Source organism: Elaeis guineensis, chromosome 5 (genome assembly GCF_000442705.2).
Source record: "Elaeis guineensis isolate ETL-2024a chromosome 5, EG11, whole genome shotgun sequence".
NCBI lineage: Eukaryota > Viridiplantae > Streptophyta > Magnoliopsida > Arecales > Arecaceae > Elaeis > Elaeis guineensis.
The window spans coordinates 132088639-132160727 of NC_025997.2; the positions used below are offsets into that span (position 1 = coordinate 132088639).

Here is a 72089-nt window from a genome sequence, read left to right on the forward strand (position 1 = left end):
GATGATCAAACACATTCAACTACACGTGAAAAAAAAATGAGAAGTCTTTGATTTTACTAAGTCAAAATTGGGACGAATCTCGATTACAAAATTGGGATGAGGCCCGATTACAGATATCAAAGGCTGAACAGAAAGTAAAAAAGTACAAGGATAACAGAGCGGATACTCCGACTATTCATCGGAGTCGGCTTCTTCCATCGGGTATAGTTCGGGAGCAACCGACGTGCCTGCTCGGGTCGGTGAGGGATCGGAGGTTGGAGCCGCCTCATCCTCGGTGACTCGTTCCATCGACAGTGGGTCAGCCTCTCCCTCTGCCGCTTGGTCCTCCGACCATGGAGGGACGATATCGCTCAGGTCGAGCTTCGGGTGCAGACTTTGGATCGCTTCTCGGACGTCCTCGTACCCCACCTGGTAGGAGGCAAAGCCGCTCTCGAGGAGATCCTCCCGGTACTCCTTCGAACTACGGAAGTCCTCCACCCCTGACCCAGTGCCTCCCTGGCCGACTCCACCTCCGCCTTCAATATGTCGGCGTTGGCTTGGGCGGAGGACAAGTTCTCCTCAGCCTTGGCCAGGTTCTCCAGGCTAACGCGAAGCTGTTCGCGCTCGGTCTCAAGTTTCCTAACGCAGCCGTCCCTCTCGCGCCTCAGTTGGTGAACGGAGCGGGTCTTGCACTGAACCTGCTCGCGGGCCGACTGAAGTTCGGCCTCCGAGGTGGCTAGACCGTTGGTGAGTCAAGAGATCTCCTCCTCGAGCCTAGCCTCACGATCGACCGACAACTTCAACTGGTCGACCAGCGTCGCCTTCTCAGCCTCGGCGATCTCTGCCTTCTTCTTCCAGGCCGTCCGGACGTCGTCGAACCTCCGGTACCCGACCTCCAGCTCGGATATATTATAGATCAGCTGCGGACGGAAGGCCAACTGTCAGAAAACCGAATTGATGGAAAACAATAATGAAGAGGAGAAAGGAAGAGTAGGAGCTCACCTGGATCATAGTCGGATAAAAGGAAGAAAGCATGTCGGACACTGGCCGACTCTTCATGATCTCCCGGTCGGTCGAGAGAATGGTTGCTTGGCACAACCTCCTGGCCAAATCATGATTGGCCAGGGCCGACGTTCCTTCGAAAAGCTGGACGTATGATGACGCGGCTCGGCCGGCCGACCTTGTGTCGTCGCTCGGCGCCATCGAAGCCTTCCCTCGTCCGGCCGCCCAGGCTCGAAAATCAAAGAGGGATGAAAAGCTCGAGCTCGATTGGGTCCCTCCCGAGGCCACGACGGCGGCCGCTGCAGGTCGTTCAGACTCACGTGCTTCGACCCAAACCTCTTCCGTTGGTGGGGGAGCCGACGCTCCTTCGGCTGCCCCCTCGGTCGCCCCTTCCTCAGATGGCGCCTCAGGTGGCACCGCCGGCGCCGACAGAGCAATGACTGGCTCGTAGCCCAACGCACGTTTGGCGTCGGGCTGTGCTCCCATCACCGCAAGGTCGGTCGGCGATGCTATCTGAGGCCTCTTGGGAGGCCGCGATGGTTCGGCCCCATGCGCCGGTCTCTTTCTCGCCGCATATTGTCGAATATCGGTGTCGGTCAGTCTCACTCTCGGCGGCATCCCTGCAATTTTAATGAAGGATCAGCGCAAGTCCAAAGATGGATAGAAAAGACAAAGGACAACTGACAGACCGAGATGTACCTAAACGAGGAACCAAACTTAGGCCGGCGTCGTACAGAGCTTGCTCGGTGATGAGCTCCCTCTGCTTCGGCACCGACACATCCTTCAGTCGATGAAAATCCTCTCGGTCTCCGTCCTCCACCCAACTGTTCTCATTCGGCTGAGTCCGAGGGTCCCCCCAGCGGGAAGGGAATCCCCAAGAAAGCGGAGAGGAGGCAAAAAAAAATTGGTTCTTCCACCCATGAATCGATGATGGAAGATCGGTGATGAACGAAAGATCCTTCCGGAGATTGAAGAACCACCACCCTCGGGCCTTCGGGTGGGGTCGGAGGACGAAGAACGCCAGGAAGAGAGAGATACGATGATAGGTCGGCAAAAGCCGACTCAACAATGCGAAGCTGATTATCAGTCGGACTGAGTTCGACGCCAGTTAAGCCGGACAAAGTCCGTAATAATCCAGAACATTCCGGACGAACTCCGGAATCGGAAAGCGAAGATCTGTCCGAAGGTCCTCGACATAGAAGGCCACCTGGCCCGGAGACGGGTTGTTAACCCAACCCTCAGCCCCAGGGGCGAAGAGCTCGAACTGCTCCGGGATACTGTATTGCTCTTTGAGCCGTTCGATGTTTGCCCCCGAAAGTGAAGAAACCTCCACCTCCGGGGTCGACCGTGAGTCGTCGGTCGGGTTCCCCGACTGACTTCTTCGTGGAGAGGTTCTAGCCATGACGCTAGCCCCAGAAAGGAGAACCAAAGAAAATGGCGAAGAGGGAAGGGAGCAAGGAGACAAAGACAGACAAAACTCCAAGAAGAACTTTCGAAGGGAGAGCACCAAGACAGCTACCTGGAACTGGGGGACAACTTGACAAAGCCTCAGCGCCAGGAGCAGATTTGCAGCAAAAGTGAAATTTTGGATGCAAGTGGCCGCATATATATAAGGCCCATCAATGGTCGAGATGAAAGCACGCCGGACGAGGGCTTCCCAGATGCCGACACGTGGCGGCGCCTAGGCCCTTCCTCGGTTCGACGATTCGACGCACCCGCCACCAGATCAAGCCACGTTGCCTCCATCCGCGTGAATGAATTCGGCCCAATGGCCCCTTGCCACGTGGCGAAAAAACCGCATCTCGGGATTCACTAACCGACGGCGGTTTGTGTTCCCAAGGAGATGATGGTTCAAGTTCCCGAGGAGACGGTGGTTCCTGTTCCCAACGGGATGGCAGTTCACGTTCTCAATGGGGCGTCTGACATCGGGCCGTTCGTTGGTATGGTCACCAGAGTCAGAGCGTGACGTGATGGAACGTCAGAATCAGAGTATGGCGCGATGGATATCCACTCCTTTCGCCCGAAGCCGTCGCCCATGCGGAGACGCTGGCCAGCACGACATCCGACTCAGGAGTGGAGGGGGCAACTGTTGGGATATACCGACCGACTCCTTTTACGCCGACTCACCCTCGGACCTGTCCGATCGACGTCCGACTCTACCGACCGCATCGACCGACGACTGCCGACAGTAGCTGCCAACATTATCCGACCGAAGGTGTGTCGGCCGGACAGACCCATTCTGTTTCCGACCAGCCGAGCGGTAGAGCCCAAGTCACCGACTCACTGTCGGGGGTGGCAGCCGACGTTCGACTTCAGCGAGGCATTAAACCGGCCGACGGTGTCTCTGGGTCATCACCCGACGTCCCGACAGTCGAATACCGACGTATAGTCGGCCAGCCCGTCCAAGGGCCGTACGATCGCTATGGGCTGTTGTCTTGTCAAGGACATGCCGTGCAATCGCTCTGGGGCATTGTCCTGCCGAGGACATGGGTTCATTCTGACAACCCGCGGCGATTTGATAGCCCACGGTGATTTGACAGTCCCCGACGATTCGACAACTCCCCAGTTGTCTGCACCATTAATGGCGGGACTACGCCGCATTCTACTATAAAAAGGGGTAAGGCAACAGTCTTGGTAAGCTCTCTGACACTCCCTCTAGCTCCCAAGCTTTCTCTAGCCCTCTCGAGTTGAGCCTCTGATTTTTCGCTGTTGTCTAGTCTCTCTGACTTGACCGTCGGAGGGTCCCCATCGGAGGCATCTCCGATTTGTGAGAACTTTTCTTGCAGGTGTGCGCCCTCGGTGATCGGGCGACGAGGGATTGGCCGCAACACCGTGGATTATAGACAATCATCATGGTCTCTGCCAAAAGTGCCAGTAGGTGATGGCCAACAAGCAATGCCTGGGACCCCTGCACCCACAAGTATCACCGTAAAGGCAGCTGTTTTACTTGAAGCAACAGCTCCGCAGCTCCAACTTCTGCAGGCTCAAGCCCCTTGCAAATCATAGAAGTCCAACATCCAATTGCCCAACATTATCCAATAGCATCCAGCGGATGCTACTACTGCACTCAAAAACGAAACCAAGACCCACATCTGAAAGACCTCCAGGTCTCAAATCAAAAGCAAGCCTTCTAAGTTAAATGCAACCTCTCAAAAGAGCAAAAACCCCATTATCCAGGGGTTACTCTGTTATTCTTTCTTCTCTGTCAAGCAACACAAGCCGAAAATCACAGTGGTTTTTGCTACAAGTGCCAAGAGATTTTTTTTTCTGATGATGATAAAGGAGGCACATGCCACCAGAATTTATTGATAAGAAAGATTTACATAACAAAGTAAAAAGAAAGGAGGTATAAACAGGGATTAGAACATTTGTGGAGGGGTTATAAAGAGAATTCAGAAATGCATTTGTGACATCAGAGATGTATATAGGCAGGTATTCCAGTTCAGGGCGAACCTGAGCTCGAGTTGACCGCTGCATCTGCGAAATCCTACCCTGTTCATCCTCCAATCCTTGTTCATCATCCCCTCGCTCAGCTCTGAGCTTTCGTAATTTCTTAAGTGTCTCAGCAACAACTACTAATCTTCTGAGTCCAATTTACAGCATTAAAAAGAATGTTGATAAGATGACGCTAAAAGCTACTAGAGCACGGATCCCAGTTGTTTGCATTTCATTCATCCCCGTATAAATGGGAACCAAGCAGCATATTATTCATTACTGACATATCCTTTGCGCTTCTTGAATCTTGACAGTGTTTTGTGTCCATGATTTGGGAACACACCATGTAAATGTTGCAACATGTTAAATAGGTGCAATGCATTACCATTCAAACATCCTTGCGTTTGTTTACCGAAAAAAAAAAACCATCCTTGTGTTTCAAAGTACACCAGCTAGCCACGACTTTTCATGAAACGAATAACTGTTAATTCTTTTTTTAAATAAAAAGGATTTTTTTTTTTTTTTTTGGCTTAATGGTGATCATAAAAAGGGAGTTCTTTTTAAAAAAAGAATGAAAGACTTGTTTGTTTCAAAGGTTAATTTTCATATTTTATAACCTACTAACTTTCGTGAAACCAATTTGTGCAAAATACTTACAGGTAATTTTTATAGAACAAGTTTTTCAGGAATGTTCACTACCTAACAACCAAATGACTGTATAGCATGACTAAAGCTTTACCTTCCTCTATAACAGGTCATGGAGGTTATTTATTTGATAAATATGTTCCACTCAACCCTGATCAAATTGCCATGCAAGACATAGCTGACAGGAGTCATCTGAAACGGCGATTCTTGTTTGGCAAGCCAGTGTGCATTACAAACATGAAATGGTACAGCAATTCAGATTTCTTGAAATTTCTAAGTTCATTCACAGTATTACTTGCTATCGGAGTTCCACATTCGCTATGTAAGAATTTTTTTTACTTTTTATTTCATTTCGTTTCGAAAGCATTCATGTATACAGGTGAGATCGATTAGAAGAATTGCTTACAAGGCTTGACATTGCATGATACAATGTAAAGCATAATTTTGGAAGCTCTGGAGTCCATCATTCTCAGCTTCTCTTTCAATAAAAGATAAATAAATATTTTAATTTTTATCTCGATTTTAAATTCCTTCAGCATCTCTAATTTTTGCAATGTCGGCCTTATATTTTTTAATTTATTGCAATATCCACCACCAACATCATAATTTAGGACAAAGCTCACCGCCAATGCCTGTGTAGTGAAATTTTTCAAAAATAGATAAGTAATGTGGATTTTTTGGATTATCTCAAAATATGATTGAATGGATTCAAAAGAGTCAATCTCTAAAATATCATAGTTCTAATCTTAACATGATCCTCTCCCCTAATCTTTCTCATTAAGATGGCCATACAATTTTACTAGCAACCCTATGACCATCGCTACCACTACCCTTATCCCTTTTGCCGCCACCGCCCCCATCCTCCTCCCCTTCTCTTTCTTTCTGTTCTTTTTCCCCCCCTCTCCTTTCTCCTCCTCCCTCTTTCTTCTTCTCTTTTTACTCTCCTCTCTCTCTTTTCATTTTTGGACCTCATAAACGGATGGCTCTAACGTATTTAATAAGCAAAATTGATGATAAATTAAATATTTCTATAAAATAATTTATGTGCGAGCACGAAAGATTTATCTTAAGATGACGTATTTTCTCTATTTTTTTTCTTCTCTTTCTTCTCATCCCACCCAGAACCCTAGCAATGATATGGAGGCAAACGCATCAAGGTTGTCCATCAATCTACCAAGGCCTGCCAGATGAAATGCTCAATGTTGATAAACATTAAAGCTCTCTCTCTCTCTCTCTCTCTCTCTCTCTCTCTCTCTCTCTCCATTTTTTTCTATAAATTTCATCTAATAAAAAGTTGCGATGAGTGGATGGATCCCTGGGAATAAGCCTTAGCCGATGGAAGAGGAATGTGAGCTCTCTCTCTCTCTCTCTCTCTCTCTCTCTCTCAATAAATTCTCAAGTAGATCTCAGAATAAATATTTGAAATTTTTTTTGTTCAATTTAATTTTATGGTTATCATTTTGGATAAAAATTTTGCATTTTGCCCACGAAGTCTTGCTCAAGATCACTTCATAACCTTTTTCTTCACCAAGTTCTCTACTAAAGTGAATATGAATCTATATTAAAGTCTTTACTAAAGAGAAGGGAGAGGACGAAGAGAAGGAGAGTGAGAAGAAGAGGAGACCCTCTTTTCCACCTAAGGCTGGAAGTGAGCTTGGGTCGGATTAGCTTCGGGCCGGACTTTGGGCTTGATCCGAAATCATTCAGGCCGGATTCGGACCCAAAAAATAGGTCTATTTTGCTTTCGATCCGGACTCAAGCGTACCTTTGGCCCGGCACCCGAAACTCAACCCAAAGTTCGGCCCGAACCCCCACACTACTTCGAGCAACCAGGGAGAATCGGTAGCAGCAGCAGTGGGGAGGAGGGGATGATGTAAGGGGGGCGATGAGACGGCCGCGACCGAAGGAGGAGAAGGAAAGAACGAAGCTTAGGGAGCGGCACCGGCAGGTGATCACTGCGAGGATCCTGTCCGGGCTCCAACAGCATGGGAACTACAACCTCCGAGCACAGACGGACATCAATGAGGTCATTGTGGTGCTCCCCGACGGCATCATCTTCTCCTCCCACTCCTCCGCCTCCTCTTCTCCCTAGGTTTCTATCTCTCTTCCTCCTCTTTAGTCTATCCATCTCGTCTCCCTCACCTCCACCGCCTACGGCTCCCTCAAAACCCCAAACGACCCCGATCCCTAGCTCGCCGTTGCTTCTGCCTCATCCACTGTCGTCATCAACACCTGGGATCTCATAGACGACCTCAACAACCTCCCCTCCCTCACCTTTGCCTCCAAGAAGTCCTACCTCCTCCCTCGATCCCTCACGCACCACCACTATCACCCGATCAAGGCCGAGGACGAGCATCCTACCGTTAAACCCCTCTGGAAGCATCTCGCTGATGAGCCCAAGCACCCCAAGGTCGTCTTATTCTCGACGTCCCTCCACGGCACCATTCGCGCCATCCTCCATGGCTTCTGCATCGCTGTCGACGAGCGGGATATGTCTGTGGACATCGGGGTAGGGGGTTGGGGGAGGGGGATTGAGACAAAAAAGCCACGAGTGGAGGAGCTGCGGATCGGCGGAGGAGATGCGAGAGGTGCCGAACGCGGTGGTTGGGCATGAAGAGGCTGAAGCATGATTGGATGCGGGCTGGTCCGATTGGGCTCGGACCGTTCTCGAGCCCAGCTCGGATTGGGTTCGGATCTGTATTTTTTTAAAAAAATCGGATCTAAGTCTGGCCCGAAGCCCGAAAAATTATTTTGGACCAGGCTCGGGCTGGGGTAAGGCCCGTCCTGGCCCGGCCCAGTTCCAATCCTATCTTCATCAATATTCTGGAAAGTGACAGAGAAGAAGAAAAGGGCGAGAGAAAAGAAGAGAAGAGAAGGCGAAGAAAAAAGAGATGAAGATAGTGGTGATGGTGGTTGGAGGGTCGTTGGAGTTATATGGCCATCTTGAAGAGGAGGATGAGGGTAAAGAATGAAAATAAGGTTAAAATTTGAATATTTTAATCATTTAATTTAATTTTATTTTAAAATAATTTAATAAATTTATGTTAATTATCTAATTTTGAGAAATTTGCCACATAGATATTGGTGGTGGATTTTGTCCCAAATCGAAAGATCAATAGTGGATATTATAATAAATTAAAAAATATATGATGGATATTACATCAATTAGAGATATAAAGAATATTTGTAAATTATGATAAAATTGAGGATATTATTTATTTTTTATTTAAATAAATAATAATAGATGGCAGTTGATGGAGAAAAAGTTCTCCAGACGAGATTATTTATTTATTTTAAGTAAACTAATCCAACTTTTGAGGTTTCTTTTGCAAAAGCCTGTCCCTTGCCCGATAGATCCGCAGATCCGAAGCGCCCCGCGGGCGCGCTCTGGTGGCTCGATTAGCTCGTGCGGTATCCAACGGACGGATAGGCGACAAAAGCCGGTTCCTTGGCGTGAGGAGCCACAGGGACCATAGAATCATTACACTGTCCCTTAACCGTCTGATGTCATGGTTGCTTGCAGTATCCCAATCAAACGGCCCTAACATCAATTCTCCTCCCAGCCTCCCTTCCCACCTCTTCCCGTTATCATCCGCTGCAACCTGCTCCTGTGTTCCCCTCTCTCTCGTTCATGGTTCTAGGGTTTCCAACGAACAACAAATACCTAAATTTTCCCTCAACCAAATCATGCCTGCATCCATCGAATTCCTTCAATCCATCACTCCTCGCAACTTCCACCCCAATCCGAACTCTTTTTCCAAGGAATCCACCAGGAGATCGATCCTCTTTCCTTATCGATCGAGAGAATACTCCATAGAACCACCTCGCTTCTCCAAGAACCCATCTGCTTCCTTCTCATCCATCCACGCGAGGCATAAAGGCAGGGTCTTTGTAGAGGGATTCGATGCCTGGGGAGTTCTCCTGAGGAGTCGGAGATGGGCGGAGGCCACAAGAATCCGAGCCAACAGCTCCTGCGAGCGGGACAGCGACTCCAAGGCCGGTGCCTCCCCCGAGAAGAAGAACACAGAGAGCAGCCCGCCCACAAATAACAAAGGCATCAACAAGCCCTCCAGTCCTCCTCCTCCTTCTTCTTCTTCGTCATCGTCGTCGTCGTCACCGCGTCGGGAGAAGAAGTGGAAGGGTGGGTGGTGGAAGGGTGGGAGGTGGCAGTGGCAGCCGATAATCCAGGCCCAGGAGATCGGGGTGCTCCTGCTGCAGCTGGGAATTGTGATGTTCGCCATGCGACTGCTCCGGCCGGGGGTTCCGCTGCCGGGTTCGGAGCCGAGGACCCCGACAACCTACATCAGCGTGCCGTTCAGCGACTTCTTGAGCAAGATCAACAAGGATCAGGTGCAGAAGGTGGAGGTTGATGGGGTTCATCTCATGTTTAGGCTGAGGTCGGACGCGGAAAGTGCGGAGGCGGAGACAGGTAGGGGGAGTAGGTCGCAGGAGGCCGAGGCTTTGATCAGAGGCGTGCCCCCCACAAAAAGAATCGTGTACACCACTACCCGTCCGGGTGATATAAAGACTCCCTATGAGAAGATGCTGGAGAACCAGGTAGAATTTGGCTCGCCGGACAAGCGTTCTGGCGGTTTCTGGAATTCTGCTCTGGTGAGCCCCATGACCTCTATAGTCTCTGTATGACACATGTAAAACAATATTATGGCAGAGTACATAAATTCAAAATTTCAAAGATTGGTCTCTAAATGAGTCCATGAACGACTGTCTTTTTGCTAAAGCAATAAAGTAAATGTATGTTTGCGAGCTTTGTGTATACTTGTCCATACTCTGTTTGCGAGTAGCTTTTCCACTTAAACTTACCAACTAGCTGCGGCATGTTCCTCTCCTATTCAGGATATGCAGCTTAGGTATTAAAGTTTCCAATTTGATGAGATCTTTCACTAAACCTTTTTAGGTGTTCTCAGTAGTCAATGCAGTTTTACCCTATGCTAATCATTAAACAATCTAACAATTTACTCCTAAAAGATGCCATCTCTTTACCTTTCCACAGATTTGCTCTGGTCCAAGAAAGATTATGTAATGGATTCCAGATTATAGTAGAGCACAATCATAAAAGTGCTTCCAGTCTAATATTATTTCTTATTTAATACGTCGGAATACAGAATTCTGGTCTTGCCAAACAAAACCTTCTCGGTATAGTCCACATAAAACATTATTTTGTACAGAATGTGCAATGTTTAACTCTTGGTTAATGGACCAAAAGTGATACTGGAGTTATAAGAAGACCTCGATGAAAGTACTGAAATGACAATCATCATATGGACACTTCATCACACTGGACGGTATCATCTATTTTGTGAAGTGTGAACATGCTTTGAAATCTGAAACATGGGATTAATCACAAATTGCTGGTGTGATGCTTTTGATAAGTATTCTGGCAGATGCTTAACTCACTAACATGGTTGTTTGTACTGGAAGTCATGTTTCATCCCGAACTATAACTCTTATTTATCCTTTTGCAGATAGCTCTTTTCTATATAGCTTTACTTGCTGCAGTGCTGCAGCGCTTCCCGATAAGTTTTTCCCAGGTCTGGAAGAACTTACAACCTTGTGCATTCATTATTTCTTGATATCAATTCTGCAAATGCAGTCTCTCTTCAATTCTATGTTTTGCTTTTCCAGCATGCAGCGGGGCAGTTGAGGAACCGTAAATCTGCTGGTTCTGGTGGAGTGAAAGCATCTGAACATGCTGATATAGTCACTTTTGCAGATGTAGCTGGTGTAGATGAGGCAAAAGAAGAGCTGGAAGAAATTGTGGTGTGCTAAAATCATTCTAGTTTCTTCACTTTCAGTTATTAATGTTTAGATAAAGAAGGAGAATCAAAGCAGCTAAGTATTCATTTCTAATGCCCAGGAATTCCTTAGAAATCCAGACAGATATATACGTCTTGGTGCTCGTCCTCCTCGAGGGGTTTTGTTGGTGAGTTTGACATCCAGGGACAGAATGTTACTTTTCACTGCATAAATTTCATTATTGGAAAGTGTTCTTAGATGATAATTTATTTTACAGGTGGGTCTTCCTGGAACAGGTAAGACACTTTTAGCAAAAGCTGTAGCTGGAGAAGCAGAAGTTCCCTTTATAAGTTGTTCTGCAAGTGAATTTGTCGAATTGTATGTGGGTATGGGAGCCTCCCGTGTTCGGGATCTATTTGCAAGGGCAAAGAAGGAGGCACCATCCATCATTTTTATTGATGAGGTGGAAACCTAAGTACTGATGCGTACTACTTGGTTCCAAGCCACCGACACTTAAAATTATGATGTAATGTTAACTTTTGTCCTCTCTTTCTTCCTCATGCAGATAGATGCTGTGGCAAAAAGCCGTGATGGTCGATTTCGCATTGTCAGCAATGATGAGCGTGAGCAGACACTCAATCAGTTGCTTACAGTAAGATGACATAAAAAATCTAGTTTCTGGTTGCAGATCCCTTGGCAAAATGCCGTTTACCTAATATATCAAAAACAATATCTCTACGTTCGTTCATCAGGAGATGGATGGATTTGATAGCAGCTCTGCTGTCATTGTCCTTGGAGCAACAAATCGTGCGGATGTCCTGGACCCTGCACTTCGTCGTCCTGGAAGATTTGATCGTGTGGTGATGGTTGGTATTAGCTTTCACAATGTCACATGGTGGACATGTCTATATTTAATGCTTCAACGATGACATGGGAGTATCTTTTCCTTTTGCATCATAGGTGGAAACTCCTGATAGGTTTGGAAGAGAAGCCATTTTAAAGGTTCATGTAAACAAGAAGGAACTTCCTTTAGGAGATGATGTAGATCTTAGCGAAATTGCATCAATGACAACTGGTTTTACTGGGTAAGGCATCCTAGTGCTTCTCGCCTTTCCTCATCTTTCTATAAAATAAAGGCTTGACTCATTCACTTTGTTGATCCTTGTGCAGAGCAGATCTAGCAAATTTGGTAAATGAAGCTGCTTTATTAGCTGGTAGAACAAGCAAAGTTGTTGTGGAAAAGATTGACTTTATCCTGGCAGTTGAACGTTCGATAGCTGTAAGTATGTCTGTCTTTAAGTTATTTAAAGTTATGTCTAATTTCGTAGCCCTTGTTCCTCACCTCCATGTTTACTTTTCGAGCTATCCCAATATATGATGCACAGCTATATGGATTCACCAACACAACCAAATATGGTTGATCAGAAGGCTTATACCTACACTACAAAGCTGGAAAGCTATATTGCTTGATCTTTTATACTTTCATGGTTAATTTTCCACTGCGATCCATCTGGAGCGCTTGGTCGTTCTGTCGCACAAGATGCATATGCAGCTTATTCTGTCTTGTAGACATCCATTTGCATTCTACCACATGCTTGCAGCCTGCATCTTTCAATTTCCATAACATTCCAGACCATACATCATGAGTCGTATAACACACCTTTTCAGAAGCATCACTGCCCTTTTAAGAATTGTATTATCTGATGCTGGTCTATCTTTAGGATAAAAAATAAGCCTGTTTCTTAGGCTACCATTTTAATTTGGGGCCTCTGTTCTGTATGTATTTACCTGTCTTAAACTTTGTTATATTCTACTGATTTAACTTCCATTCTTCAAACTTTACCTCCATGACTCGAAAAAATAACATATTGTAAGGCCACCCAATTGTATCAGCAACTATAGTCAACAATTATCTTGAACATTTTAGAAAAGGTAACACTGAGCTGATGAGCATTGGGCAGTGTCACACCTGTGGACCACCAACTGTTCTGTACTCAACCTGCTATTTCTTAGTGCATGTTGAATGACCCATCTTGCTTTCAGGAAGACGATCTTTGGTATGAGCCTGCACGAGTAGATGCTGCACCCTTTTTGGAATTACTTCCTCCTACCAGTCTTTAGTTTCTAGATGTAACTTCTGAGTCCACCTTTCCTTATCTCTCTTGCTACTTCATCATATGTCTTATCCAAGTTGATGAATCCACTTGGTTTTCCTCATCAAATTTTTAGATAACCTTGATGATTAACCTTTTTTTACAATTCAAGACTTGGATATAACAAGCATGGACTGTTGTCACTAACTGTAATTATGGTGCCATCTCATAATCGCATAGATTCATAGTGGTACAATGTTGTTTGTCCTTCCTTTATACAACATCAAGTCCTTGGAGGGAGTGCAAGCTGATTATTTGCTGGTAAATAGGGGTTTCATACAAACCAAGCAGATTGAGCTTGACTCAGGCTCAGCTTGAAAAAGGCTTGAATCAAGCTTCCTTTGATGCTAAACAAACCAAGCATGAACCAGAAAGGTGGGCTTGGAATTGATTTCAAGCCAAGCTAAAAAATGATCTAGACCTATCAAGCTCGGCTTGATAAGGCTTGAATATATTTAAGTTATATATAATAATATTTCAATAGATTATCATGTTGAAGTTTTAATTCGTGCCTTTGTTTAAGTTGTTTGAATCAACAAAATTTAATTCAGACCTGAATTAAACTTTGAACCAAAACTTGAAATGAAGATTCAAGCTTCTGTTTAAGCTTAAGCCTTTATCCTCGAGTTGATTTCAGCTTGATTTAGGTAAATCAAGCTGATCAAGTTGGGTCTTGTTTGGCTTTATTTGAAATTAAGCCCAAATTGAGCTTGAAATAATGATAAACAAATCAAGCTTGATCTTGGAATTCAAGCTTGAAATTAATTTCAAACAAGCTTGATCAAACAAAAGCTCAATCAAGTGTGGCTCAGTTACATCCCTACTCGTAAATATATCTTCTCCATCATTTGATACATTTTTCTTCATGAGAGATAGATATGAGATTAATTGCCTCTATCTTGAAGAGGTAATGTCTTGATCAATTCATGGAAATCCACCAAACTGCCTCCCTTAAACAGCCTAAATTATTTCCACTTCTATAATTTTGTATTGTCCTGGTCCAGCTAGGTTCCTAACATGATAGAAAGGGGGTTTCCTTGAAGATGTCACAGAGAAGAGTTTCTGGCTATCCATGTGACTACATGAGGAATTTATGTTCTTCAGGATCCTGTTTTTCTGAAATCATTTCTCTGTTTCCTTTGCATCTTCTCATTGCAGTTCTTCTCCTGTGCATGCAGTTCTTTTCCTGTGCACATTAGGGCAGCTTCTTTTCCCTTTCTTTATAATCCCACCAAGGTGGGACTCTCTGACCATTTCCCCCTCTTAATTAATACATGGTTGACCTACTTTGCAAGGAATATTTGGTGCTTGGTTGGTATCACTATAAATCCTAAAATTGTTTTCTTCCATAATGATGATGCTCTAAACCTAGATGAGGAATTTCTGATATTGTCATGATGAAATACATCTTTTATTTCTATTACCTTGTTGCAACTTTATAACACTTTTAAAACTTCAAAAAGATGCTGAATATTAGCCTTCCCAATGTATATGCAATTTTAGCATACATTGCATCCCTCATTGAATCTATATGCAATTTTAGCATAAAGTTTCTTATATCAGCTTATAATATTGTATGTCCCCATGATACATTATCAACTGACATGGCCCAACACATTCTGCTATGGCCTGAAAGGAATATATTCTATTGCACTAGAAACTCCACGACATGCTGTGATAGTCACAGGTACTTGAACCCTTCAATCTTCATGCTAGTCGGGTTCTTAAGAGTTTAGCAGGCATTAATATCGAGCTACTGTTGATGGTCAACTAGTAGAAAGCTGGGCTATGTATTCAATTGGACAATGATGCATGCGTACTTCATGATTGAATCAAGCAGCCTTGGATGGCATTGTTTCTAGGAAGTAGATAACTCTTATGCTAGACAGCTTGAGTATATAGCAATCCAATCATATGACATGGTCCAGTGTGAACTTTATGCATGACAAAATGGTAGATATATGTTCCTTGATAACTTATGGTATTCAAAATGGAATTTTGAGATGAACAGGATCTATATCTTACTTTGGGTTTTCTTTTAACTAGTTATTTAATGCTCCAACTGTTTCATATCCAGAATAGGAGTTGTGTGGTGGTTGTGATGTAACATTGGACATTTCTTATGAAATGAATGACTAAGATATTTCTTTACTCAAGGAGTGCCTCCATATATTCTTTTTTGCAATATCTCTTTCATGCCCCCGATTCCATTTTTAGGTGGTGATGGAATAATTCTGTGTGACCCCTTTTCCCGAGAGATCCACAGAGGAAGAAATAGTTTGAGAATTTACTTGCTGGAGCTTTATGAAGTCAATAATTATTGATTCTTGCATCAAATTTTATAGTCTGTTAGAACAAATCAAAGAACTTTAGATCTGTTTTCTTCATGCCACAAAAACATTCTATATATATTGTCCAAGTTTTGTATTTTCTTGCATTGTAATGCTTTCACGGAGATGGCATAAAGTAGAGTTTTGAATTTGAGTAGAACATGCTAAATTAGTTGTTCTGGAATAAGCTAAAAGGTATGTCCTTTTAGGGCATAGAGAAGAAACATGCAAAGCTGCAAGGAAGTGAGAAGGCTGTTGTTGCAAGACATGAAGCCGGTCATGCAGTTGTGGGCACTGCTGTTGCAAATCTGCTTCCTGGGCAACCACGTGTAGAGGTTAATACAAGAGCCATCTGTCCTAGATAAATAGTTGAAAACATGTGTAACTTCCAATTGTAGAACTAATTTTTTTTGATAACTTTCTGTTATCAGAAATTAAGCATATTGCCCAGGACAGGTGGTGCATTGGGTTTTACATATACCCCTCCCACAACTGAGGATAGATACTTGCTTTTCATTGATGAATTGCGTGGCCGCTTGGTCACTCTTCTAGGTGGACGTGCAGCTGAAGAAGTTGTTTATGCTGGGCGTGTATCAACTGGAGCACTTGATGATATAAAACGTGCTACAGACATGGCTTACAAAGCTGTAGCTGAATATGGTCTTAATCAAACCATAGGTCCAGTATCACTGGCAACATTGTCTAGTGGTGGGCTTGATGAGTCTGGAACAGCAGCTCCATGGGGAAGGGATCAGGTTCTGTCTTCATCTTCCCTTCTGTCTCTGTTTCGCACCCTGCAATTAGCAAGAACTAACCAAGGCTGGATGTGCAGGGGCATCTAGTGGATCTTGTGCAAAGAGAGGTAAAAGTGCTTCTACAATCTGCTCTTGAAGTAGCTCTTTCTGTAGTGCGTGCCAATCCCACAGTTTTGGAGGGTCTTGGAGCTCATTTGGAAGGTGAGTGATCACTCATTTATGCTTTGATTGTTGAATTAGTTTTGTTGTACTGGTACTGACTGCTTTTGGCTAAATCAAAGCACTCAAACTTCTGTTCTGGATTGGTTGTTGCTTGCCAATGCATACATTTATCATGTTGTACCCTTATGACATTTTGTTAGGGAATCATAAACATTTTCACTCATTCCGTGTATGGATTTGCATATAATGTGGCATCTTGATTTTTCATAACCAATAGGCAAAATCACACATCATTCTGCTTGGCTATCTGTTCCTTCTGAAGGCCAAGTCCCTTGTAAAAGCAAATTTCATTGGATTCACAGATTGAAAATGATGCCGTGACACAGATGTTTTGTTGATGCCTGGACCAAATGCAAACTACCCGTGAAAATGTGCTACCCTCATTCTCTATATTTCTAGTTCATGCAAAGGTTATATGGCAGATATCCGATTACAGCTTAAAGTCCCTTTTTTTTTTGTGCGTGTCATTGCTCTTTGGATTATAATTTCTTTCAAGTGCATGGAAAACAATTTCATGTCCATGCATGTTCAGGGGCCTTTGTACTACAGGTTTACATTGAAACAGATTTTGCAGTTAATATAAATTTATTCGAGAATTTGTAACTCCTTACACAGCTTCTTAGAGAGAGAAAGAAACTCAGAATGTGGAGTTCCTCTGACAAAAGATAATTTCGGTCGAAATAATTCTCTCCAAATCTTTCATGGTTATCTGCATAATTGCTCATTTAGATGCTTCCCTTTGCCATTTTTTGTATTATTGGATAATGTAACATGTCTTAATGATAGTCTTTTTTATGTTACCATTTTTTTAATTTCAGTTGCTTACAGAAATTCAATTCGGAACCTTATAATTTTTTTCAACTGCCTTGAAGACTAAATCGTGCTCCTTGCAATGTCATGACAAAACCAAACTATAAGGGCATTTTAGTCAGCTAAGCCATTTTACCTTAGTTATATCTTGTCCCTTCAATCTTTGATTCCCTGTGACACCCCTCACTGCCAGGTGTATGCATTACAGCATCCTTGTTATGACGCATTAGATTGTACATAACATCTTTCATACTGATTATACACAGAAAAAGAAAAAGTAGAAGGAGAAGAGCTGCAGGAATGGCTAAAGCTGGTTGTAGCTCCTGCAGAATTGACGATATTTATAAGAGGAAAACACGAGAATGTTCTTCAGCTGAAGGCAAGCTCCTGAAAGGTACCGCACTATTCCCTTGCAGTGCTCTTTAGGTATGTTCTACTTTTTGGCCTGTTAATACCAAACTAGGCTCCTCTCTTATTGAACAGAAGATCTTGTGTTCAGCTGATTGCTTTCACCTGTAATCTGCATTGGGTCCAAGATGGATGGAGGGTTGCTGGATTTTTTGGGAAATGTTTTCTTGATTAGATAACATTTTGAGTCTAGTTCTCTGGTGGCACATAGTTAATTATCTATAATCTATTTAGATCATGAAAGTCAGCATTGATCTTTTCAAGCCAGAGACCACAGATGCTGATATTCAGAGTTGGAGCTACAGAACTCTTCGCCTGCTTTGGAAAGTCGGTCATGCCGATCAAGTCTCGATTCAGCAACCATAAGCTGCTTTGTACATTATTATTGTTTTTTTTGTTCAACAATTCAATATCAATCCAGTGTATAGCTGTTCCTTTACATGTTCTGTAATGATAAATTGTTCCATTATTTTAAAGATCATGTGGATCTCAGTTTTGGTATCTGGACATTGAAAAAGCTATGACATACATGGTTGAGCTTCATTTTTTATGCATGGCACTGAAGTTAACCTGAGAAAAATAATAAGCAGCCTGTGCGACAGCAAGAATACATTTACCAAGCCTTTAATGAGATGGCAGTGAGATGGCCAGAGCTTTGATTTTGAGAGGCCTTTATCTGACCTCTGGTCTTAAGCCGATCCGCTTTCATGGTTTTGTCATGCGAATGCATGCGGGTTTAAACCATCGCTAACTTTCTTGGCTTTGGCTGTGGACAGGTATAAGATGGATTCCGCCAAAATAATTGGTGGATGCTATCACGATCTAACATGTTCAAAATCTGGACATTTCTTACAAGGTGTCATTTTGCGATGAAAGTGCTTGCTTGCATCCTTGGTGTTAGTCTACTTTGTTATATTGCTACTTCCAGATACGCATCTGAAGGTGTAGTACAATCTAGTGATCGGTCTAAGCTGCTTTTGGGATGGGTTTGGAATGTCATACGACTAGTATATGAATGCTAATACGAGGGGCTGTTTGGCTATTCGTGCAGGATTAAATCGACAATTCTATGGGAATTGGGTCTCTGTTGGTCCATATAATTTGCATTTTCTAAAAGTTTGTTCAAATCTTTGCGTTGGACTGTAGGAAGAAAAAAAAAGATATATGAATTTTTTTTCCCATAAGATTTGAGCTGGATGGACTTTGGTTAATGAAGGGTCATGTTCATATAGATGGCTCAATCCATGAATTCTACATGATATTTAGCCCTATGTTGGAAATTCGGTTGATGATACAATTTAGCTCCTCTCTCTCTACTAAAGTCACCGGCAGATGGTTCTACAAAAAAAAAAAGAAAAAAGGTCACCGGCATATAGCTTGATACCTGGATGGAAACGCATCGTCATATTTTGAAATCAATTTAGGTGAGACAAGATGCTATAACAAAATCCAGCTTCTTCAGTGCATTAAAAGTTGGGCCAAACTATTTTCAACATGTATTGGTGATCTGCGCCTTTATTCTTCTTTTTCCTTTCTTCCCCTCTCCCGCTCAAATTTCTCCCACGGCTGATGCCATATACGATGCATGGCTGTAAACTAGCTGCGAGTCTTGGATAGGCATGGCTGATAAATTTTACTTTTAATTAATGCTTTTCCTATGAAATATTCAAAATATATTGCCTAATATATTTGCAGAAAAACCATCTTAGTCGAACTAAACAAACATAAATTCTCATGAAGCGAAACCAGGAGAAAACCCATGCTTATCCTTTTTCTGAAAAAAAAAAAAAAAAGAAATCTCCAGTGCTGGTTAACCTGGCCTTGAGATTTCTGGTGCAAGATAGGGCTAGAATGAAAATTTTGCCAACTGTATCCAATCGTCCCCTCAACCGCTTGATCGTCTGATTAATGGAAAGAGATGGACAGGCTGAACCCGCTGAATGTACCGTGTCATTTGGAAACTCTCGTCTTTTCTCATCGGTAAATTATGTCGGCAGATGCCAATAACCACAGCCATTGAGACGACCGTTTGATGGATGCAGTCTATAAAGAATCAGTGGCTATGATTGGCGACGGTATATGGTATAATTTTTCTCCTTCTCATCTGGGTGACTCATCTAATTGCCAGGCTGACGTGTTTTCGTGGGGCAAAAATATCCCCTTTGTAGCGGGAGCGGAAGGTGACGAGGGTGTTTTCTCGAGCCAGCGGTGCAGCCAATATCCTCGTCCTCCAGAATTTGGCTCGTGACCGGCAACTTTTCGAAAGGCCGGCCCCGTCCGTGTAAAAATATCTGAGCACGACGTGCGTCGGACAGCCTGCATCAGTTCGCGACCGTCCATCGTGCGATAGACGATGCTCACTGTATATCATACCGTGCGGTGCACTGCGAGGATCCGCGCTCAAAATATCTTCGCACCGAACCCTTTCTCGTTTCCATAAACTTTTCTTTTCCAAAAAGGTGGTGTTATCTGTACCCCTCACCTCCGTTATTTGTCTCCCAGGAGATAAAATAGCCAAAGAGGTGGTGGAAATAAGAAAGATGCGCGTAGAAGTATAACTATCCTGTTCTCCATTGCAGCCCTACAAGTAGCAGCCTCTGTGCTGGTTCTCGTTGCCGATCTTGGCTCGGTAGGGGATAGAAAGCAGGTAAGTAGCGAAAGGGAGGCAGAAAAGAAAGGGCTCCTCCTCCTCTCCGTTTCCTCCTAAGTCGAGCTGGTATTCTCTTTTCCACATGTTAATTTCTTTTTTTTTCTTCCTTTTCCCTTTCCTTGATGAACTGTCTCGGTCGTCTCAATTTTTTTTCTTTCATCGAAATTTTCTTCCTTGTAGGAACCCTAGTTATCCTTTTTTTTTTTTTTTTTCGATTAATGAATCCTAGACGTGATTGAGATGTGAATCGATCCTTAGACAAGAGGATGTGCTGTGATATCTGTCCTTTTTTTTTTCAATGATTATATGCGGTTGTTTCGATTAGAATTTCCATTTGAAGGAGCGGATATGTGTAATATATGTACAAAATGAGTTCTTGAAGATATGAAAAGTAAAGTTAATGCAGAGAATGATGCAGATAAAATTATAAGTAGATATGTGCCAAATAAGGTGCTGACATGTTTGAATGCCATACTGGGAATTTGGTATTGGAAACGTAGGATGGAGATCTTCTGGTATTATAATGGAAGATTTCTTTAGAAAATAGATCACAGTCCCAGTGCTGGTGCCATGCCTGTGGGCAACCTATTTAGTAGATAGAGTATAAACGCTAGCTCCAGTTGGTGCACCTACACCTAGTCAGGAAACTATGCCTTTGCTGCCTAAAAATAGAAAAGACAAAATCGAAATTCTGCTGAGGAAGATGCAGTGTTATTTCAATCTTATCCGTTTGGTGCAAATACTATCACATTTTTTACTTTATGATTGCAAGTTTATCCATTTTTATTTTACAGGGATTTTATCCAAACCTTCTTTATATTTCTCTGTCAGACTTCTGTTTTGATGAATTTGGAAATTAAAAAAAATCCAATTTCAGTGACATTATGTACATAACGGGCAACATAATGAAGGCATTGGCAGATAGTTAGTTTTCATGTTCTGTTCATGTATTTTATAGAAAATATAGTCTATCTATCACTCACCATATTTTCTTTTTTCCCCCCATTCTAGATGGCATCTATCCAACTGTCTCCTGTGGTGACTAACAAGAGCAACCATGCACCTTTCAAGTTGCCAAATACTCGCTTTTTACTTGGATTTGGATCAGCCAGGCATTCTTCAAATGTGTGGGATAAGGAAATGTACTACAATTCCATGAGATCCACGGTTAAAGCCTCCCTGACCTTTGATCATTCGATTGCTGAGTCTGCAAAAACCCAAAAGAAGAGGCACACTGTTGATCCTGCAGCTCCTGATTTTCTTCCATTTCCTTCTTTTGAAGAGTGCTTTCCGAAGAGTACCAAAGAATACAGGCATGTGTTGGAATTTGCTCCTTTTTCATACTAATAGTCCCTTGCATTTTTGAAGTATAAATATTACCTATCTGATTTTCTTAGTAGACTAGAACGTGATGTTTATCCTGATTCTGTCATGTAGGGAAATTGTTCATGAACAATCTGACCATGCCCTTAAAGTTCCATTTCGACGCATCCATCTGTCTGGGGAAGACCGGTACTTTGATACATATGATACCAGTGGCCCACAGAATATAAGTCCACGTGTGGGTGAGTATACTAACTTAATGCAAATTTCACCTTCTGTAATATTATCTCATAATTGTGAAGTTCAGTCTATCAGATGGAGTTGTGCAAAAGACTCATGATGCTCTGTTTTTTTCTTTGAGCTTCATAGTTGTCTGTGGTGATGGATATATCTTTTAGCACACATTGGCTTCAATACTTAGCATGCTCTTACAATGAATCTAATCAGTTATAAAGGTGCCTCCAACTTGCAGAAATCTTTTCTTAGACATTTGGTTTGGAGTCACAAGGATTTGAGATCCTGGGACTGGTTGCTTGATTCAGGTTAATAAAGGATGGATAAGATTTTCTGAATATTGAGAATCAAATATCCTTATGAATCTGGCTTTTCACTTTCTTGCATACTCATGCCTCAATATTTTATGGGTTTTTAAATATGTCTTGATTTCTGGCTGGAAACTTTTCATCTTATTCTAGAAGGATATTGTTTATCATCCTGTTGCATCAGAACTTGCTTTTGAACCTGCTTTCCTATGAGTTAAAATTAAAGGAATGTCATCGCTGCTATTGGTGAATCCTCTTCACAGAAGCTTGGCGGTGCAAAAGAAAAGTGAAGGTTTATGTTGTTTGTTGCTGTGACAGGTCTTCCCAAAATAAGAACAGACTGGGTTGACAGGCGGGAAAGTTTGGGTGGACCAAGATACACCCAGATGTTCTATGCTAAACAGGGAATTGTAACAGAAGAGATGTTGTTTTGTGCCGCTCGTGAGAAACTTGATCCTGAATTTGTGCGGTCAGAGGTTGCACGTGGACGTGCTATAATTCCTTCTAATAAGAAGCATCTTGAGCTTGAGCCTATGATAATTGGGAGGAACTTCTTGGTCAAAGTGAATGCAAATATTGGGAACTCAGCTGTGGCGAGCTCTATCGAGGAAGAGGTGCATAAGCTTAAATGGGCAACAATGTGGGGAGCTGACACAGTCATGGATCTCTCAACAGGTCGTCATATCCATGAGACTCGTGAATGGATCCTACGAAACTCTGCGGTGCCGGTTGGGACTGTGCCTATCTACCAAGCACTGGAGAAAGTGAATGGCATTGCTGAAAATCTTAACTGGGAGATTTTTAGGGATACTCTGATTGAACAAGCCGAGCAGGGTGTTGACTATTTTACCATCCATGCTGGGGTGCTGCTTCGCTACATTCCTCTTACAGCAAAAAGAATGACCGGCATTGTTTCACGTGGAGGATCAATTCATGCAAAATGGTGCTTGGCTTATCACAAGGAGAACTTTGCTTATGAGCACTGGGATGATATACTCGACATATGCAATCAGTACGATGTGGCATTATCTATTGGCGATGGGTTGAGGCCTGGTTCAATTTATGATGCCAATGACACTGCTCAGTTTGCAGAACTTCTGACACAAGGGGAGCTGACACGTCGAGCATGGGAAAAGGATGTGCAGGTATACACATATTTTTTCCTCTGCATTAGATATTACTATAGTATATTTGTCATTGTTTGGTGATGTGAAGAAAGTTGAGTGAAATGCTATCCTGCTATCATAGCTTTGTTAGAACATGACCACCTTTTCTATGTACCTGTTCAAAGCAATAGCTTGACTATTTGTCAAGGGTGTTTGCAAACATTGTGGTCCCATGACCCAGTTTGAGTTACCTATAATTTTTTTTTTATTATTTTTTTTTTATAGGCTTATGCTAATCACTATAGATGTTACTTTTTTTCTTTGTTTAGTAACAATAGTTGCCATTTTGCGTGATTATCTTTGAAGACATCATGATATGTTTTAGATTTTTTATTAGAAGAAGATTGATTCTTCCACAAGAAAATTCTTAAATATCTTGGAAGATCCAAGTTTCTCCAACTCTTTTGATCTCCCATCTCCACCTCCCTTTTCTTTTGTATTTTAATTCACAATATGGTACGTTTCTGAAAGAATCACAGTATAGCTACTTATGTCTTACCCCCCCCCCCCACCAAAAAACAAAAAAAGAAAAAGAAAAAAATAAATAAAACGCAAGAAACACTTTCCTTATTTTGAGTGCTTTATCTCTATCTGTTTTGACATCTCCAGATCATCATTATTGATGGATGTTTTTGTGCTCATATCCTGTTGGGTTCATGTGATTGTTGTGTTAAGAAGAATATGATGCAAGGTAAAGTTTCTTTTGCTGGTTAGTTGTAGTGTTCTCGGAGAATCCATTCAGATTCAAAAGAGTATCTTTCAGGTTTGAGATTAGTGTTTTTGTTGGGGGGGGGTGCGCTAGGGCTGAAAACAAATAAAGTTTCAGCTTGGTGGACCATTTTGCTTAAATGGACCTTTTAGAGGTAGGACTTGAATATGGATATTGGAATGTTGATCTAAAGGAGCCTCAAATCTGGAATCACAAATGGAGAAAAGAGATCAAATGTTTTGTTTTTATTGTAAATGTAGGACAAATTTGCCAGAGGAATTATGTGCCAAGTTCCTGTTTGAACTGAAGCTCAAAGAAGAGGATATCATCCCAGTGCTCATAAACAAAAGTTCTCCTTTTGATAAGCTCAAGCTGTAACTCATTAATTCTAAGCTCCAAGAAGTTAGACTTTCACATGATACGAATTCTTGCATAACTATTTGGTCTCATGCAGGACAACTTATAACGCATAGTAATTGCAACTAAAAGAGATACATAGCAGCTTGCATGAGACCTAATTTAAGTATCAAAGTTATGACATGTCATGCTGAATTGCACTTCCTCTTTGAGACTAGTTGAACATCAATTTCGTCCCTGTAATATACCTAAAAAAACACACCTTTACTTGCACTTTTGATCTAGATCAATGTCAATATCGATAAGTGATACTTTGGTTATGAAGCTCTGAGATATTTCTATGACAACTTTATTACTAAAGTCAGTTTGTGAAGCATCTTAAGACTGCAGAATTGGCTGTAACTTTTTGACTTGCATATACTACTACTATATTTATGGTCATGCAGGTAATGAATGAAGGACCTGGACATATTCCAATGCACAAAATCCCAGAAAATATGGAAAAGCAATTGGAATGGTGTAATGAGGCACCTTTTTATACACTTGGTCCTCTAACGACTGATATTGCTCCTGGATATGATCACATCACCTCAGCAATTGGTGCTGCTAACATTGGAGCCCTTGGTACTGCACTTCTTTGTTATGTAACACCTAAGGAACACCTTGGGTTGCCGAATCGTGATGATGTGAAGGCAGGTGTGATATCATACAAGATAGCTGCCCACGCAGCTGATTTAGCAAAAGGTCACCCACATGCACAGGCATGGGATGATGCATTGAGCAATGCAAGATTTGAGTTTAGATGGATGGACCAGTTTGCTTTGTCTTTAGACCCTATGACTGCTATGGCTTTCCATGATGAGACCCTGCCATCAGAGGGTGCCAAGGTGGCACACTTCTGTTCTATGTGCGGGCCCAAATTTTGTTCTATGAAAATAACAGAAGATGTGAGGAAGTATGCTGAGGAGCATGGATATGGGACAGTGGAGGAAGCTGTGAAACATGGAATGGATGCTATGAGTGCTGAGTTTCTGGCTGCAAGGAAAACTGTTAGTGGGGAACAACATGGCGAAGTTGGTGGAGAAATCTATGTGCCCGAGAGTTATGCTCATCAATCAAGGTCAGTAGCTTTTGCTGTGTTGATCTCATAAGCAAGTTGCCTTTTCCTAGATAGGGTTCATCCTTTACTGTTGCAGGAAACATAATCTAATGTGAGGGATCAACCTTGTAAATATGAAACCAGATCTCAAGTAAACATAACTAATCATGCTTTCCTGTTGATAATTGCACAAAACAACAACGCCTTGTCAGTTTCCAACCTATCATCATACAAAAATTCAAAATTTAAACGTGATATCATTTGTAAAATCTTGCTTGGATGCCCCCAGATATTAGAGTATGCATGAGAAGTTATTCTTCACTGCTTTGCTCAGTTTCTTTCCTTTGCTACAATATTGTAATTTTTCTTTGAAACTTGAGATAGTAATGGATAAATTACCCTGGTACAGTACACAAGATGCTAAAGGATTATCATGTCAATTACATTGTCATACTGCTTTTTGTGAAACTTTCCAGTAAGAAGGTGAATCCAACCTTGTCATTGACACGCTTTGTAGGTCAGTCACCCTACTAATGCATTCGGATTTTTACTTGTATCAGGACTATTCCTTGCATCCGAAACAAAACAAATTGAAGTTGTTACTAATTATTTTCTTAAAGCAAAGTTTTCTTAAGCTTGAATTAAAGCTCCACCAGATTTCTTTTTCATATTATTTTTACACAACTTAATTGCAGTACATGCATTCTCCTATTGTAAACCTAATCAACAAGCCTATCTCCTCTATATTGTTCATTATTCAGAGTTTGATAAAGATTTTGATTGGTTTTGAACCTCAAGTTGGTCCTATTACCACTAACACTGTGTTCCCAGCAAAGGCAATTTTGGTCAAGAGAGGAGCATGTCTTGAATCCTAGAAAGCCAATTGGCAGGCAGGTAGGGTACTCTATATGTTAAGCAATTTAAATTCATGAAATCAGGGAACAGCCCTCTTAGTATTTACAGACTTGGAAAGAGGGCATACGAGGAAAGACCAATGACCACATTTGATATAGGACGACAATGCTTGACATGGGAACCATGTAATATGAATATGCCAAGGAGGGTTGTATTGTAATATGAATATGATAATGTCTTCAAATTCCTGTTGAGAATTCTTGAAATTGCATATTTGCATTCCAAGTGGATTTACTTATTTTTGCATTCATAATGATTGTGATCCACTCCCCTTCTTAGGATTATTTGCATTTTAATTATAATAAAGTGGTTAATTGGTCTCCACATTCTTCTGCAATGAATATAATTCTTCAATAGTTGTGAATGAGTAGGCTTTTCAAAAGTGATTTTGTTTTCTATTTTTGACATGAAAGTGATTTCTCTCATATTAGCTTATATTTCTTGCAGGAACAATTAAAAATATTTTCATCATGGTATGCTTTGAAAGGAGCTAGAGCAGTGGGCGCTGTCTGGAGTCGTGATTGGTGAATAACAATCCTTAGATTGGGATGTGAGTAAGAACATGTGCTTAGCAGTCAAATAATTCAAACATCTCTTTTTCTTCATCATTGTGGTTATATCTAAGCCTTGCAGTAATAAAATATACATTTTATGTTCCTTATTTTTCCCCCTATATGTGGATGTGCTTATCGGGGCTGCCTGTATCTGCTGTAACGTGTCCTTGTGGCCAGGATGTGGGCAGGACTGGCTGAGAAAGTCCCTATGAACCTCAACAGGATGATACCTGCAGAGGGAGGGTGCAATTGTTTGTTTGTTGCTTCTGTTTTTTGGGTGATTGCTCAGGGAGTTCTCCAAGCGAGCATCTAACTTAGATTATTTCCAAGTGCACCAATCTTGCAGTCATTCGTGTCTGGGAAGTAATGAAAATTGCTTTCAATTTCCTCTAATTATTTTGCTTTTCATGGTTGGAGGAGTTTGTATCTTAGTTCTGACAATGTTTGATGCATGTTTTATAATGCCCATTTCGGCTATTGTAGAATAGCTGTTGTCAGAATTAAGCTACAATCAGTGGGTCTCCGTTCTTTCACGAGGGAGACAAAAGGAAAAAAGGGGGAAAGTAATGGGTTTTATAGGTGTGGTCTTGTGTCTTTTTCTCTTGCCCCATCTTTCCACAGGCTAATTATTATCAGCACCAGGGGTGCTTGCCCAGTCTGTCCAGCTGTGTTAAGTTAGGAAAGACTGGCGCAGGCTGAGATAGTCCCTTTGAACCTGACCAGATTAATGCCTGCGTAGGGAGTGTGCTGCTTGTTTTTGTTTTGCTTCTTTGCAGAAGGTGTTTTGAGGCAACATCAGCTCATGTTCATGCTGTAGCCGCTCTGCTTTTCATCTCCCATTAAGGCTGTACAAAATTACACTTCCAGATGGTTGTGACTTGATTCCTATGAATAGCAGGCAAGTCAGGTTAGAATTTCGGTAGCGAGGACTGGTTCTTAAGCGCTAAATAGAGGGGTGATTAGATCCCCTTTTGGGCAAGGCTCTCAAAAGCTATTGAGATATGGATGGATGCTGGAGACCTAACTTCTTTGGCTTTTATATTATATAAACCGCACGCTGTGTTGTGAATGATGAATGAGTTAATATAGCGCTAATTTATCCATGCCAAGTGGTGCTTTTAATCTCTGTTTTAGATGGTATTTTCTCTTCTTTTTTCTTTTTTGGTGGATCCTTTTGAATATCTAATCAAATCTCAGGTCTTTGTTAGTCATTTCCAATGTTGGATATATCATTGTTATCATTTCAATCATGACTCTATCTGGTTGTTGGCATGTTGAGAGAGAGAGAGAGAGAGAGAGAGAGAGAGAGAGAGAGAGAGAGATTCCATGTTCATGCCAAGCTGCTGTCTGACTCAATTGGTGCCGTTATTTTAAGTGCTGGGTTTGTAATATGCAATTAGATGTGATAGGTGTCTGATGGTGTCTGCAGCATAAATCTGTAAGCCGTGATAGAGGTTATGCCCCGTTCCCTGACCTCGATCCCGTTTTCATATGGCCTATTGATTTGTTCCTCTCTCTGGTTCATGATAACCAAGAGATTTTAATGACAAGGTAAATCAGAATACGCTACACGAACACCTGAGCATAGCCTGATTTATACAATAGTTGCTTTCCAAAACATGATCGTCTGTATGGTGTTGTTCGATATTGCTCCATCGAAATTTGAAGTCTCACCACAAGGGCCTACCGAATCATGCGATGTTGGTAAGTTCTTGTAAGCTGAGCATAAATTAATGAATCTAGCAACTGATGTTTAGGTGGTCTAAAAAGCCAAGCAAAAGTCCTTGGACAGATGAATGGAGTAGCTACCAGAAAGACTCTAGTAATCTACTCATCAACAATGGTCTTTGTGAAGTTACACCGCTGTATATGTTTGTCCCTCCTTATAAGGCAAAAAGAACAACTTAAATAAAAATTGTCGATCATCGCCGTTGCCGGGGATCGAACCCGGGTCACCCGCGTGACAGGCGGGAATACTCACCACTATACTACAACGACGTGGCGAAACTTAGGTAATCGAGATCTCTGAAATCTTCTGTATCCATGGAACATCAAACTCATTAAGAAACATTCTTCCTCGGCAGAAACTACGTGAACCAGTAGTATACATCGATGCGCTTCTTTGTTGCATTAAACATAAAAATTATTGCATGGTACATATACGGTGGTACCTCTTGGTGTACGATAGGATTACATCCAAAGATTCTAGACGCATGCACCAACTGTTTTTCTCCACCGTATGGCTTGCTTTACCCCTACTGAATTTGCCATTCTCTGATCAGAGACGTTTGTGAAACATGGGTTTCCAATTCATTAATCGCATGCAAATTAGTTGGGGAAGATCTCCTATCTAAGTTCGTCAATGAACCTGAAATTTATGTTTTCAACATACATATTTTCTTAATAACCAGTTTCGCTTCCCGTTTCAGTGCCTACCTTTGCTAAACCCATACCGACAAATTGCAGATCTTAGAGTGTGCTTGCTCAGCCAAATGCATTATGATTTCCTAATTTGTGAACGCAGCGAATATCAACAACTGGCACCTGTTACAAGAAAAGCATATCCAATATTGTGCGAGCCTAGCTTTCAATTTTTTAAGCCAGAGGACATGAAATTCCTTTAGGTTCCAATGGAATGAAGCAAGCAAAGTGGAATGAACTCAACAAAATGAGAATGGAAGGAAGAAGGGCTAAATTCGGGGGAAATCTATCAATGTTTTCTCAAACTCCCTTGATTTCTAGCAAAATAAGGAATAAAAACAAAAAAAAAAAACACGTTTAGTAATGAGGGCGACAGGTCAGGAGATGGGGGATGATGCCTGGTCCAGCGCCTGGAAAGCCATTATTCAGAGCATCTGGCGACATCTTTCCCGGTCTTTCCACGCGACGCGACTGAGAGAGAGAGAGATGTGGAGGGACGGGAAGGAGAACAGAACATAATAATGATTTATATAAATTATTTAAAGTACTTTGTGTATCGGACTGCGCTTTTGTAATCATAGTTTTACTAATGTTTGTACTTTTTCTACAGAGAATATGATGGCCAGGCAAATCTAGTCCCAGAGAAATGTCCTCTGGAAAAGCATTCCGTGCTAAATTTTGCTCTAGCCTCTTGACTTCCTTTCTTCTTCTATTTTACATCCCATAGGTTCTCTCTTTTTGTTAGCAAATGCATTTGGGGTCTAAAAATTGATTAATAGTCTTATAAAAATGAGTTTATCTCTCTAAATTTACTTTACAAGAGCATTTGTTTTATTATCTCACTTTTTAAAGCAAGCATAAGCACCATCACAAAAAAATCTTTAACGGCATGACCATTTCATCAATTTATTTGAATGGTAGATACAAATTGGAGCATATTGACAACATGGTTGATGTAAGAGAAAGTCAAATGCACCCACTAGTATTGATGAAGATGCATCAAAGTAGCATGTCCTTCACAAAAAAATAAAAATGAGACAGAAAAGACCGTACGTATGCTTTATGCATGGATAGATTTGGCATGATTATGGTATGGAGAAATAACAAATTTCTAAGATACAAACTTTCTGCAAATGTTGTGAGACGCTTATGCTTGTTCCAAAATATAGGCTTTCAATTATAGGTTTAATTCCTTATAATATAATTGACTTCAATATTATAGATTCTATGTTGACTATGATTCAACTAAGTATGGCATTCTTGAAGTAGCCTCTTGCACACTTGCCCGGATTAGTAAGGTTTATATGAGTTTAAATTAGCGTCATGCTGTTATACTTTGCGCATCTATTTCTACTTGATCCAATTTCAATTATCATGCATCTTACAATTTCAAAGACCATCTCATAGTCTTTCTACTAAAATCTAGTGTTTATGTGTTCGTAATTGGAATTGATTCAAAGGAGATGATGTTACTACCTGGAACCCATTTTTTAAATTTGCCCTCTGTTTTGACAAGGTCCATTTTTTTATAACATTTTTTTCTAACAAGAGAGTCTTTGGCTATTCCATGTCATGAAACATTAGATACTTTGACTCGAGGCTTGCCCAGCATTTTGAAAGTTAGATCCAAGGTCCTTTAAAATTTATACCGAGTGCAATCCCTATTTAATCAAGATGTTGCTTGGGTATGGAAAGTTGGGATCCTATAGTAGCTTAGTTTCTCTCGAAAGTGGGTTGAAATAGGATTTTTTGTCGAAGTGCGCTGGCTATGTAGGGGCTAAATGTTTCCCTAACGTGTGATCATTGTATTGATGCAGACGAGACAATAACGCATGTCCTCTTTCAATTCCTACTGGCCATATGCATATGGTGGCTTTTAGGCATCCCTTTCTCACTTATCGCTTCTGATTATTCCTTGGATATTTTACTCATCTCTGTAAAGGAGTGCACATGCAAAGCTTGGACAAGAGGCAAGGGATTGGTGCATCTTATTTTGCCTATCGCATATAGTTGACTAGAAGTGGCGGAGTGATGGATTCCAGATGACTAGAGTCATACTTACGAAAGCATTGGTGCAAATTGTTGAGATGAGTCATGCCATGACAATCAAAAACTCCTTAATAACCGGGGACACCTAAAACTCTATCGGAGCAACTTCTGCCCCTTCTCAAATGATTTGTCTCGTGGAGGCCCCTATCTTAGCACTCTCAAGTCTCAAGATCAATTTCGATGACAATGAATCAGATAGTGAGAAAAAAGGTAGAACAAGTTTTATAATTAGAGAACAGAATTTAGGCTTTATGATATTGAGGGGATGCCATTTGTATGACATCACATTCCCAATTATTGAATTAAGGGGGACTTAAAAAGAAATTAATTATGCCAAATCTATATGGTAAGTAGATCACATTATCTTTGAGGGATAGTGGTGGGTTGGATGCGGCAACTATAGATGTCATCGTGAGAATACCTTCTCCTGCTTGACATTTGGAAGATGTTTAGTAATTTGATTTCTTTCAAGATAATACATGTACATGGGGAGGTGAACAACATAGCCGACTAGAAAGCATCATATATAGAAATCCCGAAAGATCATTTGAAAGAGCATCTGGGCTGTTCCCACACAACCCGATAATATTTGACCTTCTAATTCCTCTGAATATACCCATACTACGTGTATATGATCCATCCATCCCATCAAAGAAAAAAAAAAAGGAAAAAAGTAATAATTAATTCAGATATTTCTCCATTATCATCAATGATAGGTGATATTCCAATACAATAGATGTGGATATGTGATGATTGTTGTAGCCGATTGCTGTGTGTTAAATATGCTATATAAGAAATACCTCATATACCTCGATACTCTCCTCTTGGTTGTGATTATACTTGGGTAAGTGGGTGCATGGATGACGCGGGAGGGGTGCAAGCTTGCAGAGTGCATTTGGACCATGAAAATTATTCTCAAATCCTTTTGCGATTAGATACCCTGTTTTATTGATGGTAGTAAATGGATTTATAGGGGGTGAGCGGGGGGGAATAAAAAAAAAGGGTTCCAATGAGTTTTACCGTTAAAAGTTAGAAATACAAGGACAAAATCGTCGACGTATCGTGATAAAAGTCCGCTCCTCTCCGGGGTTTGCTTTTATCGTGTGGCCCTGGCGCAGTCCTCACCGACTTTCCCATCCGGCGCTCGATAGCATCTTCGGCCATGGCCTCTCCGCGGCCTCCTCAGGTGAAGCCCCTCGACCTGGAGATCACAGTGGTCTCTGCGAAGCACCTCAAGAACGTGAACTGGCGTCACGGCGATCTCAAGCCCTACGCCGTCGCCTACCTCGACCCCGACAGACGCGCCGCCACCAAGCCCGACGACGCCGGCAACACCCGCCCCGTCTGGAACGAGCGCCTCTCCCTTCCCCTCCCTCTCTCCCTCATTGATCCCCCGCTCTTCCTCACCCTCGACATCTTCCACTCCAAACCCTCCGAGACCCCCAAGCCCCTCGTCGGCACCGCCCACTGCTCCGTCAAGGACCTCCTCGGCTCCGATGCGTTCGCCGTCGCCGCATCTGGCGTCGCCCTCGACGGATCCCCCCTGCCTATCAAAACCCTAGAACTCCGCCGTCCCTCTGGCCGCCCCCAGGGCAAGATCCGGATTAAGCTCGCGATCCGGGAGCGCCCCTGCCCACCGCCGGGCCCCGCTTACCAATTCGCCCCTCCCTCCGGCTATTACTACTCCACCGCTCCTCCACCTTCGGCCCGAGACTACCGCGCCTATTCCCCACCGCCTCCTTACAGCCACCCCATGCCATCCCAGCCGTCGCCGTACCCATACGGGAACTACTCCGATCCCTACTCTGGGTACTATTCCTCCACTGCTGGGTATTACTCCGCCCCTCCTGCCCCAGCCCCGGCCCGGCCGTACTATGATCGAGCATCGGTGTACGGTGGCCCGTCGGCGCCTGTTGACTACTCATCCGCCCCTTCTTCTTACGAGCAGAAGGCGAAGGGGGGCAGATTGGGAATGGGGGCCGGCCTGGCAGTTGGGGCGGTGGCCGGGGCACTGGGAGGGCTGGCGTTGGAAGAAGGGCTCAAGTATGAGGAGGAGAAGATTGCGGAGAGGGTGGAGAGCGATCTCGCCACGAGGGATGATTACAGCGACTATCGGGCCGACTACTAACGGTCCGTGCTTCCTTCCCCCTCTTCTTACCCTTTAATGATGATTAGGGTTGGCTGGTGGAGGAGTTAGGATGAATAAAGAGACACCTGTTTGGTTGTATGGTTTTGATTTCTCTATCTTATATGTATATAATCTTAACTTTTGCTGAATTTGTGATCGATGTCAGTGATCATCAGAGGAAGATTAATGCACTTAAGTTGATGTAAGTTTCATATGCTTCATGACATGGGTGATCCAACATTATGTTTCTTTTGAAATCTATCTAGAGTTGTTAGTGCTTCTATCAGTTCACATGGGTGATCCAACATTATGTTTCTTTTGAAATCTATCTAGAGTTGTTAGTGCTTCTATCAGTTCTTGTGTTGATAAACTAGTAAGCACTTTTTCCCCCTCTGTTTTTGTTTGATTGTAAGGCCTTAAAGTAGATGAACCGATCAAACTGGATGTTCTTTGCTATTAATTTGACTCATTCCCTATCCGTTTTGACATTTACTGTCAATTTGTTATTTCTATTCTGATTTACATCATCGACTCAGACAAAATAGTTGATAGACATTAGAAAGATAATCCACCTAGAATGAAGAAAGAAATTTGTCCATTAGTCCTACTAAAATTATTCAAGGGATATACTTCAGAGTGTGAGCAACATTAAGAGTAGTTATTATGAGACAGGTGAATTTCCACTTTTGAGGGCTTTACACCCAGATCAACAGCAAGGCAATGTCTGCACTATTCATAGAAGAATTGATGAATTAACTTTTTATTCTAATCATTTATTGTACAAAAAAAGTGGGCATAGATGAAAGAGATATCTAATACCGTAAACAAATAGTAGATGAAATAAAAGAGTTCCTTCGAGGGTGTTATTTGATTGAAACATTCCTTGTTGGCTTAGGCTTGTAATGTTTAATGGTTCGAAAGGTTACAGAATAAAGAGGACAAGCCAAGGGAAAAAGTTTTTGACAAAAACTGATCCTTCTTTGCATGATTGAGCCGAAACTGGTTTTATACCTGGGTTTCAAAAAATTTTGGTCAATTTCAATTGAACTCAACTATTTTAAATCTTCCAGTCAATTTCATTTGATGTTGATCAAAACTGATCATGAATGATGTACTTATCGGTCATTAATCTTTCCAGTGTCATTTTAGGATTGTTTCTTTAGTTTTTCAAGTATATTTGGGGTACATGGTATTGATTCTAGGTGGTTGTTTTTCAATTTTTTTGCTTTAGAAGACTTAACACAGGAGGGAGAAGTAGTAGATGATAGGTCTCGATCAGATATTGAAAATAGTTTGAACAAATATATTATTTCAAATCCAGACAATAGGATCAAAACAATAGAATTCACTGTCTCCATAGAAAAAGAACATGAATTAATCCCAATCTTAACATAAGAAATTGTCAAAACTGTCCAAAAATTCAAATTTGAGTTTATTCATATAGCTAGTCCAAGTTGCAGTAAAACCCTTAATCAGAAAAGGAATAAACAATGCTATCCTTTTATGTCTAAATGATGGTGGGTTTCTTGATTTTCAGGATGTCTTTTTAGGTATGGTTGAGTCTAGTTTATTTGATGGATCAATTTATTTCAATTGTAATACAGATCTTACTATCAAAACTAAAGAAACAAAAACATCTTTAGAAGTCTAGAATTAGAAGTCAAATTAGATGGGTTTAATATGTTATCTGGATCATGTCCAGCTGCGGCCATGATTAGGGTATTCTATAAAACCCTAAACATCCTAGAACATATAGGAGTTGTAAACAAAAAAACTTTAGGATCAACAGACTACTTCTAAATAGATCCAAGTAAAGGAAATGTGTTCGGCCCAAGAACCCTGGTTTGGGATCAAATCAAATTACCAGACGACTGGCTACTAAATAAAGCAGTACCAGCCATTAGAAAAGAACAAAGCAAATTAGATACAATCATTACAAATTCTGAATGAGATGTTTCCATCAGATTTCAAAGAGGAATCCAAAGAAGTCAAGCTAAAGGCTAGAACCTGCTCAAGTCCAAATAAATCTTTCAAGACATAGCTGTTCCAACTCTTCACTCTCAAAATTAAGCACCGTAAATTTTGAACTAAAAATTTTTCAACCTAGATATGAGGAACTTCAATCTCCACATGTCTTTCCTACCTATTCCCAAATAACTGATAGAAAAGATTCAAAATTATATGTAATTAGTTCTGAATTCAAAATAGACAAACTAACCTTAGAGAAAGATTTTTACTCAAAAGAAAATTTTGAAAAAAGAAGTAAACTTTTTATAACCTACTCTAAAGAACAAAAAAACAGATTACAAATGGAATACTGCACCTTTTTAGAAATGACTAGGACACAAATACCATTTTTCAAATGGTATGACTTAATAAAAGACACCTCAAAAGATTTTAATATGATTTTAAGAAATGGTAAAAAGATTAGAGGAACTAAAGTTCCAAAACCATCTAATCCAAAGATCATAGTTTCTTGGCAAGATGGGAAAGGAAGAGTCATTGAAAAAATCCATCCTCCTCTACAAGAAATTAAAATACCAGTTAAAGAAACTCAAATAACAGCCTCTCCATTTAAAATCAAAATTGATCTTCCAGAAACACCAAATGGTAGAGATATAAAAAATATCATAGAACAAAATAATTTTACAAATCAAAATCTTAAAACTATAGGCGACCAATTAATTAGAATAGAGAAAATGATCAAAGAAAAAAATTTGGAATTCAAAATAAAACTTCTTTACCCCTGTTTAAACCCTTTGAGATAGACAAAAAACGATCAAAAAAGTTAAACACTAATATAATGGAAGAAATAAATAAAAGATAACAAGCAGTAGAAGGCCTTCAAAGAGTAGAAGATACTCTAAAACAGTCCACTAGGCCAAGGTCAGTAGCCACTTTGACTCAACATGTTTCAGAATCTTCAGATACTGAAATCTAAAGTGAAGAAGAAAATCAAATAAATAAAATCACAAATTAAAATGAATACCTTAGAAAAGCATACTACCCACAACCTATCTTTCTAGATTTAGTCATAGAAGAAAGATGCCAAATAATCTAAAATCAATATTCGATCAATACCATTTATGAATGGAATATAGATAGAATAACCGAATATGATATCCAAAATACACTCCAAGAAATGACCATGGTATCAAATGCTTATAAAACCAAAAATACACCAGACCATGTCATTGTCCAAAACCTAGTAGCAGGTTTCACTAGCCAATTAAAGGGTTGGTGGGATCACTACTTAGATGATATTGATCGAGAACAAATTCTTATTGCAGTATGAAAAACTGCAGATGGAACAATTCTCAAAGATGAGGAAGGAACAGACATACAAGATGCCATTCCAACTCTTATCTCTGCAACTGTCAAATATTTTTTAGGTGACCCATCAAAATTAAGAAATAGAACTACAGAAATTTTATCAAATTTAAGATGTAAAAAATTACAAGATTTTAGATGGTACAAAGATATTTTCCTAACAAAAGTAATGACCAGAGAAGATTGTAACTAGCCCTTTTGAAAAGAAAGGTTTATTGCTGAACTTCCTTCAGTATTTTCTGAGAAAATTAGGAGTAAACTTAGAAACCAAAATAATGGTAGGATTTTATATGACAAAGGATTCCATATGACAAAACTAACATTTGGAGACCTTGTCAATGTTATAAATGAAGAAGGATTATTACTTTGTAATAATCTAAAACTTAAACAATAACTTAAAAAGGAACAGTTAAAGTCCAAAAAAGAGTTAAGAAACTTCACCTTCAACCACTCAAAGATTAGAAACCTAAAAAATTCAAGAAATTTTGTAAAAATTGCTACAAAGAAAAAACTCAAATCTTTAAGGAAAGATCTAGGCCACTCTTGAAAGATAAAAAGAGTAAACCATCTCAATTTAAACCCAGGACAACCCAAACTAGCTGGTCCAGAATCAAATCATCACCACCTATTTGCTACAAATGTGGTAAAGTAGGATATTTTAGTCGAGATTGCAAGATCAAAGAAAAAAATTAATAACTTAGAGATAGATGAATCAAATCTTTTAAAATCAATAAAAATTTAACTAAAAATCTTACTTCTAGAATCAGATTCAGAATCTGAGAACTCTCAAAATCCTGAAGATGATATTGAATCATCAGAATCTAATCAAGAGAATAAAAAGAAAATCTATATAATTACAAAAGAACAATATTTATTACTAGACTTTATTGATAAAATAGAAAACCCTGAACATAAAAAGAATATTTATCTAAACTTAAAAACTATATCAGGTGAGACTTCCATAAAAGATATAAAAATAACCTATAATCTAAATAATATTTTTGAATCAAAGGAAAAGAAAAATTTAACTATTCAAGATCTCCAAATAGAAATCAATCTTCTAAAAACATAAATTGAACAAACAAAAGAACAAATTGGATTACTAAATGACCAAGAACCTATAAATAATCAAGGACCCATAGATACTATAAATCAAATAACTATACAAAAATGGTGCATTAAAATAACTCTAGTCATAGGAGAAGAATTCAAATTCAATACAATAGCCCTAATAGACTCTGGAGCCGATTCAAATTGTATCCTAGAAAAATTAATGCCAACAAAATGCTTTGAAAAAATAAACGAAAATCTAAGCACTGCTAGTGATTCAAAATTTAAAATTAAATATCAGTTAACAAATGCAAAAATTTGCAATAACAATGTTGACATCAATACTTCATTTATTGTAGTAAAAGATTTAAACCAATTAGTAATTCTAGAAACCTCTTTTCTCAATTTAATTAAACCATTTTATGTAGATGAAGAAGAGATTACTGTAAAATTCTTAGGACAAGACTTGCATTACCAATTCATTAATTTTTTTTACTAAGATTCTCAATCCTACTAAAGTATTAGTTATTATTTCCAAATTCTCACTCACTACACATTTGATTTCGATTGATTCTTTCTCTATCCTTTTACTTCTTGTATTCCTAAACACCAAACAAACCTTCTAAAAAGAAAGAAGAGGAATAGAAAATAAATTTTATCTGAGAGTTATGCAGACCCATTCACAAAATTTGAACCGCCTCTATCAAAAAAAAATAATACAACGGTCAGTTACAATCATTCAACAAAAGTAAAAAGACCATCTTTCAGAAAATCAGCAATCACCATAAAAAAAAAAGAGACAATGATGTGATTTCCCATCAATCAACGAAAAAGAAGAAATAAGATTCCATTAAGATATCAATAGGTAGCAGTAACTGACTACTGCCAAGAAATAGTGGTTTGACTTACCATCAGTCATTCAAAAGGCAAAAAACAAAATAAGACTCCATCAAAATTGCCTCCTCCATCGACAAGCTTTCAATCAAAGCAACCAATGAAAGATTTCAAAAATCAATGCTACCTATAAGTACAGGTATGAAATTTCTATCACTCTTCACTCCTCTATCTTCCACCTCAACGACAACGCCATCGATGCCACCACCAAGGCCATCGTTGCCATCAAGGCCACCATCATCACTCTCCAAAATCAATCCAAATCATGCTCGACGTCAGAATGACAGGGCCACAACAAAATCATCATATAGAACAAACAATTTACATCTCTTCATCGTCAAGCAATACTTTGACACCAACAGCAAGGCAACAATCAAAACCACAACAATAACCAAATCAAAATCAGATTACGGCATCCAGCTCAAATTCATTATCTAGCAGTTCTACAAACAATCCAAGTCCAAAAACACCAGAATCCAAATACCAGCATATTTGGACTGATACAAGTTACTCACCACCATCAAGTGACATCCACAAGCAAATCCTCCAAAAGGAAAAAGAGATCAAGTATAAAGATAAATTTAATTATTTTTCTTGAAAAATACTTCATCAACAAACTTCACCTCTAAGGATGAAGCCTCAAAAGTAGCAGATACTTTTCAACAAACTTTGCTTCCAAGTCAGACTCCTTTCAACAAACTTCATCCTCAAGTTACTTCATCCTCAAGTTTATCAAGGACGAAGCTCCAAAAGCATGATCCCGAACTCCAAATCAGTTGAAATCCATCAAGCTTTCTATAAGAAGACCCCAAGAGTCAATATTGAAGAACAAGTCTTGGTCTTGGTAAGTCTTGGAAGTCTTGGTTGAAGTCTCCAAGTATAATCGAGCAACAATACAAACCAGTGAGGGAGAGTTCCACCAAAAACTTCTTCTGTCTTGTAACCCCTTCCATCCTTCAAAAAACTTGTATCTCAAAAGGCTTCAGTCGGAGAAAATGAAGCAAGCTCTCTGAAGCTATCTTGTATCCCAAATTCTTGTATCCAAAGCTTTTGGCCATGTAAGTCCTTAAATATTCTTCAAATATTTCAAATACAAACCAAGCTTTAATTTTGTTTCAATGTTGTTTCAAGCTGCTTCAATCTTATTTTAGTCTTGTTTAAATTATGTTCAAATTTGTTTTAGCATCTCTCTGAGAATGCTTCATTTCATTCTGTAAAAATTACTATTCATACGGCAAAATAACTATTTTGCAAAACTACTATTTATGTTTCTTTCCAAATAGTTAAGGTCTTGTTAATATTTTGTTTTGTTCTTACAAAAGTCACTATTTTTCCGATCATTTACTATTTCGCAAAATACTGTTCTAAACACTATGTAGATACTATGTAAATATGAACTCTTAATCAAAACTTTTAAAATAAAAAATTGTAATAATAAATAGGTAACCTTTAGTATAGGTTAGTTAATGTAAAACAATTTAAAATAAAAAATTAAAAAGTGAAAAATAAAAAATTATAATGATTAGGATAAATAAGGAACCTTTAGTATAGGTTTGCTAATGTAGAATTAGTAGTTATAGATGTAAATAAGGTAGACATCTTTTGGTCTAGGATAGTTACAAGTATAGGATTAGGTTTAGAATACATGTAGTATAAAAATAAATGGTTTAACTGAACTGTGTTCTATATTTTGTACCTTAAGAGACTTATGGCTATGAAGGTCTCAAACTTGAGCTTGGTCCTGAATGGTCTGGATTTTAGATCATGGTTAACTTGTGATCTGTTAGCAGTATCTTGACGGACCTCGCTCTCTGGTATCTTAGAGTGAGCAAGATCCTGTTCATAGGTTTCAGAACTTTTACCTTAAGACAGATTACTACGATTCCTTCTTTAATTAGGGGGCTCCCCTAGATCCTGATCCTGACCTCATGGCATCAGCATAGTCTTTTTCCCGGATCTCAGCAAAGTTCGTCAAGATATTGCTAACAGATTATAGATTAACTATGATCTAAAATCCAGACCTTCCTAGACCTAAGCTTAGGTTCAAGATCTTCACAGCCATAAGTCTCTTAAGGTACAAGACATAGAACACAGTTCGATTAAACCATTTATTTTTACACTACATCTATTCTAATCCTAATCCTATATTTATGACTATCCTAGATCAAAGGTTGTCTACTGGTTGTTTATTTTATTCACATCTTTAACTACTAGTTTTATATTAGCTAACCTATACTAAAGGTTACCTATCTATACTAATTATTATAATTTTTTATTTTTAAAATTTTTCATTAGCTAACCTATACTAAAGGTTACCTACTTATTACAATTTTTTATTTTTGAAGTTTCTGATTAAGAGTTCATATTTACATAGTATTTACATAGTGTTTTGAATAGTGTTTTGCGAAATAGTAAGTGGTCAGAAAAATAATGATTTTTGTAAGAATAAAATAAAACATTAACAAGATCTTAACTATTTAAATAGTATTTTTGCGAAATAGTATTTTGCCGCAAGCATAGTAACATTTGCAAGAATAGTAACTTTTGCAGAATGAAACGAAGCATTCTTAGAGAGATGAAGCATTCTCAAAGAGATGCTAAAATAAATTTGAACATAATTTTTTGAATTTAAACAAATCTAAAGCAAGATTGAAACAGCATTGAAACAAAGCTAAAGCTTGATTTGTATTTGAAATGTTTGAAAACTTACACGGTGAGAAGCTTTGGATACAAGGATTTGGGATACAAGATAGCTTCAGGGAGCTTGCTTCATTTTCTCCGGCTGAAGCCTTTTGGGATACAAATTGGAAACAAAGTTTTGAAATCTATACTATTTTGAATCCTATTCTAAAGGGTTTTTCCACAATGGACTACATTGGGATGATTTTTGAGATAAAAGGTTTTTGAAGGATAAAAGGGGTTACAAGACAGAAGAGGTTTTTGGTAGAACTCTCTCTCACTGGCTTGTATTGTTGCTTGGTTGTGCTTGGAGATTTCAATCAAGATTTTCAAGACTTACCAAGATTAAGACTTGTTCTTCAATGCTGGCTCTGGAGGTCTTCTTATAGAAGGCTTGGCGGACTTCATCTGGTTTGGAGTCTGGGGTCATGCTTTTGAGGTTTCGTCCTTGATAAATTTGGGGATGAAGTAACTTGAGGATGAAGTTTGTTGAAAGGAGTCTGACTTGGAAACAAAATTTGTTGAAAAGTGTTTGCTACTTTGAGGCTTCATTCTTAGAGGTGAAGTTTGTTGATGAAGATAGTTTTGTTTTTCAAGAAAAGTAACTAAATTTATCTTCATACTTGATCTCTTTTTTCTTTTGGAGTATTTGTTTGCGGATGTCACTTAATGGTGGTGAGTAGTTTGTATCAGTCCAAATATGCTGTTATTTGGATACTGGTGTTTTTAGACTTGAATTATTTGTAGAATCGCTGGATGATGAATTTGAACTGGATGCCGTAATTTGATTTTGATTTGATTGTTGTGGTGGTGTTGATCTTCTACATCCTACTGATCTGCGTCTGTAGATGGCTTCGAATCCAACGAGAGCTAAAGGAATTGGTGATGAGGTTGCTGAAGTTTGATCTCCAGGTGAATTTCTTTGATGAAGATTTTCTGCTTCTGGGGGTTGCTCTGTTGGTTCTGGTTGTTGCCTTGTTGTTGGTGTCAAAGTATTGCTTGACGATGAAAAGATGTAAATTGTTTGCTCTATATGATGATTTTATTGTGGACCTGTCATTCTGATGTCAAGCATGATTTGGATTGGTCTTGAAGAGTGGTGACGGTGGCCTTGATGGTGGCGTTGATGGCAACGATGGCCTTGATGGTGGCATCGATGGCGTTGTCGTTGAGGTGGAAGTTGTTGATGATGACGATGGTGTTGTCGATGATTTCTTTGGGAAGGCATTTGTTTTGAAGAGGATAGAAGGGGAGTGAAGAGTGATAGAAATTTTATACCTGTACTTATAGGCGATATTGATTTTGGAATCTTTCATCGGTTACTTTGATTGAAAGCTTGGAGGAGGCAATTTTAATGGAGTCTTATCTTGTTTTTTGCCTTTTGAATGATTGATGGGAAGTCAAATTACTGCTTTCTGACAGTAGTCGGTTACTGCTGCTTGTTGATATCTGAATAAAATCTTGTTTTTTTTTTTGGTTGATTAGTGAGGAATAACATCATTGTCTCTTTTCTTTTAATGGTGGTTGCTGATTTTCTGAAAGATGGTCCTTTTCCTTTTGTTGATTGATAGTAACTGGCCGTTGTATTTTCTTTTGGCAGAGGCGGTTCAGATTTTATGGATGGATTTGGATAACTCTCAGATGAAATTTGTTTTCTATCCCTCTTCTTTCTTTTTAGAAGGTTTGTTTGGTGTTTGAGAATACAAGAGGTAAAAGGGTAGAGAAAGTCTTTTGTAAGAATCGAAATTAGATTAATCGAAATCTTTTGTATCAAATTTATGTAGTGAGTGAAAATTTGAAAATAATAACTAATATTTTAATAGGATTGAAAATCTTAGTAAAGAAAATTAATGAATTGAAAATGCAAGTATTGTTCTAAGAATTTTGTCGTAATTTTTTCTTCATCTACGTAAAAAGGTTTAATTAGATTGAGAAAAGGGATTCTTAGAATTACTGATTGATTTAAGTCTTTTACTAAGATAAATGAAGTATTGATGTCCACATTATTGTTGCAAACTTTTGCATTTGTTAACTGATATTTAATTTTAAGTTTTGAACCACCAGCAGTGCTTAGATTTTCATTTATTTTTTTAATGTATTTTGTTGGTATTAATTTTTCTTGGATACAATTTGAATCAGCTCCAGAGTTTATTAGGGCTATTGTATTGAATTTGAATTTTTCTCCTATGGCTAAAGTTATTTTAATGCACCATTTTTATATAGTTATTTGATTTATAGTATCTATGGACTCTTAATTATTTATGGGTTCTTGGTTATTTAGTGATCCAATTTGTTCTTTTATTTATTCAATTTCTATTTTTAAAAGATTGATTTTTATTTGGAGATCTTGGATAGTTAAATTTTTCTTTTCCTTTGATTCAAATCTTTTTAAAATATTATTTAGATTATAGGTTGTTTTTATATCTTTGGAAGTTTCACCTGATATAGTTTTTTTAAGTTTAGATAAATATTCTCTTTTTTGTTCAGAATTTTTTATTTTATCAATGAAGTCTAGTAGAAAATATTGTTCTTTTGTAGTTACACAGATTTTCTTTCTTTTTTCTTGATCAAATTTTGAGGATTCAATATCATCTTCGAAATCTTGAGAGTTCTCAGATTCTGAATCTGAATCTAGAAGTAAGATTTTTAGTTAGATTTTTATTGATTTTAAAAGATTTGATTCATCTATCTCTAAATTATTAATTTTTTCTTTAATCTTACAATCTCGACTAAAATGTCCTACTTTACTACATTTGTAACAAATAGGTGGTGATAATTTGATTTTGGACCAGCTAGTTTGGGTTGTTTTGGGTTGAGGTGGTCTACTCCTTTTATTTTTGAAGAGGGGCTTAGGTTTTTCTTTAAAGATTTGAGTTTTTTTTTGTAGCAATTCTTACAAAATTTTTTGGATTTTTTACATTTATGATTTTTGAGTGGTTGAAGATCAAATTGCTCACAGAAGTTTTCTAATTCTTTTTTGGTCGTTAATTGTTCCTTTTTAAGTTATTGTTTAAATTTTAAATCATTGCATAGTAATGATGTTGATAAGGTCTCCATATGTTAGTTTGTTATAAGGAATCCTGCCATTAGTTTGGTTTTTAATTTTAGTCCTAATTTTCTCAAAGAATACTGAAGGAAGTCCAGTAATAAATTTGTCTTTCCAAAAGGGCTGATTACAATCTTCTCTGGTCATTATTTTTGTTAGAAAAATATCTTTGTACCATCTAAAATTTTATAATTTTTTATATCTTAAATTTGATAAGATTTCTGTAGTTCTATCTCTTAGTTTTGATGGGTCATCTAGAAAATGTTTGGCAATTGCAAAGATAAAGAGTTGGAACGGTATCTTATATGTTTGTTCCTTCATCTTTGAGGATTGTTCCATCTGCAGTTTTCTGTACTTCATCTAAGTAGTGATCCTACCAACCCTTTAATTGGTCAGTGAAATCTGTTACCAAGTTTTGGACATTGGCATGGTCAGGTGTATCTTTTGTTTTATAGGCATTGAATACCATGGTCATTTCTTGGAGTATATTTTGGATACCATATTCGATTATTCCATCTATATTCCATTCATAAATGGTATTGGCCGAATATTGATTTTGGATTATTTGGTCTCTTTCTTCTAGGACTAAGTCTGGAAGGGTAGGTCGTGGGTAGTATGCTTTTCTAGGATGTTCATTTCAATTTGTGATTTTATTTATTTGATTTTCTTCTTCACTTTGGGTTTCAGTATCTGAGGATTCTGAAATATATTGGGTCAAAGTGGCTACTGATCTTGGCCTAATAGACTGTTCTGAGGTATCTTCTACTCTTTGAAGGCCTTCTACTACTTGTAATTTTTTATTTATTTTTTTCATTATATCAGTATTTAATTCTTTTGATCATTTTTTGTCTATCTCAAAGGGCTTAAAAATGGGTAAAGAAGTTTTGTTTTGAATTTCAAATTTTTCTTCTTTGATCACTTCTTCTACTTTAATTAATTGGTCGCTTATAGTTTTGAGGTTTTGATTTGTAAAATTATTTTGTTCTATGATATTTTTTATATCTGTATCATTTGATGTTTCTGGAGGATCAGTTTTGATTTTAAATGGGGAGGCTGTTATTTGAGTTTCTTTAACTGGTATTTTGATTTCTTGTAGAGCAGGATTTTTTCTATGACTCTTCCTTTCCCATCTTGCCAAAAAACTATGATCTTTGGGTTAGATGGTTCTGGGGCTTTGGTTCCTCTGATATCTTTACCATTTCTTAGGATCATATTAACATCTTTTGAAGTATTTTTTTAGGTTCTTTTATTAGCTCATACCATTTAAAAAATGGTATTTGTATCCTTGTCATTTTTAAAAAGGCGTTATATTATGTTTGTAATTTGTCTCTTTGTTCTTTAGAATGAGTTATGAAAAGCTTACATTTTTTTTCAAGATTTTTTTGTGAATAAAAATCTTTTTCTAGATTGATTTATCTATTTTGAATTTAGAACTAATTACATATAATTCTGGATCTTTTCTATCAGTTATTTGGGAATAGGTAGGAGAGACGGGTGGAGATTGGAGTTCCTTATACTTAGGTCGGAGAATTTTTGGTTTGAAGTTTTGCTTAATTTTGAGGGTGAGGAGCTAGAACAATTATGTCTTGAAGGGTTTATTTGGACTTGTGCAGGTTCTAGCCTATAGCTTGAACTTCTTTGGATTCCTCTTTGAAATCTGATAGAAACATCTCCTTCAGAATTTATAATGATTGTATTTAATTTGCTCTATTCTTTTCTGATGGCTGGTACTGCTTTCTTTAGTAGCCAGTCATTAGATAATTTGATTTGATCCCAGACTAAAGTTCTTGGGACGAACACATTTCTTTGGGTCTATTTGGAAGTAGTCTGTTGATCCTAAAGTTCTTTTGTTTACAACTCCTATATATTCTAAGATGTTTAAGATTTTATAATATACTCTAATCATGGCCGCAGCTGGGCATGATCTAGGTAACATATTAAATCCGTCTAATTTGATTTCTAATTCTAGACTTCTAAGGATGTTTTTGTTTTTAGTTTTGATAGTAAGATCTGCATTACAATTGAAATAAATTGGTCCATCAAATAAACTAGGCTCAACCATATCTAAGAGGGCATCTTGAAAATCAATAAATCTACCATCTTTTAAACATAAAAAGATAGCGTTGTTTAGTCGTTTTCTAATTAAGGGTTTTACTGCGACTTGGACTAGACCTATATGAATAAATTCAAATTTGAATTTTTGGGCAGTTTTGACAATTTTTTGTGTTAAGATTGGGATTAATCATGTCCTTTCTCTATTGGGACAGTGAATTCTATTGTTTTGATCCTATTGTCTGGTAGTAACTAATTTGTGGATTTGTGGACAGAACTCCTAGGAACTTTTGGGATTATCCATTGATCCAACTGTTTATCAGAAAGCTCGATTAGAGCCTTATCTGCCTCGGTACCTTTACCATGAGATGAAGAACTAGTAGAAGAAGATCTTAATAAGAAACTCATCTTAGGAGACCTAACAGGAGATGATCTTGATAAGAGGATCTTTCCTTAGGAGACTTAACACAGCAAGATCTGAGATAGAAACCTACTTTAGGAGACTTAACACAGGAGCATTCGAGATAGTTATCTTACCAAGGGAGACAAGGAAGGGTTTTTTGGGGACTGCTAGTCTTCTGCTTGGAAGCAGCTTTTCCTCACGGCCTATGATCGGCTCGACATGTCCTTGCGGTAATCTAATACCCGGAGGTACCCCCAACGATAGAGCCACTACCCGATACGATTCCTATGCTCCTCAGACTAAGCTTAGGTTCTACCCGATACGACCACTGTGCTACTCGGACTAAACTAAAGGTTCTTATCAAAAACACATCTACTGCTCCTCGGACCAAGCCTGAGTGTCTGATCGAGACCTATCCTACACTACTTTTCCCTCCCAGACTCTGATACCATGAGGTTTTAACTTAGTTAAGAGCATTCTTTGCAATAAATTCCTCATCTATGTAATTAATCCTAATATTTTTTCAGGGCTTTTGAAGGCTTATGGTGTATCTTATAATCTTATAATGAATAGATGTATAATATCTAAAATTTCTTTACACTTACCTTTGTCTATTTTCCCATAGCATTCTTTTGTAATAAATTCCACATCTATGCAACTAATCCTAATATTTCTCAGGGCTTTTGAAGGCTTATGGTTTATCTTATAATCTTATAAAGAATAGATGTATAATGTCTAAAATTTCTTTACATTTAACTTTGTCTATGTTCCCTTATTATTTTGTTATATGTGCAAGTTATTTTGGTGTTTTTATTTTTTTAAATAACTTTTTTTTGTACTGTAGTAATTCTTTTATTGCAGTACTTTAGGTGAGGACCAAGAAAACTGAATCAAATGGTCGAAAGGGTAGAAACTTTCTAACTGAAACCAAGTCTTTGAACCACAGCTGCAAGGAGTTTGGCTGTCTTACGCTAAGGTTGTTGATTTCCACATGTAGGCGGGCTTTTAGGAGTTTTTTTTTTCATGATTAACTTAAGGAGATAGTCTTTTTCAATTGAACAATCTATATAATGGTTCACATTCTTTGTAGGTCAAAATGCACCCCTGATGGGTGAAGCTTAAAAGATATTAAACGGTACAGGGTGTAAAATTACGGAACTGTGACAAGAAAATGAATTGCAAATAAACTTGTTTGTCGTGCCAAATAAGTTTTAACCTTTATATTTACTTGGAAGTGGATGAGACCGGGCTTTGACTCTAGCCATGTGAAACTTATATAGAACTCCTGAAGAGTTATTGGTAAGTTGGTAGGTTTGTGTCTTGACCATTTTTCTTCTGCAAAGAATGGTGCTGTTTCTTTTTCTTTTCTTTTTCACTTTTTGTTTTTAGAGAGTAAAAAATGTGTGTTGCACTCAAATTCTTGTGCACACTTCAAGTAGGGACTGTGCAAGAGGAAGAAACTTGCAGATCATATTATTGTTTCGTTACTGGGTGGGTCATTTTGTGGGAAAATGGGCTTTTCAAGGCAACATTGCTTTACCGGCTTTTTGTAGTTATTCTTGTTGTTGATGGTCGTGGTGGTGGCCTTAGACCCTCTCTCCTCCACTTCTGTCTCTTTATATCTGTGTGACATAGAATTCTTTTTGAAGTTTTATTTCTTTGTTTGCTGCCCTACAATTTTCAATTGGTTGTGCAGAGGCAGATTGTCCTGAAATTTGCTTGCCTTAAGGTTTCTGGATTCATATGAAGGCAAGCTACCAATAAGTTGGCCTTTAAACGAGCCTTCAGCAGGTCATTCTATGTTATTGTTGACATTTTTTGGCATTAGTTGCTGATTCATAGGTGCGCCTACTAGATGAAGCCTTGAAGATAGACTTCCATGTATAAGGGGTTAATATGTTCAGTTTTGACAAAGCAAGGGCTATGGATGGACCTTATAGGTCTTGCTAGATATTTTAAAAGTTTTATTTAGTTTGGGTCAGATTTGGCCATAATATGTATATTTTCTTTATAGACAGACTCTTATATGAAGCTTTTGAAAATTTAGTGACAAGTTGATAAGATAATTCCTTTTTTTTTTTCTTTTTAAATCATGCTGTTTATCTTGTTGGAGGTAGGAGTATGCATGCGAAACTCAAATTATTTTGCATCTTGGGCACAGATTGAATAAAGGAAGTGCACATGCAAAGCTGAGTATAGTTTCCATCACAAAGGTAAAGCAGCTCACATATTGGTAGATTATCATATCTGACTTCTTTGTGGACTAGGAAGTGCACCTATTCAATAAAAAGTTTGCAGGAAAAGACCAACTAGTTGTAGGTAGTACATGCTAATTTATGACAGAGAGAATCACTGACAAACCCCATGGGTCTTGCATAGAAAATGAAAAAATTGATCTTGAATTGAAGGTAGCAGTGGACCAATGTTTTATTATATTTTCTTGTTAGTTCTTCTAAAGATGTTCTTGAATTGAAGGTAGCAGTGGACCAATGTTTTATCATATTTTCTTGTTAGTTCTTCTAAAGATTCTGATGGCATTATTAATTTTTAAAAAAATTTATAGAAACATTCCTTCAATTTATTTTAATTTTATTTATATTTTTATACTTTAAAAAGTATCAAACTAATCTTTCTATTTATCGATATGTTTCAACGCGGTTCAGTCGTTTATCTCTATTAATGAAGTGGTGTTATGTCATAATTGCATGATATCATTATTTTATAAAATGATAAAAATATCTTTATATCCATCTCTTTCCTTCCTCTTCCCTCCTCTCTGATTGATTCCCTCCTCCTCCATTGCTGGCGATCCTTTTTCTTTCTCTCTCTTCTTGCTTCCTCTCTTTCTCCTAATCTATTTCTCCTTCATGGTGACTTCCTCCATCTCGGCTCATTCCTTCACCATCTCTCCTTCTTCTTCTTTCTCCTCTCCGATTGACCCCTTTTTTCTCTGTTGCTAGCATCTCTCCTCCCTCCTCCTTCCTCCTCTTTCTCACCTATTTTTCCTTCTCCATGGCAGCTTTCTTCATTTTCACCCATTCTTCCATTGCTTCCCCTTACTCCTCCCTTCTCCCTTCCTCCTCTCCGATTGATCTCCTCTTCCTCCATCGGTGGCATCCTTCTTTCCTCTTCCTTCCTCCTTTTCCTCCTCACCCATTTCTTCTCCATAAGAGCTTCCTCCGTCCATTCCTCCACCACCTCCTCATCCTCCTTTCTTCCTACTTTTTCCTCTTGGATTGATCATTTCCTCTTTTTTTCTTCCTTCAAGCCATGCATAAGCCATCTCTCTCCACACAGCCCCCTCATCTTTTTCCTCCCTCGTCTTCTCATTTTTTTCTATCTCTTTCTTCCTCTCTGCTTTTCAATTGATCTTCTTCTCTCTTCCTCCTTCTTCTTCAAGTTGTCTATAAGTCATCTCCTTTTACAGAGGCTCTCTCCTCCAAGTCCACGCATGAGCAAGGGGTATTTCTGTTCATTGAGGAAAAAAGATAATATCGTTTATCGGTAAGTGAATGATTGAATCATATTGAAATATATTGATAAATAGAAGGATCAGTTTAACACTTTTAAAGTATAGAGGGTGTAAGTGAAATTGAGCTAAAGTTGAAAGGATGTTTCTGTAATTTTTTTTAATTTTTTTTATGAAGAAAAATTTTGTTTGATTTTTGTTGATAGGGGGGATGTACTGGTGTGGCATTTCAACTTTTGCAATTCATGTTCAATGGGGACTAAAGAATAGAAATGGATCTGCCAATCAAATTTTGTTTCAAAAAAATTTTGTTTCAAAAAGAAGTCTATTCTGCTCATATCATGGGATGATTACTCAAAGTACACTCATACTATTCTACGTCTTGCTGGCACCAAAAGACCTCCTTTGCTGTTGATGCTAAGAGTTCTAGCTAATGAAATCATCAGTTGAAGCCGTCAACCTAATCACGTCAAATGGCTTAATAGATGTAAGTTGAAATCAAAATGATATCTTTATGTTTCATAAGAATCATGTTTTAGTATCACAGCTCATTACGGACTGTGTAGAGGCTCTTAGAGTTATCTATCTATCACAAGTTGATGCTTGCCATCTTAAGATGGTCACATGTATCTTTGGTTAATTAGAAAGTTTAGATTATGTTGGGTATAAAATATCCTCAGTCGAAGTTCTTGACAGGATTGATCCTCTCAGGACTTCTCCGACTTTCGATCGCAGATGGTATCTCTCCGGATTTCTCCAACAGCCGGATTTTCACGGTGCTGACTGAATTCTCCCGACGGACGAACTCCCACTGCACCATCCGAGCTCCTTCAACATGAGTTCCCCCAGTCATCTATTAAGCCGCCCCAAGTGCTCACTGAGCTCCGCCGCCAGTCGACTTTCTACGACTATCAGCCGTTCCCCGAATCCCTTCCAGACTCTTTCCAGCCAGGTTCAACTCCAATCCGAACTACACCGGACTCCGTCAACGGTTGAACTTCTCCGACGGTAGATTCCTACAACTATCAGTTTTCGTCCGGACTCCTACGGGAGCCGGACCTCGTTCCCAACTCTGGCTGCAGGTGGACTTCATCCGGACTTCTACGGGAGCCGGGCTCCGCCCACGACTTCACTTATAGGTAAACTACGTCCGGACTCCTACGGGAGTCGGACTTCACCCATAACTCCAACTGCAGGAAGACTCAGCCCGGACTCCTACGGGAGCCGGATCTCATCCCCGACCCCAGCTGCGGGAAGGTTTCGCCCGGACTCCTACGGGAGCCGGGCTCCGTCCTCAACCCCGGCTGCTGGTAAATTTCGTCCGAACTCCTAAGGGAGCCGGACTTCACCCCTGATTTTGATTGCAGGTGGACTCCTACGGGAGCCAGATCTCGTCCCCGACCCCAGCTGTGAGAAGGTTTCGCCCGGACTCCTATGGGAGCCGGGCTCCGTCCTCAACCCCGGCTGCTGGTAAACTTCGTCCGGACTCCTAAGGGAGCCGGACTTCACCCCTGATTTTGATTGCAGGTGGACTATGCTCGGGCTCCTACGGGAGTCGGACCTCGTCTTCAGCTCCAGCTGCGGGAAGGTTTCGCCCGGACTCCTACGGGAGCCGGACCTCGTTCCCAACTCCGGCTGTAGGCGGACTTCGCCCGGACTCCTACGGGAGCCGGGCTCCGCCCACGACTTCACTTACAGGTAAACTACGTCCGGACTCCTACGAGAGCCGGACTTCACCCACAACTCCAACTGCAGGAAGACTCAGTCCGGACTCCTACGGGAGCTGGATCTCGTCCCCGACCCCAGCTGCGGGAAGGTTTCGCCCGGACTCCTACGGGAGCCGGGCTCCGTCCTCAACCCCAGCTGCTGGTAAACTTCGTCCGGACTCCTAAGGGAGCCGGACTTCACCCTTGATTTTGATTGCAGGTGGACTTCTACGGGAGCCGGATCTCATCCCCGACCCCAGCTGTGGGAAGGTTTCGTCCGAACTCCTACGGGAGCCGGGCTCCGTCCTCAACCCCGGCTGCTGGTAAACTTCGTCCGGACTCCTAAGGGAGCCGGACTTCACCCCTGATTTTGATTGTAGGTGGACTTCGCCCGGGCTCCTACGGGAGCCAAACCTCGTCTCCAGCTCCAGCTGCGGGAAGGTTTCGTCCGGACTTCTACGGGAGCCGGACCTCATTCCCAACTCCGGCTGCAGGCGGACTTCGCCCGGACTCCTACGGGAGCCGGGCTCCGCCTACGACTTCACTTACAGGTAAACTACGTCCGGACTCCTACAGGAGCCGGACTTCACCCACAACTCCAATTGCAGGAAGACTCAGCCCGGACCCCTACGGGAGCCGGATCTCGTCTTCGACTCCAGCTGCGGGAAGACTCCGTCCGGACTCCCGTGGGAGCCGGACCTCGTCCCCGACTTCAACTGAAGGAAGACTTCGTCCGAACTCCTACGGGAGCCGGACTCCGGGCTCCTCTCAAACGGGTAGCTAACCACCTCTCTCCGCCAGACACTCCAGCCGAGCTTCAGCCGACAGGCCTGCATTCTCTGGCGTGGCCGCAGTAACGGCCACGACTCTGCTCCACTTCCTGCGACGGATTCCGCACGGCTCCATTATTCTCTGGCCAACCGCTATGATGCCCACGATCTTGCTCCACTTCTTGCGACGGATACCGCGCGATTCTTCCATCCTCTGGCAAGTCGCGACAACGGACGCCGTCCCACTCCCCATGACAGACTCCACGTGGCATGTCCCGGTGATAGCCATGATTCCGCTCCACTACTCTTCGCAACAAACTCCTCCTGACTCTGGGCGGTCCATTGCTGGACGGTTACAGACATCGCTATTAGTCTGTTGCCCCCTCCGCTTATAAAAGGGGGATCCCAGATACATTATTCTCTAAGCTCTCATTTTTACCTAGAAATTCTGCTAAAATTTTCGTTCGAGCACTCCATTCTTGTTGAGGCAGAGAACTGACTTGAGCGTCGGAGGGTCTTGCCGGAGCAACCCCACCTCCGGTTTAGACTTCCTTTGCAGGTCCCGGCGGCGACCGCGACTCTCTCGACTCCAGCTTCTCCGACGCAGGTGGATTTTTGCACCAACAGATTACTTCTTAAGAAGTTAGTCAATTCGATTGCGAGAATTGATAAATATCAAGCATGACTAAATCTTGTGCTTTAGGACAGAAGGCATTATCCGGAGCCGCAGCTTGACTATTGCTGTTCATAGTTATGTGGAAGAATTCATGACCAGGTTTCGTATAGATTAGTTCTACTTTTGAATCCATTTTGATGTTTTTTTTTGGTTGAACCAGATGAGATGTTCCAAGGTTTGCCATATCTTACGGTGCGAGACATATAATATTATACTAATTTGGTACCGATATATGGTACGAGGGGTGTATTGATATTTGATATGCTGAAAGGGCCAGTACCGATACAATAATTAAATAGTATTGGTACGAAATGATAAGATGGTATTGATACGAAGTGATGGCATATCTTGAGTCATTTGGCTACAGTATAGGTATATTTAGAAAAATCAAAAAACAAAATATTTATGAAGTGAATGGGAAGGGCATCGAAGCTCTACCATCTAATATTTCTTGAGTGTTCAACCATAAGATGCCACCCAGTCAGCCACATTATTCAGCCCGTGATGAATGTGGATCACTCGGAAGGCAGCTCCTCATCATTCTCCAATTGTCCGAGACTAATGGGAGGCCCGTACTGTTATGGGGTTGTTTCACTATTGTGCCAATCGTGGTCACCAAATCGTTCTCTAGGATAACATGGTTAACTTGAAGCACTGATGTGGGCTAAATCAATGTCTCTCATGCCCCACCTGCGGCAACAAAGTCGGAGTTTGGGCCCCCCTAATGACAAATCTTTCTCCATCTCTTGCCCCTCCATCTTTCACACCATGTTGAAGTTGATTTTGAGGTTACTAGGGCGGGCGGGCTCCCAGCAGATGAAGGCCATTCAAGAGGATGCAATTCAAGAGGATGCAATATATGCTTCAAAACAGTCCCAAGTATCTCTAGCTGTCAAACACTTTCTGATAGAGATAACAATCAATACCTTAGTTGCCTGCATCGTTGCTTTTAAAAATGTGGCTTTGGACAGTGGCTTCTATTCTTGAACACCCGGCTATTCCTTTCCACCCACACATGGTATGCAATAGTTACCCCCGCTCGTTGCCAATGACTCTGTGACCACTCTTCTTTGGAAAGTCCAAGAAGGCATCCACTGGGGAGGGCGACATGATAAGTACACTGAAGGTGTGAGCTAGCCTCTGCGCCTACCTCATCCTCAAGCACTAGAAAAGTGCATGGGCCACAGTCTCGATTGTTCCTGGGCAACAATCATAGTCTGGTGGAATATTAGTAGCCAAAATGCCACAGCACAAGATCCTGTTCTAGGCTACTTTCGAAATTAACAAAGCTACTCTAGGATGGACACTTACCATCCACACGCAAGTGATGGCCTGCCGCAACGCAAAGTAGCTCCGGTACAGCTTGTACAAATCGCTCGTTCCAGTGTTAAAGTTGCTCGACAGCCTTCGGATAGACCTCCATCTTTTCTCTCTGGGTAGTAGGAGTCCAACAACTCATGGTTTATGGTAGGAGGCCAGTAGGACAAGGGCACAAAGGACAACCATAGATCATGCATCACATAATTGATCTACCATCTCCAACAACCCACCTGACATTATATAGTTGTCGAGGCATGGCTACACAAGGCCTTCCAGACGGAGGAGTTGCTCCAGTGTGCAAGTGCATTGGAGCACATTGCCCAATTGCCATATGTGGACCTCATAAGAGAGCACCACAAATTTTCGGGTTCTTGTAAGAATCTAGATACATATCGAGCCATTAGAGCTTTTCCTTATTTTCAATGATTGCATCCCCATACCACCTTCCTGTATAAGCTAACATACCTCGTCTCATGATAATAAATGCATCCTCTTCACATCACTTGTGGTCGCCCACAAGAACTTCCTAGACATTTGCTCCAACACTTCAAGATAGTTCTCTTTGGGATAATAGTGTTAGCCATAAGATAAACTGGCATTGCACTCAGCGCATATTTGATTAATGTAACTTTGCCTATCATTGATAAGGACTTTGATTTCCATTCTTGTAGCTTGTCATTGATAATCTGCTCCAATGGCCTGCATTTAGCCTTGGTCAATCTTCTTCTTGACAAAGGAACGCCAAGATAAGTCTAGACACCACTCTGCTCTGATATGCCCAAAGTTTCCTAAATTGTGTTCTTTAATAGGGGCTTCACCTTGGGACTGATATGAGCTAATGATTTATGTTGGTTGACCCTCTAGCTAGATGCATAACAGTAGTCTCCCACAATCTTCCTAATTGACCTTGCATTCTTTCTCGTGGCACAAGCAAAGAGGAGACAATTACCAGCAAAAAATAATTGAGATTGCTGGAGATCTTGTGGTGGGTTGGTAGGCTGCCAAAGAGTGGTTCTTAGTTACCATCCTCTAAACTCTAAACATGACATCAGCATTAGGGCTATTCATAATTCGATTTTAGGTCGAATATCGGTCTGAATCGGACTGAAAAATCGAATCAAATATAGTTCGATTTTTATTTTTAAAAATTTCGATTTTCGATTCAGTTCGGTTAAAAATCAAAAAATTCAAAAATTGAACAGAAAATTGAAATCATATTTTAAATTTATATTGTTTACTATGTTGAGAACTTATTAGTTATATGGATAAATAATTGGATATTTAGATTTGATCTGTTATTATAATTTGCTGTGATGCTTGATTACTTATTTGTATTATAAATGATATGATTTTTGATGTGTTATATTTTGTTTATTATTGATTTATCATTTATCAATTATCAATGTGTCATTATTTATCAATTGTTGATTTTTAATGTAAGAAATTATCAATCAACAAATTCAATAGATCTTGAATTTAATTAAATGTAATATAACAAACTAACAATGAATCCACAATAATTATTTGAATATGTTGTATTAAAAATAGATAATTGAAAATAAAAAAAATATTAAAAAAATCGAATAATCAAATTGAACCGAACCGAAATCATCGGTTCGATTTCGATTCGATTTCTCTCTTATTCGGATTAATTTTCAGGTTTTATTTTTCTATTATTTAATTTTTGGATCGATGCGGATTGGATTGGTTAAAATGGGATGAACAGCTCTAATCAACACACCAATTGAAAAGATGGGGAGTGAGTGGACAACCTTTGATGAAAGCCAGTAATCGAGCAAAAGAAGTTTATGGGGGGTACCGTTGGTCAGCATAGCAAAAGATGGTGATTGGATGCACCCATGAATCGACGTGATCCACTTCTCGTGGAATGCTAGCTACTTCAATGCATGGGTCAAAAAATCCTATCGAACTCGTTCATAGGTATGTTGTTTTTCAAGCTCAATTGCTATGAGACATTGCCGAGTTGGAACCTTTCAAAAATCATGCATTAATTCCTCGGCAATGAGGATATCATCCAAGATACTTCGGCATCTGATTAAAGCGCCTTGCTCTGGGTTGACCATAGAAGGCAACATTGACTGCATCCTGTTGCCATGACCTTGACAGCGATTTTATACAGAGTGGTACATCGGGCGATTTTATACAAATCATGCATGTGGCCTCTTGGGACTCAGAGAGACATAGATGTCCTTCGAAGCCTTAGGCATAGAGGCCAAGGTGACAAACTATTTGATTGCCAAAATGATGCCCTTGTGTATGATCCTCCAATACTTTGACTAGAAGGAATCCATCTGGGCCAGGTGCCTTGTCATTTGTGATGGACTTGATAGCTTGTGTGATCTCCTAGTTCTTTATTTGTCCTATTAATGCAGCATTGTCGTGATCCGGTAACATCTGAACCGGGAGAGGGAAGGGTAGGTCGACACCCCCAACATTCTCGGTCCATCCCAGTATGAAAAAGTGGAAGACCTCCCTCTTGATGGCTTGTGTATCGTTGGTCACGATCCCACTGCTGTCCTTCAAGAGGCTGATAACGTTCCCATGTCTTTAGACAATGGTGGCCGGACTAATGGTTCCCCTTGTATCCAGATGGCCCTTGATTTTTGCCTCCAAAAGATCACTTGTTGACGTGCTAGTGTGTGATGATTGGATAGGTTCAACTAAAGTGCTGACATATCTCCATTGGATAGGCCACCTTGTCTCTCTTCCTTTAGTTGCAGATCAAGAGTGGAGGCTTCGTCTTCTTCCATTCTCCTAAAAATGTTCCCCACAAACCCATGGTTCCATCTCTGAAGACTGACTTATCGTGAGCTTCAATTCACAAATCACAATGCATGGCATCTTCCTGCACCGGTTTACTCAATGCATCTCGCACCACATTCCAAGATTGTGGATAAGTGAGCCAAATCTTCTCAAAACAAAAAGGAGGGTTACAAGGAATGGTCGAATTGGTAGTGATGTAATTGTGTAATCGTTGAATCCTATTTGCTGTAGTGTAGGCTTTGTCAATTCTTTCCAAACTCTGGCATGGCCAGATCGATTATTCCACCACATGAATTGGGCCCTAATAAATCATGTAACCCATTTGCAGAATCTTGTTGGAAGAGAAGAGTTTGCCCCCTTTTTGTCTAGGTCCTTGCATGCAATTGAAGTATCCCCCTTGTTTGGATTACAGCAATTGCTTTGTTCCACAACTGTCTTCATTGTCTATACTTAGTATCTACGTAAATAGCCCCCAAGAATCCAAGGATCCATGTTGGGTTCAAACATAGCTAAAAATATTTCCTGATTACAATTGTGAAAGGCATCCACAATGGCTACATCCCCCTTCCATTCAACAATCATACCACCCAATAAGCCCTATGATTCAATGACATAGAAGCCCCAATTATTGGTGAAGCGGCATCATGCATGATGGAGACTTTTGCCCGATAATCTTGTTTCAAATAGCATGTAGATGACTGGAGTGTGAATCTAAACAAGCTTTTTGAAGGCACGTGTAAAGTAGGGTCTTCTGGGCCCCTTACAATTCCGCACGTGTGAATGGGCTTATGTAGGGCCACCACCAATTTGCTGCTCCGTAACCTTGATCTCCTGTTGCTGGGTATTCCCTGCACTCTCATTGTCTGAGTGTGCCACGTCTACTGAGGGTGTTTAAGCAAACCGATCAAACCACAAAACCAACCCGAACTACTTATTTCAGTTCGGTTTGGATCGGGTTTTTTAAGATTCAGTTTGATTTTAGTTTAAAAATTTTAGAAATCAAAAAAATTAGTTTGGTTGCAGTTTCGATTTTGAAAAATCTGATTTAAATCGAACCAACCTTGAGTATATATTTATATATATAATATATGAACCGCCACCAATTCATTTATATTTTATCTTAGGCCCAACAGTTTATTGTTTCTATATTTAGCCCATTTAACCCAACATGCTGGGCTTCAGTGAATTTGTCTCTGGGTTCAATGCATTCACCAGGCTCAGGCCTTGCTTGACAAGGCCACCCCCGCGGTTGGGTTGGGGCCAAGGTGCTCCTAACTGGGACTTTGGGCCTACGGACCTACATGGCAATCGGACTCCAAGCAAGCACAGGCTTCGGGCCTGCTTCATTTGGGCTCAGTTGGATTTTGTTCTCTTGTGTTGGGCCTCCACCATTTGAGCATCCATTATGCTTGGGCTTACACTTCAGCCCAGCTACTCCACATTGCATACTACTAGGTCCAACGCTAGAAGCCTCTTGAGAATGGAACGCCGAATCATCTCGAACTGGACGATTCAGGGCATTTCGAGTCATCTCCAGTGGCAAATAGGGACGGTTCGGCTCAGAAAAATAGCACACCGGAGGAGGGAGAGGGAAAGAGAGGAAGAGAGAGCGAGGAGGGAAGGAAGAGACGATACGATGCTGTCGGAGGTCGACGGTGACCCCCTGAGGCCTCCGCAACTCGGCGTTGCCTAATAGGACATTTAATTAAGTGAGAAAGAGAGAGAGAAAGAAAGGAGCGACGTACCGGAGGGAGGAGCAATCTGGGGCTGTCGGAAGGCGCTGGATGGCCGCCATGGCCACTGGGTGGCGGAAAATGTGCGGACAGAGCCATGGCCGCGGAACAGGGACGACCGCCCTTGTTCACTCGTCAGATTTTTTAAAAAAGAAGATGAATAGTGAAGCCAACAAATCCACTGCTGGTTTCATTGTTGGAGAATTAAAAAAAAAAAAAAAACTAAAAAATAGTGAAACCAACAATGGGTTTGCCGGCTTCACTGTAATCAGGATTTTTTTAAAAAAATTCTGCAAAATGGGAACGATCGTTCCTGTTTTACACTCGTGGCATTGGAGGCCACGATTGCACCGTCCGACGGTCGATCGAAGGCGCTCTGGCGACTTCCTCTCCCTTCTTTTCTTTCTCTCCCCCCTCTCTCTATCTCTCTCTCTCTCTCAGTCGAGGATCGGTGGATGAATCGGAGCCTTGGTGGCCTTCTGAGCGTGCCAACGGCCCGTCTATGGCCACCATTGGCGTCTCCTCTGGTCGCACTCTCTCCCCCTCCCCTTTCTCTCTCCCCTTCCCTACCTCTCTCCTCTTTCTCTTTTTTCCTTCTTTTGGTTCGCTTCTTTTCCTCTGTGTCGGTTTGCACTGATCCAGTCTGGTACAAATTCGTACTTATTAATACCATTGGTCGATCAGTATAGATTCTGATACCGAGTCTGTGAACTTTGCTCTCGAGCATCGTGAGTACTCTAGGGACTTTAGGATACTTGATGCCATAGCATCCATTTGGACACCTACATATTGGGAGACAAGATATATTTCACCGTTCTGGTAAGGTTTCTTCCTTCAGACATTTCCCATAGAAGGCTCAAAGGCGAATATATATTTGGACAGATCATGTCATCCTAGTGATATCGAGAGGGTCTAGCTTTCTCTCTTCTCTCGACACTATGGAGACCACTCTTTGGGTACAACCTCATCAAACGGAAGTTCTTCCAATTCTGCAGCCAGATTGCTTTCTTCACAGATATGAACAACTTGCAAGCAAGATAGGTTACTTGATCTACATTGAATTTCCTAAACAAAAGCTTTAGAGTCCAGGTCCATTACAGAAAAGGAAGTTTATATATATATATATATATATATATATATATATATATATATATATATATATATATCTTTTCGGAACAAAGGTTAAAGTTATCTTGACTCTTAATAGAATCTCCATGCATGGGTTTCAAGTGTTTGCATTTTAAGGTGTCTTCGTTGTCGTGTACCAGTCTTGCAATTTCCTGTAGGAACTTTTAGAATGCCAAACATGACATTTAGATATTTCTGTTTGACGCAGTCTTACTTGTTTACTCGAAGAATTTAACACGAGACTATTAGAGTGTTGAAGCCTCCAAATATCTTTGTCCTCAAGTGGACAGTTAAAATGAAGGGACCACTTGAGCAATACCTGGAGACATTGTGATTGATAACCTTGCTTGTTTAGGAGTTTCCCATGTATATATCCTCTTTTGTAGTTTTACGTTCTCCAACTATTTGATGTTCTGGTCTTGATTTCAAGACTTTAAAAGCTTTTGTTTAGGAAATTCAATGTCTCCATTAGTCCACAATTATATATATATATTTTGTTGTTATAAGATACAGTAATGATTTGATATGTATCTTTTATTGTCAAAGCTTCGCTAATGGGTGTATGGATTGCATGAGCATTCTTGTAGACTATGCAGAAGATCTAGTAGTTTACATAAATCATAGAAACTCTGGCACTAGAATATAAGAAGGCATGATGCTGTAAAGATTGATTGGACCAAACTTTAGCCTTACAAGTTAATTTGTTTAAGTTTCATCAAATGTGAATGTTTTCTTACATCAAAAAAAATACGGTAAAGCAAATATCCGGTGCTACTTTGTGAGTAAAGTCGCACCTTGCTTGCAAAGGATGTTCCCGTATCTCTACCATTATGACGTGGTTTATCACACGCAAATTTGTCAGCTGAAGTAATGCTAAGTACCACATCGGTGAAACACAAAGAGGAATAGGATATTATTTAAATGGGTTGATTAAATGTCTATGAAGTAGTAATGATTACTTTGTCTATATGAAATATGTGGATAATATGCTGGTAGGTTCAATCTGAGGGAGAGATGAGCAAGTAGGAAGATTAAATGCAGTGGAACAGACAAATCTGGATCCAGAAAAATATTATGAAAGATATGTGATGGCGTGAATACCAACCTCATAATTATCAGATGGATTGTAGCAAGAGGGGGAAGTTGATACTAGAGTATGATTAAGCGAGCATTTGGATGCATGCAGCTTTTGGCCTTTGCTTCATTGGGAATTAGTAAGTGGAACATCTTGTCATGTTACCATGTGGTTATTCACTGTGCTTTTCTTTTGCAGATTGCACTTGGTTTATTAACTATTGGATTAGTTGGTACAGATAACTTGCGGATGGTTACTTTATAAATCATCAAAGCTGAGCATGTTGGCCAGGTGTTTTCTATTCAAGTGACATGCCATAGGCAATTGTCATTAATTAAAGACAAACATAAAATAAGCCTAATTCCATGACAATGTGATTTCTGTGGAGGATCAAAACATAACCATCATCTTTATTACATATATCCTTGTTGGTGATTTTTCATAACCAAAGTGTTGCAAGACTTTAAAGCTACGAAGCCTTGTTGATTTATACTCAACATCCTTTATCTGTTGGAAGGTTGACATTTTGCTAGTATATGCCTTTTTAGTCCATCAGTTGTGGTATGTTTGCATGCCAAAGTGATTCCACTTCGGTCTACACAGACTAGATCAGCATAAAGAGCCGGGGACCATGCATTTTCCTTACAATAGTACAGTAGCACCAGCTCAATTGAGGAGGCTCTGATGAATGGACATTCTTCGTTCATAGGGATACTCTTTTATTATTTATTTTGGGTTGCAAAGATGGAAGGGGTCTGTAAATCCGGAGACTGATTATTGAGGCATGCAGAATTGACATGGATCCCTTGAAATATATAAAGTAAATAGGGTAGATAGTTTGAAATATAAAGCAGTGTTTTAGAGATGTTGATGTTGAGATAATTTGGACTTAGGAGGTCATACCTATCATACTTATTTATAGCAGGCTGAAAATTATTTGTGATAATTTTCTCATGTTCTATGTACATCAGTGAAAAGAAAAAATTATGGTGCAGGTCGAAACATCAAGAAAAGTGAGCCGGAGGCCGGTAAGACTGGATAAATTCGAAGGAAGGAAAATAGAACTGTATTCTGATGTGAGAATATGTTACAAAACTGAAGTATAAAACTGTCTCAGAAGTATAGAATGAGTCTGTTTCTTTTAAATTTTTTTGTATGATTTTGCAAACTTCTGAATTCAAGCTGCAATTTGAATATAAGCAGTTCATGTTCAGGTGCATATCCTTCACCAAATGCTGATCTTGCAACTAGATTTCAATCTGCATCCGAGCATGACACTGATGCATGTCCAAGGACTTGCAGAAAGCTGAAGTTATACAGTACCTGTAGAGACGTTACCTTCTTTACGGTGGATTTTAAGTTGATAGGACAATTTGATTTATGTCTTTAAGTTGTACTACTTATTTTTTGCACATTTCTACTGGTTTGCTAAAGATTTGGAAAATCCAGGAAAACTCCCAGGAGGAAGCAGCATGCTATAAGGTGTAGTGATCAATTTTCATAGATATGCAATTAGGACTGCAAATAAGTCGGCTTAGAATGGGGTATGCTTGACCCTCTCTTGACCTGGTTTCATTTTTGGCTTTTTATCTTAGACTTGTACCTGACCCATTTGTTGATTTGACAGGCCAAGTGGGGTCCAGTCCATGACAAAGATTTTTGACGTTGTGGGTTATTCGGATAGGATTGATGTCAAGCATGACAAGGACCCGACCAATTATTGGGGTTCAGGTTGCGACCAAGGTGGGTTGGTCTCTAATTCACTTCAAAAAAAAAAAAAAAAACACTATCCATTTATAGCTGAATGTATAGTAATTTATAATCAAAAATAAAATCATTAATTTTTGGGAAAAAAAAAGTAAAGAAATGCCAGTTTAAACAGGACATTTTATTCAAAAGTATTTTTAATTTGATCCAAGAAAATGATCATTTGGACGGTGGCAGTTCACTAACTACAATTTTAAATAATAAACATTGATATGGTTGAGAACATTGCAAGTAAGAAACCACTTGATCGAATATAATAAAGCGAGAATATGTAAGAGGAGGTGGGGTTAGAGACTAGTTTGCGAGAGGAGTCATTTGAGAAACTAGGCAAGATGTATAGGGAGAAGAAAGAGAGGGTTTTGTGTGATCCAAGGCATTCGAGGTCGGGTTGGTGTGTTTTTTGGGGATCCAAATCAGACCTAGATGACATATGGGTCAACCTGATCCATTTTGTAGCCTTGTCCTCTGTCTACGTGATATCTTCTTCCTCTTCTTTTTGGTTTTTTTTTTACTTCCCCATGGGAACTGGATTATGTGATTTGTTTTATTCATATTCATTCATCCTAAGGTTGGTTTTTATTCTTGATATTTTTTCCTCATTATCCAAGATCAACTCTTTCCATGTTCCAATTTGAAAACAGTCATCCATTCATCTGGTCCTTTACGATCCCAAATCACCCCTTTTCCTGATCAAACATTGCTTAGCGTCCGCTAGTAATCGCTGCAGATTTTGCCATCATTTTCTAATAGCGCACTACAGGCTGAACCATCCGCAGGAAAGAAAAAGTTGAAGCAAGGGACAAGTGCTATAAGCAATAGCAGTTTTGGCATCTCCAGTAGCAATTGGGGGTTTCGTTAAACTTATATGCTCTCAAAAATCATCTTTACCACCCACATTCCCAATTATTCCAGCATTCCTTGAACGAATTTATAGCATTAATGAATTGACTCTGCTACTTTTGACTGCAAAATAGATCTATGACCCCACCATGCATTGGTGCTGTTATGATATGATCATGATATTGTCTCCCACCTCCTCTTCCCTGCCAAGGAGCTGCTGACACATCCAAAGGGCACTTCATTCTCCTTTTCAAAATCAAGTGGAGTCGACCATTTGGAATTCTTTATCCTAAACAGAGAAGCACAGTCGTTTATAGATTACAATGATTTTTCTGTCACCAGAGAGGATGTTTGGAATAAAATTGAATCCTTTTGACATGACCTGCTCTGTAGTGGATGATAGACCAGCAATATTGGGGCTTAAATGGATGACAGGCCGAGATACTAATGGCATATGTATTGCGGTAGATACATGTAATTTTACTATGGTTAGTGGTCTCGTTCTCCCTATGGGACGGAATCGTTGATCCCATGCATCGCATGAGGGGCACTGACTGCTAGAGACAAGGTCCATGCAATGGATTGGGTCACAACTTGTCTCACGAAAGACCTTATCTAGTTTTTTTGGTGGCCATGCATGCGTGAGTGGTGGGCTCTGGTCCTGTCTGCCCTTCCAATAAATCAGCTCCTCCTTTTCGCTAGGTTTGTCTCACACAAGTCAATGCGCATTTCGCATCTGCTGTTGGACTCTTTGGCTGGGACTTTCCTACCCAAATACGGAGAACCGTGTTGGGTTGGGTCTCTCCTATGTGGAGAATGGCCCAAAGCCTATATGGGTCAAAACCCATATTGATGACTCATTTTTATTTTGCTCCAAAAGAAACCCTAGTGTTTAAAAAAGGTAATTTTGGAGAGCACCCACGGAGAAAAAGAGTTTTTGAAGATCAGAAACATAAGACGGCAAAAAGAGAGATCGTTCCTCTTTCAGATTTTTTTGTGCAGCCTTCGCAAAAGTGGTTGTCGGGAATTCGTTCACCGTTGGATCAAACTGAAATTTGGTCTGCATATTCTCGACACCTGGTTCTTCAATCTGGACGGTGGAGATCGGAATTGGAGTCCTTTTTCTTTGGTTTCTGCTTGCCGTTTTCTTCAGAATTTTTCTATTTTCTGGTAATATCTTCTCAACTTCACTTGTTGCATCATTAGATGTTTGTGGCTGCCAAGAATATTGATTCTTGATGATTTATTGTGTTGAGAAGTTGATGTATGCCTCTGGTTGTTGATAACTAGAGAGGAATCTTGTGTATTCCCATTATTTGATTATAGTGGAAGTTGTGGGTGTCGGGCCGTGGTTTTTACTCCTCATATTGAGGAGGTTTTCCACGTAAATCTTGGTGTTTCTGTGTTTGATTTGTTCGCTGCATCTTTCACATATTTTGCTTGGTTTCTCTACTTGTTAAATTTCCATCAAAGTGGTATCAGAGCCAGGTTCGTTGATTCGTTGTCCTGTGTCGAACAATGGAAGTTAATTCAAGTAGAATGATCAATTTGAATGGATCTAATTATGCTGTTTGGAAATCAAAAATGGAGGATGTTCTTTATGTGAAAGGATACCACTTACCTGTGTTTGCTTCTGAAAAACCTGTTGATAAAACTGATGAAGAGTGGAACTTGATACATAGACAAGTATGTGGATACATCAGACAGTGGGTTGAGGATAATGTATTGAACCACATTATTGGAGAGACACATGCACGAACTTTGTGGACTAAGCTTGAGCAGTTATATGCAGGGAGGACTGGAAATAATAAGCTGTATTTAATCAAGCAGATGATGGCTTTGAAATATAGAGATAATACCCCCATGACAGATCATCTGAACACCTTTCAGGGAATCATAAATCAACTAGCTGCTATGGGTATTAGATTTGATGAGGAAGTGCAGGGCTTATGGCTTCTTGGTACACTACCGGACTCATGGGAGACGTTTAGAACGTCGTTATCTAACTCAGCTCCTAATGGTGTGATCACAATGGATATGGCTAAAAGTAGTGTTTTGAATGAAGAGATGAGAAGAAAGTCACAATATTCCTCTTCACAGTCAGATGTTCTAGTTGCTGAGACCAAGGGGAGAAGTAAGAGCCGTGGGCCGAAGAATAAAGAAGGTAGCAGAAGCAAGTCCAGAAATAAGTTTGCAAATATTGAGTGCTATCATTGTGGTAAGAAAGGGCACATCAAAAGATTTTGCAGACAGTTAAAGCGAGAGAACAAAAATAATAAAGATAAAGAAAAAAATAATGATGATAACAACAATGAAGGACGAGTTGCCACCACTACCGAAGATTTTCTTCTTGTTTATGATAGTGATATTGTCAACTTAGCATATGACGAAACTAGTTGGGTGATTGATAGTGGTGCTTCGACACATATTACTTCTCGAAAGGAGTTCTTTACATCTTACACGGCCGGTGACTTTGGGGTTGTGAAGATGGGTAATGACGGTGTTGCTAAAGTTATTGGCATTGGAGATGTTTGCTTAGAAACAAACAATGGTACCAGATTAGTTCTCAAGCATGTGAAGCATGTTCCAGACATCCGTTTGAATTTGATTTCAGCAAGTAAACTGGATGATGATGGTTTTTGTAATATTTTCTCCAATGGCCAGTGGAAACTCACCAAAGGTGCTATGGTTGTAGCTAGAGGCAAGAAGTTTTCCACTTTGTATTTGTTGCACGCAAGGCTCTCCAAAGATATTGTTAATGCAGTAGAGAATATGAGTGAAACAGAGTTGTGGCATCAAAGACTTAGTCATATGAGTGAGAAGGGAATGACTTTATTGGTCAAGAAGAATCTATTATCTGGTATGATGAGTACACATTTGCAGAAGTGTGCTCACTGCTTAGCAGGAAAACAGAATAGAGTGTCTTTCAAGTCACATCCTTCTTCTAGACAGCAGAACATACTTGACTTGGTGCATTCTGACTTGTGCGGTCCTATGAAGACAAGTACACTTGGTGGTTCACTTTACTTTGCTACTTTCATTGATGACCATTCAAGAAAGTTGTGGGCTTATACTTTGAAGCATAAAGATCAAGTATTAGATGTCTTCAAACAGTTTCAAGCTTCAGTTGAGAGAGAGACAGGAAAAAAATTGAAATGTATCCGTACAGATAATGGGGGTGAATATTCAGGGCCATTTGATGAATATTGCAAACAGCAAGGTATTCGGCATCAGAAAACACCACCAAAGACACCACAGTTGAATGGGTTGGCTGAGAGAATGAACAGAACTTTGATTGAAAGAGTCAGATGTTTGCTTTCACAAGCAAAGTTACCTAGATCCTTTTGGGGAGAAGCTTTAAACACTGTTGTTCATGTATTAAATCTCTCACCATGTGTTCCTTTGCAGTTTGATGTACCCAACAGAGTTTGGACGGGCAAGGATATTTTTTATAATCATTTGCGGGTCTTTGGATGCAAGGCATTTGTGCATATTCCCAAAGATGAGAGATCCAAGCTCGATGTGAAGACAAAACAGTGTATTTTTGTGGGTTATGGTCAGGATGAGTTTGGTTATAGGTTTTATGATCCTATTGGCAAGAAACTCATTAGAAGTCGTGATGCTGTGTTTATAGAAAACCAGACAATACAGGATATTGACAAGACTGAGAAATCAGTGCCTCAATACACTGATAATTTGATTGATTTGGAGATAGTCCCTTCTACACCAGTCCTTGAACAATATGCAGATGAACCTGTAAACAATGAGACAGATGATAATGATCATGATCAGCCAGCAGTGATAGAAACCTCTCCAACAATGCCACTCAGAAAATCTACTAGAATACGACAGCCATCTACTAGGTATTCCACTGATGAATATGTCTTATTGACTGATGGAGGAGAACCTGAGAGTTTTGAAGAGGCTGTAGATAGTGAGCAGAAAAAGGAGTGGATTGAGGCCATGCAAGATGAAATGAATTCCTTGCATGAGAATAATACATATGGGCTAGTGAAATTGCCTAAAGACAAGAAGGCTCTAAAAAATAAGTGGGTTTATAGAGTTAAACATGAAGAACATAACTCTCATCCACGGTACAAAGCCAGATTGGTGGTTAAAGGATTCAGTCAGAGAAAAGGAATTGATTTTGAAGAAATATTTTCTCCTGTTGTGAAAATGTCATCTATTCGGGTTGTTCTTGGCTTAGCTGCTAGTCTTGATTTGGAGATTGAGCAGATGGATGTAAAAACTGCTTTTCTCCATGGTGATTTGGAGGAGGAGATCTACATGGAACAGCCTGAGGGTTTTAGAGTAAAAGGAAAAGAAGATTTTGTATGCAAGTTGAACAAAAGTCTTTATGGTTTGAAGCAAGCACCCAGACAATGGTACAAAAAATTTGAGTCAGTTATGGGGGAGCAAGGCTACACAAAAACTACCACTGATCATTGTGTTTTTGTGCAAAAATTCTCTGATGCTGATTTTATTATTCTTTTACTCTATGTTGATGACATGTTAATTGTTGGTAGGAATGCTTCTAGAATTGATGGCCTGAAGAAACAGTTGTGCAAGTTCTTTGCCATGAAAGACTTAGGGCCTGCTAAGCAAATTCTTGGCATGAGGATCACTAGGGAAAGAACTACAAAGAAACTGTATTTATCACAAGAAAAATACATTGAAAAGGTTCTTCAAAGATTCAAAATGGATAAAGCCAAAGCGGTTAGCTCTCCTTTCTCTATTGCTACTAGATTGAGTAGTAAACAAAGTCCTTCTACTGATGAAGAAAAAGAAGATATGCAAAGTGTGCCTTATAGTTCAGCAGTAGGTAGTTTGATGTATGCAATGGTATGTACGAGGCCAGACATAGCTCATGCAGTTGGCATGGTAAGCCGTTTTCTTTCAAATCCAGGGAGAGACCATTGGAATGCGGTGAAGTGGATTATGAGATATTTGCGGGGTACTTCTAGTCTGAGTCTTTGTTTTGGAAGTGAGAAACCTGTGTTAGTTGGTTACACAGATGCAGACATGGCTGGGGATGTTGATTCTCGCAAGTCTACCTCAGGCTACTTGATCACTTTTTCAGGGGGAGCTGTGGCTTGGCAATCAAGATTGCAAAAATGTGTTGCACTTTCTACCACAGAGGCAGAGTTTATTGCAGCTACTGAAGCTTGCAAGGAGTTGCTATGGATGAAGAAATTTCTTCAGGAACTAGGCTTCAAGCAAGATCGATATGTCCTATTCTGTGATAGTCAAAGTGCTATTCACCTTGCTAAGAACTCTACTTTTCACTCGAGATCGAAACATATTGATGTGAGGTACCATTGGATTAGAGATGTATTGAATGCTAAGTTGTTACTACTTGAGAGAGTATCCACTGATCATAATGGTTCGGATATGTTGACAAAGGCATTACCATCAGAGAAGATTAAAGCTTGTCGTCATATTGCTGGGATGACGACCCTCTCCACATAGTCGAGAGGGGGAGATTTGTTGGGTTGGGTCTCTCCTATGTGGAGAATGGCCCAAAGCCTATATGGGTCAAAACCCATATTGATGACTCATTTTTATTTTGCTCCAAAAGAAACCCTAGTGTTTAAAAAAGGTAATTTTGGAGAGCACCCACGGAGAAAAAGAGTTTTTGAAGATCAGAAACATAAGACGGCAAAAAGAGAGATCGTTCCTCTTTCAGATTTTTTTGTGCAGCCTTCGCAAAAGTGGTTGTCGGGAATTCGTTCACCGTTGGATCAAACTGAAATTTGGTCTGCATATTCTCGACACCTGGTTCTTCAATCTGGACGGTGGAGATCGGAATTGGAGTCCTTTTTCTTTGGTTTCTGCTTGCCGTTTTCTTCAAAATTTTTCTATTTTCTGGTAATATCTTCTCAACTTCACTTGTTGCATCATTAGATGTTTGTGGCTGCCAAGAATATTGATTCTTGATGATTTATTGTGTTGAGAAGTTGATGTATGCCTCTGGTTGTTGATAACTAGAGAGGAATCTTGTGTATTCCCATTATTTGATTATAGTGGAAGTTGTGGGTGTCGGGCCGTGGTTTTTACTCCTCATATTGAGGAGGTTTTCCACGTAAATCTTGGTGTTTCTGTGTTTGATTTGTTCGCTGCATCTTTCACATATTTTGCTTGGTTTCTCTACTTGTTAAATTTCCATCAAACCGAACACGACATTATGTGCTCTGATTGCTGGTTGAGTCTCATATATCCTGTTGGGCACGAATAGCATCTGCGACAGTGTAGCATCTGCGCAGTCTCTCTTAGCAACAGTAGTTGGGATTTGAGTGTTGGTTTTAAGGCAATTTAATTCTAATAAAAAAATTGTACTTAGTTTTTAGCGCATAGTGAATGCCTTGAATTGCTTTCGATAGTAGACGAAAGTAAATTTTTGGATAAATCAAACAATTTTCTGAGTTTCTGAAGTTTTATTCTTCTTGTGGATTGTTTGTTGATCTTTATCTAACCATCAGAATATTCTATTCCTATTTGTTCAGTCTGATATTCATTATTTTGTTGGTCTTGTAGCTTCACTCAACCTCAGCTATGTGCCCATGCAAGTTTTTGAAGTTCTATTCTTCTTGTGGATTGCCGTTGATCTTTACTAGGTCATCAGAATATTCTATTCCTATTTGTCCATTCTAATGTATATGAAGTCGGTCTTGTAGCTTCATGCAACCTCAGCGACGTGTATATATGTGCTTGTGATTTGATGTGTTGGACTGTCCGTAATATATAGTTTCGTTACCATAGCAGAATGAGAATTATTGGTCATTTCATAAAATCATTTTGGTGTGATGAAATAAAAAAAAAATACAAACAATGATCCAAGGGAAAGATTTGTTTTCTTGTCGACATGACTAAACATGGAGGGTGATTTGAGTATGATGGGGTGAATGTCTGAGTTCCACGAATTGATGTTTGACCGAGTAGAGAAAGAGGGTAGTGTGCGCGTGTGTGTATGTACTTAAGGTTTTATGAACAAATATCTATGTGTGCAACGACTAGAGAAGATGACGAAAGTTCTATGATCTGTTGAAGCTTTCGAAGAAGTGAATGTAATGGTTCATACTGACAGCCGAGATGCTTGAGAAATAATTAAAGTCGAGCTACATAGTTGAGACTAGTCTATCGTGAACCATTGTTCGTGTTTGTGCACATTTATGTGTTCGTTAATCTATTTTCAGCAAGATCTGTAGTCTGGTACATGATCTTTTCACTAGTGCAGAAAGCAGCTAGAAATTCTCTCTTTTATTTGATCTTTCTTTTTCTTTTTTACCGTTCCAAGAGAGAGTATAGAAGTGCTTGGGATGGTAGCTATTTCTTCCTTCGGTGTAGATATTTTCCCAAAATTTTCTTGATCCAATTCTAAAACAATAGATGACAGGGGGGTATAAAGGGAAAAGGGAGGCAACAGAGAGCTACTCCTTAATTAATTTATTTCATAATAAGAAATAGATATAGATTACATAATGTATACAAAAAGATGTTAGTAAATAAGAAAAGATTAGATTCTGGAAGGCGATGTCTTTCAAATACTCTTCAAAATCTCTGTGTCTCAGAATTAGTCTTAGATAGATAAAGAATGCTTCCATTTTTCAAAGATTGAAGGATGTTTTGCAAAATAGAGTAAATGGATCCTTTCTTGATTAAAAAGTTGACAGCGGGTATGACAGCATGTAAGCATGGTCATGATTCTGTAGATATTGTTCTGATCAATCATCGTTTGAGACAAAATTGCTGTGTCCGGGTTTCACGTGGTTACTTGGGGATAAGGACATGCATCTACGATCATGGTTGGCATGCATGGTCGTGATGAAGATGTCCTCGGCGTGTCACTTTTTCCCTACATGACCTGACCTGACCTGACCTGTTTGGATGACCGATGCGTTCGTGGTGCACAAGCTTGTTTCACGTGTCACATGATCGACTGGGCCGTAAATTTTGCGAGTTAG

The 72089-nt window shown here is 39.8% G+C and overlaps 2 protein-coding genes, 1 non-coding gene and 1 pseudogene across 16 annotated transcripts; 2 read left to right on the plus strand and 2 right to left on the minus strand.

The window, feature by feature from the left end:
• Positions 1-3924: 3924 nt before the first annotated feature.
• Positions 3925-4744, minus strand: LOC140858063 (coronatine-insensitive protein homolog 1b-like; annotated as a pseudogene).
• A 3806-nt stretch (positions 4745-8550) lies between these two features.
• Positions 8551-27911, plus strand: LOC105046270 (phosphomethylpyrimidine synthase, chloroplastic). 13 transcript variants are annotated; one of them, XM_029264896.2, is made up of 14 exons: positions 8551-9672; positions 10545-10610; positions 10705-10839; positions 10937-11002; positions 11093-11278; positions 11381-11467; positions 11568-11681; positions 11776-11900; positions 11986-12094; positions 21155-21456; positions 21581-21708; positions 22327-23153; positions 24687-25360; positions 26702-26911. In XM_029264896.2, the coding sequence occupies exons 1-14, from the start codon at positions 8566-8568 to the stop codon at positions 26709-26711; spliced, it is 3936 nt and encodes a 1311-aa protein (XP_029120729.2). In that variant the 5' UTR covers positions 8551-8565; the 3' UTR covers positions 26712-26911. The 13 variants fall into 13 exon arrangements, 9 of the variants coding, with proteins under 9 accessions (XP_029120729.2, XP_073114805.1, XP_073114806.1 ...); XM_073258704.1 differs by lacking the exons at positions 21155-21456; positions 21581-21708; positions 22327-23153; positions 24687-25360; positions 26702-26911 and adding exons at positions 15508-15633; positions 15730-16053; positions 16131-16254; positions 17352-17511; positions 17585-17994; XM_073258705.1 differs by lacking the exons at positions 21155-21456; positions 21581-21708; positions 22327-23153; positions 24687-25360; positions 26702-26911 and adding exons at positions 15508-15633; positions 15730-16053; positions 16131-16254; positions 17352-17511; positions 17728-17994.
• Positions 27912-28734: 823 nt separating this feature from the next.
• TRNAD-GUC (transfer RNA aspartic acid (anticodon GUC)) lies at positions 28735-28806 on the minus strand. The gene has a single exon. It is a non-coding gene; the product is annotated as a tRNA-Asp (tRNA).
• A 3538-nt stretch (positions 28807-32344) lies between these two features.
• Positions 32345-49358, plus strand: LOC105046268 (uncharacterized). 2 transcript variants are annotated; one of them, XM_010924810.4, is made up of 2 exons: positions 32345-33408; positions 49022-49358. In XM_010924810.4, the coding sequence occupies exon 1, from the start codon at positions 32441-32443 to the stop codon at positions 33404-33406; it is 966 nt and encodes a 321-aa protein (XP_010923112.1). In that variant the 5' UTR covers positions 32345-32440; the 3' UTR covers positions 33407-33408; positions 49022-49358. The 2 variants fall into 2 exon arrangements, with proteins under 2 accessions (XP_010923112.1, XP_010923111.1); XM_010924809.4 differs by lacking the exon at positions 49022-49358 and adding an exon at positions 48557-48913.
• Positions 49359-72089: the final 22731 nt, after the last annotated feature.

Bases quoted from the DNA above. Each gene is read 5' to 3' on its own strand.
- LOC105046268 (XM_010924810.4), top strand. From the start codon at position 32,441: ATGGCCTCTCCGCGGCCTCCTCAGGTGAAGCCCCTCGACCTGGAGATC.
- LOC105046270 (XM_029264896.2), top strand. From the start codon at position 8,566: ATGTCATGGTTGCTTGCAGTATCCCAATCAAACGGCCCTAACATCAAT. The intron at 11,003-11,092 runs GTGAGTTTGACA...TTTATTTTACAG, and splicing joins CTCCTCGAGGGGTTTTGTTG to GTGGGTCTTCCTGGAACAGG. The intron at 21,709-22,326 runs GTGAGTATACTA...TTGCTGTGACAG, and splicing joins GAATATAAGTCCACGTGTGG to GTCTTCCCAAAATAAGAACA.